At 42.3% G+C, this 51,219-nt stretch overlaps 4 protein-coding genes and 1 long non-coding RNA gene across 10 annotated transcripts; 2 read left to right on the top strand and 3 right to left on the bottom strand.

The window, feature by feature from the left end:
* The first annotated feature begins 2,009 nt into the window (after positions 1-2,009).
* Positions 2,010-5,546, top strand: uts2r3 (urotensin-2 receptor 3). Its single transcript, XM_013274794.3, has 2 exons — positions 2,010-2,265; positions 3,474-5,546. Exon 2 carries the CDS (start codon positions 3,551-3,553, stop codon positions 4,682-4,684), a length of 1,134 nt encoding a protein of 377 aa, XP_013130248.1. The 5' UTR covers positions 2,010-2,265; positions 3,474-3,550; the 3' UTR covers positions 4,685-5,546.
* Positions 5,547-7,095: 1,549 nt separating this feature from the next.
* On the bottom strand, positions 7,096-13,032 carry LOC112848270 (uncharacterized). The gene is made up of 3 exons (XR_003222303.1): positions 12,946-13,032; positions 9,323-9,413; positions 7,096-8,560 (listed from the first exon to the last, which is right to left on the bottom strand). It is a non-coding gene; the product is annotated as an uncharacterized LOC112848270 (long non-coding RNA).
* A 111-nt stretch (positions 13,033-13,143) lies between these two features.
* Positions 13,144-22,739, top strand: khdc4 (KH domain containing 4, pre-mRNA splicing factor). Of its 3 annotated transcripts, none has more exons than XM_005472619.4 (14): positions 13,144-13,303; positions 13,732-13,915; positions 15,794-15,922; positions 16,025-16,104; positions 16,201-16,253; positions 16,345-16,523; positions 17,608-17,819; positions 18,331-18,391; positions 19,283-19,334; positions 19,512-19,840; positions 20,156-20,302; positions 20,752-20,861; positions 20,955-21,040; positions 21,920-22,739. In XM_005472619.4, exons 1-14 carry the CDS (start codon positions 13,275-13,277, stop codon positions 22,171-22,173), a joined length of 1,905 nt encoding a protein of 634 aa, XP_005472676.1. In that variant the 5' UTR covers positions 13,144-13,274; the 3' UTR covers positions 22,174-22,739. The 3 variants fall into 3 exon arrangements, 2 of the variants coding, with proteins under 2 accessions (XP_005472676.1, XP_025767601.1); XR_269565.4 differs by having other exon boundaries at positions 13,145-13,303; positions 20,780-20,861; XM_025911816.1 differs by lacking the exon at positions 21,920-22,739 and having other exon boundaries at positions 13,145-13,303; positions 20,780-20,861; positions 20,955-21,061.
* LOC100712213 (NADH dehydrogenase [ubiquinone] flavoprotein 1, mitochondrial) lies at positions 22,189-26,381 on the bottom strand. 2 transcript variants are annotated; one of them, XM_003450997.5, is made up of 10 exons: positions 26,097-26,381; positions 25,561-25,646; positions 25,284-25,454; positions 24,996-25,179; positions 24,732-24,921; positions 24,395-24,607; positions 24,120-24,286; positions 23,952-24,033; positions 23,192-23,337; positions 22,189-23,053 (listed from the first exon to the last, which is right to left on the bottom strand). In XM_003450997.5, exons 1-10 carry the CDS (start codon positions 26,178-26,180, stop codon positions 22,958-22,960), a joined length of 1,419 nt encoding a protein of 472 aa, XP_003451045.1. In that variant the 5' UTR covers positions 26,181-26,381; the 3' UTR covers positions 22,189-22,957. The 2 variants fall into 2 exon arrangements, with proteins under 2 accessions (XP_003451045.1, XP_005472675.1); XM_005472618.4 differs by having other exon boundaries at positions 22,923-23,053; positions 25,561-25,643.
* Positions 26,382-29,777: 3,396 nt separating this feature from the next.
* zbtb7b (zinc finger and BTB domain containing 7B) lies at positions 29,778-50,727 on the bottom strand. 3 transcript variants are annotated; one of them, XM_005472617.4, is made up of 4 exons: positions 49,959-50,727; positions 47,539-47,648; positions 32,929-34,007; positions 29,778-32,807 (listed from the first exon to the last, which is right to left on the bottom strand). In XM_005472617.4, exons 3-4 carry the CDS (start codon positions 33,999-34,001, stop codon positions 32,177-32,179), a joined length of 1,704 nt encoding a protein of 567 aa, XP_005472674.1. In that variant the 5' UTR covers positions 34,002-34,007; positions 47,539-47,648; positions 49,959-50,727; the 3' UTR covers positions 29,778-32,176. The 3 variants fall into 3 exon arrangements, with proteins under 3 accessions (XP_005472674.1, XP_025767604.1, XP_003451044.2); XM_025911819.1 differs by lacking the exons at positions 47,539-47,648; positions 49,959-50,727 and adding an exon at positions 39,061-39,194; XM_003450996.5 differs by lacking the exons at positions 47,539-47,648; positions 49,959-50,727 and adding an exon at positions 35,605-35,933.
* Between the last annotated feature and the right edge of the window lie 492 nt (positions 50,728-51,219).

Raw genomic sequence — 51,219 nt, 5'->3', positions numbered from 1 at the left:
GAGACTAAATACAAGATCTTTAGGTCAAAGTATAGGAAAAAAAACACTCATAGCTCAGGTAAATGTAATTAGAAATTATATAATGTGTCTGGGCAGACATGTGTTCTGACAAAGACAAATAAACAGCGGAGCACTCAGACTCTCTCAGTCTGCTTCTCCCTGCTCCATGTTAAATATGAGTAACATCTGCACCTAAACGCCTGGTTTCACTGTTCATACTCAACTCAACTCAACTTTCTACACTGCTGTACATCTGATATGAGCAGGCCACCCGATGTCCCTTTAATCAAACTTTTTTGCCACTTTGGCACTCATTTCTATCCACTAAGATTATATACCTGTCCATCTCCTTGTATGAGGAGCCTGGTCTTCACATGCCTCTATGGTCCTCTCCCCCCAATCCCCTATTTTGGCATGCCTGTGCCAGGTATTTGTTCAAATTCCTCACACCCCGTGGGGATAGGTATGTCCCCCCCCTTCCCCCCATCCCCCTTTCGTCTTTACTGCCTGTCTCTGTCTATCTTATGTATGTCCTCACATGTACGAAGCACCCAACATGGAGTCCCCTCCACCAGCACGTGCCATACAGCACACACATTTTACTGGGTAGTCCCAACTAAATCACTACCAAGCTGCTTAACCCCTTGAAGCTGGCAAACCACAGCTGTAGGCTCGACGACTGCCGAGCCAAAAACAACTCAGCGGATAACATGCAACTATAAGTTCTGAAAGACCCGTTTATTCAGCGAGTCTGCACCAGTTCAACTTTGCTCTGACATGGAAAAATGTTGATACAGGCAAGTATAGTGGGTAATTAATTTCCTCTATAATTTAAACACCAAATCATCATAAAAATCCCTCGTGGGGGTGTGAGACATTGGAACACGAGCTGTGTGGTATTGACTTTGGGTGTAAGTTGAAGTGCATTAGTTATTGCAGTGTGTCACAAAATGACAACAAATACCACTGCTGTGTCAGTCTGTCTCGCTGCAATTCCCACAGAGAATTTTACCTCAATTTTAAGGGTCTTTTTTTATATATATGATTACATTTTCCACATATGAAGTAGAAGTCGAGATTTATTCACAAAGCGAGCCTCGTTGAAGACCATTTGGCCTATAAGATAAAGTGCGTGTCGTGTTTAGTGCTTATTGAGTCCATTTTTTGTGTGTATGTGTGGACAGGAAGCATTTTGATTTGAGTGCCACTGACATGACTTTCTTTATTGGAGGGTTTATAAAACAAATACAGAAAAGATGTTGGTCAATAAAGTAGTAACAGGAATAACATTTACACTTTCATCCATTTTACAGTTTCGCCTTTTCCATGCATTTTTTTGCCTTTTTATATAAATGTCCTTATTAAAGTGTTTTCCCGAGCATAAAGAAACCTGCTTCTTTATGATATCAAATATTCAGGTTTCATGGCTCTTTCGCGGTAAACTGTAGGTTTTTAAATTTTATGCAGCAGCTGTTATAACTGTGAATTACAGACCAAGTGATTATTTCCCAAAATATGATGTTTGGATACCATTTATGGTCAGACTCTTAACTCTCATGGAAAGACCTTTCAGTGAGTTCACAGTGAGATTTATGCTTGGTTTAAAGGTATTGAAACTATTAGAGAGTCATGAAACTTACGGTAAACCCCCCTAAACCCAGCTATAAAATATAGACACTAATAATACCTTCATCTTTGTTTTAAATTCTTACATCCTCACTCAGCACTGCTGTGTGGACGCACACTCAGGATACCGTCAGTCATAATTCAAAGCTTTTGAAAGCGTTACGATTTACTGTTAACTATTGAGTGATTAAAAGAAGTCACTGCTTTATATTTTTTGGTTGTTACGCTTCTAATGAAGGAAAAATTAAACTTCCAATTCAGTCTGCGGGGTCTCCCTGGACCAGGACAGTTCCGTATTAATATTCAGTATGTAGGGTAACCCCCTCCCTTCATTTAGCGTCCCATCCCACCCCCTTTTTTTCCACTCACACACACTCATCTGGTTGAGTCAGACACATCAGTGACTGAGCTGTGGACAGACACCGAGACAGGCAGTGGAGATCAGCTCACAGGCTTTGGATGAAGATTATCACCACATAACTGCATTTAATCAGCCAAAAACTTCAATTTATGGCTGAAGAGGTCAGAGGGGATTTCAAGACCACACATGAGAAGAGGGAGCTTTCAAAATGGGAACTGAGTTTTTTCACCAAGTAAAGGAATATTATTTTTCAGTGTCTGGGACTAAACTGATCTAAAGTAAGTTTCTAAAAGAAATCTCAGTAATGATTCTGATTAATACTATGCTGATGGCAGCTTCTCTGCTTTCAAAAGCATTTCAAAGACCTTTTATAAAGTTTTTGCTTTAGAGAAATGACATACAGTAGCCTTAATTTTTTTTAAAAAGCGTTACTACATGATGTTTTTTCCCCAAATTCAGGGCTCCTCAAAGTTTTCTTGGATGCCTTGATTAAACATTTTAAGTGCCATAAATTAAATGCTGACAGCGCAGTCTTTAAACACACTGAAACCACATTGTTTGAATTATTTTGGCTTTGGGTTGCTGGCAAATTGAGAATTAAAGCATTTCAAATTTTGGAAAATTTCCTGATCTGTGAGGCCCTGTCATTAATATCGCTGTTATTTAAAGAGAGCCAGTAACCTGTGGAGTCACGCAGCACCGCGGGGGTTTAGCCGCTCCTCCAGAGTTCAACAGTAGCTGTTAACCCCAGTGCCGCCTGGGTCACCGCGAGTCACGCAGCCCGTTTCTGTCAGGCTTCCCACGTCTGCTTTGATGTCACTGCTGATTACGTTTCTCCAGAAAATCACCAGTCAAACCAACTCATAGTTTTGGATTGTCTGATAATGTATTTCTATCCTTTAAAATAAAACTAGTACGTATTCCATATTCATAACACACAATCTAAAGAAAAGATGCAATCATTTAGAGCCGAGTCTGCTGAATTAAGCCGTCTCTAAATTATTGACCAACTGTTGACCTTGAGAAGGAACGGGAGGTTTCAGTTTAGATTTATTGTCTTCATTTGGAGCCCTCCCGCTCTGAAAATCCAATTATTTTACTAAAACCACAACAGTCTCACTCAGCTATGTGTGAACCTATAAAACTATAAAATCAGTGCCAACCAGAGAGGGTTTCTGCAGAAACTAACCATTCTGCTTTAGCTGACACTTTCATTTCTACATGTTTATATGACTTTATTTATCGGTTGTTATGATTTAAATATGCATAAATCAAACTGAGGCACTCTCAAAAATCCAAATACAAGCTATGTTTTTCTTAACACACGTAGAGAAAATAAAACCAGAGAGTAAAAATAAGACCAAAGTAGTGATATACTGAAAAATCTAACAGATACTGTTTTGCTCTCCTCTCCACCTGTTTCTACCTTTTTCCCTAACCCCATCCATTCCCCTTCTGCCTCTGCTGGAACTGCTTTTTTACTCAGGGAAATATCACCCTGACTATTTTCCTTCTAAAGCTTTTTTCTCATTTTAAACAAAACAAAACAAAAAACATTACATTATGGACCTTTCAGGTTCTTTGCCACCACCCTCTCCCTACACCTTCCCTTTTATTTCCAATTTCTCTGTGCCTTCCTCCTCTCCTTCCACCTCTCCATCACCCAGTTTTGCATCCACAGTTGTCTTCTGCTCCTTCCTCTCTCTCCTCTCCTTGCTGGGCATCACAGGAAACCTCTACACTTTGGTCCTCCTTTTGAGGCGCAGGAGAAGAAGCAGGAGAAGATGTGGAGCATTACCAGCCTGCTGCCTGACAAGACTACCTATGCCATCATGCCTTGCCAACTCTAGTTCTCCTACCTCCTCTACCTCCTCCTCCTCCTCTCTTCACCTCCAGGTGCTGAGTCTTGCTCTAGCTGACCTGTTGTATCTTTTCACCGCACCTTTCATCGTGTATGACAGCCTGGCATCTGGCTGGGCCTTTGGCGAGCTTGGATGCCGCCTCCTGCTGAGCCTGGATCTCCTCACCATGCACGCCTCCATCTTTACTCTCACCGCCATGAGTTTGGACCGTTACAGAGCTGTGGCTGACCCACTACACACTTCATCCTCCAACTCCTCCAAGCTGCTGCGTGTAGGCCTCGCCTGGGGGCTAGCGGTGGCTCTCAGCCTGCCCATGATGATCACACTGCACCTGGAAGATGGGGATGACCAGGAGGGCCAGCTGTGCGTCCCAGCATGGGATGAGGAGAGCTCCAAAGCCTATCTGAGTGTGCTTTTCTGCACTAGCATTCTCGGTCCCGGGCTGGCCATTGGAGCACTTTATGCAACACTGGGTCGCCTTTACTGGGTGTCACAGACACGACCAGCCTGGGCCACTGACAACAACAATGCTTGTCCTCCTCGTGCTCCCAAACCCAAAGTCCTACTCCTCATCCTGGGGATTGTCCTGGCCTTTTGGGCCTGCTTTCTTCCCTTCTGGATCTGGCAGCTGCTGCCTCTCTACAAGCCTGACATACTGCGGACAGTCCCAGTGGGCACACAGGTGACAGTGAATCGTATCCTCACAGGTCTGACTTACGGAAACTCTTGTGTGAATCCATTCTTTTACACACTGTTGACTGGAAAACGAAAAAGCAACCGACAGCTGCTGACATCAGCAAATCAGATGTGCCGCAAAAGCAGCTCTCTGGAGTAGTGTCTGTTCCACTATAATAATAGACCATAATGTGAGTGTGTGCATGTATATGTGCACATACAGGTACTGTATATGGATGCTTTATAATAGACACCAAAGATCATTCACTTCATCTTAGCCTGCAAACTAGGGAAATAGAATAACATTAACCAAATGATAGCACTTTGCAAAAATCCTTTGTAAAAAGGATAATGTTTCCTAGTTTTGAGTTTTACTGTTCAAAATGACAATCTCTTTAAGATGTGTCACCTAAAGTTGTAACTGCAAAATATTCCACTGTCACTTTGATAATAAAATATTATTATCATAATTTAATTTGGTTTTTAAAATGTTGTTTTAACTTTGGAAAATGTATGCAGTGTCACTTATGATACTACAGCAACATGTGTACATGCATCATCTTGTTTAACCCCAGAACAAAACCGTCAGCTTTATTTAGTAAACAGAGCGCAGTAATCATTAGGAGACCGGGGTTTATACCACATGCTGAATATGCACAAGCATTTCCAGTAAAGCCCTGAAGCACTTCTCCTTATTTTCAGATCAAAGGAAACGCTTAGGTTGAACAATAGGTTGTGTCTGCGCGGGACCTCGCTGGGACATTTTTCTGAGTTATTGTTTGTGGACATACTGAATTATGTATTAGTGGGTCAGAAGTCTTTTGTTTTTTCCCCAATCTCTGACATTTCTTTTCTTCTTCTTTTTTTAAAGAAAAATTTAAAAAAAAAAAATCTTGACCTGCATGTTGGGTTTGAAAATGTGCTTATTATGAACCGTGTGATGCTTTGCATGCTCTCTACTGGTGTTGACTATAACTGATGTTTATATAGGGTATAATATATAGTCTTGAATAAAGAGTACACTTTCTGTAATTCACTGTGTCACTGGATCTTTTTACTAATGGTAATCAAGACCACCAGAAATTTAAAAAAAAACAAAAAAAAAACAAAGGTCAAGACAACAGGACAGTTCAGGTATAAAATATGTGGATCGCTAAGGAAAAGGCACAATACGGTCAAGAAGTCCTTGAGTTGCACTCGTACTTTTGTTTGTGTCTGTGTCAGCATGACAGCCACTCCTGAAGGTCTTCCTCGTTTGCAAAGGTCTGTCTCTGTCTGTCTGACTCAAAGGCTGCTCTGTACTGTGTCGCAGACCCTGCTGCTCTTTGACGCACATGAGCAAATATTGCTGTTTGACAGACAGGAGTAACGTTGGGGAAGGGATAACAGGACAAAAGGGGCAGAGTGTAACTGGTCAGAAACACAGAGCTTTCTGGTTAGGCGTCAACTTTGAGGTCAAGGGGTTTAAGTTACTATGTGATTATATGGTCTCTGATTCAAGTCTGGCTTGAGGCTATTGACACATGCCATCTCCAATCTTTCTCCACTTATTTTCTGTCTGTGGGCACAGCAGTGGGTTCAGAAAACACCGGGAGACTCGAGGAAGCCAAAATACAGACACGAGCCACAAGACCAGATATCAGGCTAGATTTCAGTGTTTTGAAAACGTTTCAATCAAAGCTCAAACTCAGAACAGCACTGGCTCAGTGTAACTGATACAACAGGTTCAAAAATAAAATCTTATTTTTACTGTGTTTCCACTTATTTTCTAAAGTTTACAGAATGTCTGCGTCTGTGCTGATGGTGGTTAACTTTTCCTTTAAGAGGACATACCACCTCATAAAAATAATTCAAAAAATAAGTTATAAACATTTTCATTTTGATGCTCATGGAGAATCTGAGACAACATTTTAGAAAAATAATCAAATACTTCAGAAGACTAAAGAAGTAAAACTCATAAATTATAATATTATGAAATGGTAATTTATTTGTCCAGAAACATTTTTTCTTGCCATTTAATAATCAGATGATTCACTGTGGTGATCCCTAAAGAGATCAGCTGAAAAAGGAGGAAGATTTAATAATGAGAGTGCGTAGGTAATGGATAATTTGATTTAATGCTATAATGCAATTTAAAATGAAACCCAAACTTAAATTTCAGGTTTATTTATTTGCACATGAAGTAGATATATTCAAGAAATACCTCCAGACTAGACAAGAAGCTCTGGAGTCATGTGTCCCATTACTGCATGAGCAGTAACAGGTTGAAGAGACACATACCAAAAGCGTTTGTCAAAGGGAGCTTGTGCGTGTCTCTGCGTTGTGATGCCATTATTTCTGCAGGCTGTAGAGCTCCCCAGTAATTCATGCCGCCTGCCATGTGTTTCTATTTACCTGGCCCGGCTACTTCTCAGCATAACGTTCCCACTGCAGTTATTATCCAGAGGCCTGTGCAGTCACACCACGGGGGCGCTTCTGTTGTAGAGCTAATGCAATATCCATCCACCGTTCACAGACAACTGAGACCCGAGCACCACATTTATCCACTGAAATGGAATTTCTTGCAGACGAAGCGCCAGCTCAGTATACATTTGAAATAAGGCGCTTTAATATGAGACTCAGTGATTTTGGGACCCCTGGGGTCATACCAAAATGACAGAAGATGGAGGGTGTAGCTTGTGTAAAGATGAAAGTTATCCAAAAAAGACACTCAACAGGAGTGTGGATATTAAAGCACGCAGGGCTTGTTGTTCAATTTTCTGACTCTGCATAGAGGGCAGGTTTGGGGTGTAGATGTATTCTAAACCTTCATATATCAGATGATTAAGTCCTGCCACAGATCTGCAGGGATGACTGAGTGTTTGATAAACTTCAAATACACTGTGTTTGGTCAACCCAATGAAATAAGATGGAAAATATTGTCTCAGTTGGCAAGCCGGCCAACCTTTAAACTTTGTGTTGGTAGCTGCATCCAGCGGCGGACTTGTGCCAATCATAACTTTTATCCTTAAGCTTTAGATTTCATCCTGAGACCACAGAGGGTGTCATTGTCTCAAGACCACTGGGAAAAAACGGGGACAAATATTTTCGTCAGAGGGCATCGCTCTGTTCTACCTGAAGGTTTCATAAATCCAGCACATGTCAGTTTCCTGGAACCATCGAGCATCTTTCCATTTCAGCACCCCTCACCCCCTCCCATCAGGCTCTCTTCTTGACCACTGTCTGAGGCTGATGCAGGTGCCCCTCCCCTGGGCAGCCCGCTCAGGAAAGCAACCCGCTGTGTAGACGAGACGAGGCCACAGCCCCGGGCCAAATTCACGCTGTGAAGTGTATAAGAGGCTCCCTTTCTCTCCAGACATACACAAGAAAGATTCCCTTTGCACTCCGCCTCCTCTAAAATTCAATCTGCCCATCTGTTTTCCTTCTCTTAATCACTTTTTGTCCCCTTTACACTTTGCTTTGTCTGCACCTCCATTCCCCTGTATGGCCTCACCTCATGTGATGTTTATCTTTGTAAGTTTCTTATGACATGTTATCAGCTCTAACATTTATAACACCACAACAGCAGATATCCCTTTCAGGTTGATGATACCCTGCCTGTGATACACACAACCACAAGATTTAAAAAAACAAAACAAAAACCTGCTTGTAATTTCTGGTTTGACAGCAAACTGAAACATAGGTACTGACAGTATCTCATTGTTAAACCCAGTCGAAGCCCACCATGAGGCGCCCTTCTCCTCATCACGTCCCCTGATTTCACATCGCTGTGTCAGCCGCCAGGATCAGGCGAGACCCAGGCCTGCGTGCCTTGAAGGCCGGAGGTTAAATCCACCAACATGCACATTACAGTTCACACTTTGCCTCTTACTAGGAAAGGCAGTAAATATGGCATGGGTGCCCTGCTTGTTCCTGCTTCCTCTGTTTTCTCTGTGTCTCTTGCTCCCCTGGCTTCTCCTCTCACAGCATACTGCCTGTAAACAGTCGAGTCAGGCGTCAAGACTTGGCTGACCTCTGACTTCTGACACGGCGAACCCTGCAGTTGGTGAGGAACGGATATTTTACATTTCTACAGGTTACTGTATTACACAAAAAGCTGGAATGGCCTGTTGTGCTCTTCAGATGAAATGAGTAGTTGATTTCTGACAGAAAAATGATTCTTATTATTCTAAGTCAAATGGTACCAATTTAAAGCTCTACAAGTATAAAGATTTTCAGCTTTTCTTAGTCTTGTTTAAGTACGTCACATATAGTTTCTTTCTTGTTTTTATCAGTTAAAAAATATACTTTACCTCAGTGTGCACTTTGCTTTATACTTGTATACATATTTGTATTTATTTGACTCTGACTCTAACAAGATTTCCTATGTACCCAGACCTAGTGCATGCGTATAAATGGCAAATAAAACTTTCAAGAATTTATAGCATTTGATTTTAGGGATATGAATATATAAGAAAAATGATCTTTTACATTTTTCAGATAAGAAGAGTGATAATTATTATGCTTTACTGAGCGTTTATTTACTAAAGACTATCTTTAGAGTCACTTGCGTTCAGCAGAATCAAATATAAAGGTCAAGCTGGATACGTTTGCTTATTGTAAATGTATTTGGCCCAACAGGTTAAAGTAAAACACCAGTATGATAACTATCTAAATGTGACATATAGACCAGCTAATGCAGCTCTAAGTGTCATTGTTAGAATTAGAGTGCCACCTGGAGGTGAAGTGAAAGAAGAAATCAGACTGAGGGCGGATTTCAACAAACTAAATGCTTGCCTCAAGAATGAGATTTCCATACCGGATTAAAAGGGTCCCAGGTCCCAGGAGGATGCTGGGGACAGGGTGGGGTGGGGCAGATGATCTGCTGTGGTGACCCTTAAAAGGAGCAGCTGAAAGAATAAGAAGATGACATAAAAGAGAAATATAACATATTTATTTTTATTCCAATATTCCTAACATACTTAAAAACATTCTTTCTTAAAACATTTAGTAACTGTGCTTCCATGAATCTCTTTCTTTTTGACTTGCACTCACTTGAATCTGGTGAGACTCACATGCACTGACTTAAAAGCCAACCAAAATGTGGGACAATGTCTCAATATGTGGGGCAGCGAGACAAGGAGTAAAAATGGTGTTCAGTCCTTCATAAAGTGGGACACCTGGCCACCCTAGGCCTAGTTGCCTGCCACAGCTTAAAAAAAACAAAAAAAACACCTAAACACACTGAAGACACCTCAGTTCTTTTTTTCAGGGTTTGAAAAATTCTTAAAAGTCACAATAAACAAAGAAAGACAGAGGTCCGTGGATTTTAATTGCATTACAGTTTATTTTGGATTCACTTTGCAGGACTCACAGTTCAGCCCGTCTTGAACAAAAACCTTTTGCTCCTCTCTCTATTTTTTCTGATTGGCTGTCCCACGGGAACAGAAAGTTTGAACTGCAGGTGTGTGGGCCGTTGCGAGCTCACAGACAGAGTCTTGTGCCTGAAGTCACCATATTGAGGATATCACCCTCTTCTTGGCAGAGCAAGTAGAAAAAAGGCTGAATTTTTACACTAGTCTGAGCATCAACCAGTGTAACAATAAAAACATGTAAGAAAATAAAGGAAAAGCGCCATCTTTCAATTTGAACAATAAAAATCATTAAAAAAAAAATCACTAAATATCTATTCATCGTCCAGGCTGAATATTAAAGTTTGACAGGTGGGTTGAAAACTGAGGATGAAAAGGCAGAGATCGAGAGTATATCTATTATTTTATTAAATAAGAAAGCATATCTTTTATCTTCAGGGTCAATAACAGACTGTCCCAATGGGCTTGCTAGTTCTACACCAAGAATTAATCATGTCTGTACAAACATCATACTACAGTCATGATGTCATACACAAGTAATACCTTTAAAATGGCTGCACCGTGTTACGCAACTTATTGTTCCACCCGTCTGTCTTTGCACTGACTAAACTTCCAGCTCGGGTGGCTCATTAACTGACACACCTCAGCAACCAAGTCTCTAGCTGTGAGGACACCTCCTGTCCTGATGGCTTAATGCTGCACAGCAAACTCTGTTCACCTGGTAAAGAAATATGATTCCTTTCCAAGGCTCAAAGGTTGACCTCCCTTGTAAGCTTACATGCTTGTTTTTATCAGTGATAATGACTGATGGTCAGTTAAAACAGTGAACTTTACAAGTTAACAGTGTTAACTTGTAAAGTTCACTCTTATATAAATCTGCATTTAACAAAAAATCTGCAGCACACTTAAAAGATATAGTTAAATTAAACATTTAGTAAAAAGCATGTTAATTACTATAAAAACACCAAAACCTATCCATGACCTCTACTCTAAAAATGATAAAATGACCTTAGGCCCAATAGATAAATGCAAACCAACAATTTCCTGGTATGAAAACATGACACATCTTGATCCTAATCAAACTGAAGAAAGCAGAGTTTAGCAGATAATTTTCAGCACCCTTCACCACAGAACAACAGAAATACAAGCAGGGCTGCCGGTTGTTCAATCTGTTGATTCATGTTGCCCCCCTGCACGGTGTTCTCACCTTCCACAGAAACCTGCACCTCCTGGCCCTGTCTCTGAGATCCCGGGTGGTCAGTAACCGAACACCTGTACCTGCCAGAGTGACTCTCAGTAAGCCAGCACAGCTTAAGAGCCAGGAGGCATGATGCCATTGCTTGGCTTAGCCTATAGGGCCAAACAGGGTCTCTTCAAAGCTTCAATAGCTTTGATGGTAACAGAAAAGTCCAAAAACAAAGCGAGCCAGAGAAAACATGAGGATACAGCAAGTAAAGCAACACAGCAAATTAAAGAACATAAATGGTTTGACAAACACTTTGCTGGTGTTGGGTTAGACCCTGTTTTCCTTCAGCGCAGCCTTAATTCTTCGAGGCACAGATTCATTTCTCAGAGATTTTGGTCCATAATGACACGATACCATCATGATGTAAAGCTCCCTTCCCACTACATCCCAAAGTTACTCAACTGGATTGAGATCTGTGGAGACTGCGGAGGCCGTTTGAGTACAGTGAATTCGTTGTCATATGCAAGAGAGCAGTTTGAGATGATTTGAGCTTTGTGGGTGTGATCCTGCTGGAAGCAACTGTCAGAAGATGAGTATACTGTGGTCATAAAAGGATGGACACAGTCAGCAACAATACTCAGGTAGACTGAGGTGTTTAAATGATCATCAGTTGGTACCAAGGGCCCCAAAATGCGCTGAGAACATATCCTCCACACCACTGTATCACCAAGCAACCTAAACTGTTGATATAAGATAGGATGGAGCCATGACTTCATTTTGTTTATGCCAAATTTTGACCCTACCATGAATGTCACAGCAGAAACTAAGACTCATCAGACCAGGTAGCATTTTTCCAATCTTCTCTGCTCCAGTTTTGGTGAGCCTGTGTAAATTGTAGCCTCAGTTTCCTGTTCTTTACTGACAGGAGTGGCACCCAGTGTGCTCTTCTGCTGCTGTAGCTCATCTGCTTCAAGGTTTGCCATGTTGTTTGTGCAGAGATGCTCTTCTGCCTTAGTTGTAATGAGGATTATTTAAGTTACTGTTGCCCTCCTATCAGCTCGAAGCAGTCTGTCCAGTCTGACCTCTGGCATCAACAAGGCATTTTCATCCACATTTCTCTCCATATTTTCTCTTTTTGTATTTTTGTTGAAAACCATATAAATGATTGTGTGGAAAAATCTCAATAGATCAGATGAGATCAACAAACATAAACCTTCAAAGTCACTTAAATCCCCTTTCTTCCCCACTCTGATGCTCGGTTTGAACTTGTCGCAATGTGATTAGCTGATTAAATATGTCTGTTAACAAGGGGTTGAACAAGAGTACCTAAAGAAGACACCAGTGAGTTTGGGGCTGATTACACAACAGGACATAGGTGAGGGTGGACGACGGAAACTAAGACTCATGACAAGAATACAAAAAAAAAACCAAGAAAAAGAAAAAGAAAAATAAGACAGAAACACAGCAGAACAGGAATAAAAGCAGAAACCAAAAGGTAGTATTAAACAGAAATACGAAACTGGAAAACCACACCAAATGTGTTTCATTGTCTTTATTATTATTATTTTCCTTTTTTTGCTATCATAGTGCTGTAAGTGTTAAACTTCAAACATCAATCTTATAATAATGCATGACAATTGTGCACGACGCTTACACTGATCAGTCCATACATGTATTTACTGAGTGAACATCATTCATTTGGCTTACTGTCACAGCTTAACTGACAAATTATTCCGCATTAAAAGATGATCTGACTGAATATGTTTATATTTGCGCATTTGAAACCCTAACAGAATATCAACACAAATCAGTGCAGTAACCTGTGTCCTTTCATTTATGAGGTTTTTAAGTAAATTAAGCAGGAGTACACCTGCTAAAACTCACCTTGTCATGAAGCCTGTCCAGCACCTCAAGGGTTTTCTCTTCACTGGAGACTCTGATATCGCCTCAAGAGACACTGGCCAAGGGTAGCACGACAGGTGAGGAAGAAGCATCCCACCTGAATCTTCTGTTTTTCCCCCTTTTGAACACTTGCTGGTATCTGGCGCCCTCTCGTGGCGTCATTGTGCGCGAACAGCAGTAACCGGAGGCGGAAACGGTGAGACACGAAGCGGCTAGCCATCAGCACAGCTGACTGTAGGAGCTGTGCAGAAGTCCGGAGAGATTTTCTTCACTTTTAAAGAGGGATTTTTTTTCTGTTTGACGAAACATTGATGTCATTCTGTGGGACTCAGAGCAGCGGGTAAGCCTTTAAACCCGGACAGTTTTTGTATTTTTCTTGTGCTGTTTAGCCGCCGCCTTTATGCTTTCCGATAGCCGGCTAGCTCGCTAACGTTAGCCGCCTTATGTAATCATGGCCGTGCTGTCGCGCTGCAGCTGGCGAGCAGCTCATGCTTTTTATCCTGTAGTTACACAAAAACAAAATATTTTTAAATAATTAATTTCGGTGGCAGAGTGCCTGTGATTGTGACCACATTAAGGCAAACCGAATACAAGGGAAAAAACTGGAACCACAGTTCTAGTTTCCAAAACGTCAACAACAACAGCATTGGGTGTTGTTTGCTTATCCTCACGGTTGGGTTTTTGGGGGGGTTGGTGGGTTGAAGGGTTGAAGGGAGGGTTATAGAAACTTTTTTGACTAGTTTATTTTTTTGTCTTTCTGTGCTCTAGCCGCCGCAGCAAATGGGACCAGCCTGGGCCCGGGTCTGGCTCTGGTGGGATGGGGGAGGCTGAAGCTGCACCCACCGGGGCTCTGGATGCTGCAGCTGCTGTGGCTGCCAAGATTAATGCCATGCTGGTGGCCAAAGGCAAACTCAAACCCTCACAGATAGGCAACCCCGGACCGCCTGATAAGGTAATGAACTGCATGCATGGCTGTCCTTTTATTAATTACTTTTGTTTTAAAGGCGATTTTATAAATTATTGAATCCGGAATAGAGAAGCGTGGTACCCAGACTGCACTATACAAGGCTATTTAATAACTTAGGGGTAAATGTTGTGATTGTTTAACCTACAGTATACAAAATACTTTGCCCAACATCTTCATACTGTAGGGCCATTGTTATTTTCGCTTTCTCCTGGAGAGATGATCTCTACCTGAAGTCAAATTATTCAACCATTACTCCATAGGGTCCAGTACAGTAATCATTAAACTTTAGTAGAGCATTTTTTATTTATACATTTATGTTGATCTCACAACCTCAACAACTCTATCGCAACAGTTCTGTGTTGACCTGTGGGTAAAGGTGCAGAACATATCAGCAGGCTATGTTATGAAATGGAAAACACACTGTTACCTAACACATGCGCGATCTGTCATGGTGATCATTTCTTGTAATAAACAGCGAGATTCTGTGGGGCGGTATTATCTTCTGTCCTTTCATAACGGGTGTGTTCAATGAGGTAATAAAGGAAGCACCTTTTCTTAGTACGGTACTTGGAGAGTTCAAGCAATTAGGAAGCTTACAAAGGAAATTAGACTTTTATAGTTATTCCTATTACCATAAGCCTTATGTGTTCTTCCTGGGGTCATCCATACACTCATATATATGTGTACATGTGACCAGCACTGACAAAGACATAACGAAGGTATTCATATTCAGATATTATTGAATTTCATAGAAGACAATTAAGAAAACAGGATATTCAAACACAGCAGTGTCTATTTAATGACATTTGATTTAAAGCTTTAACTGTATTCCCACATATTTTCTCTCTCGTCCTGCATTTTTACACTTAGACTCCAACATCAAGGTTATAAGATAACATATACTTCTTTTTTTTTTTCAGCAGTTAAATATATAAGTAACATGTTATGTATTTCAGTAAAATGCAATACAGTGCAATCAAACAAATATCTTAATAACGAAGTAGAAACTAATGTGAAATCAAAATAAAAACAGTGAAGTAAAATTAGTACATTTTGTTTTTGCATTGCGCATGTACACTTCACGTCCACCAGATGTCACTCTTTACAGTTCCTGCTGGAGGCGGAAATACTGCTTTTACAGACCTGTAAATGGCTTTTTAGTGCTCACATATTTAATGTGGAGGGCTTTGCAGGTGATATTGCAGATTAATGAACAGGACTGCTTTCTCTTTAATGCTTTAAAGATTTGCTGCATCAACACTGTGACAACAGTGTATTTTATTGTTAACTTGTAAGACTGCATAACTGCTCCCACCCTCTCTGAAGTGTATCAGGGTTCAATTTTATATTGAGTCAAAACTTTATTAAATCCTTTTTAATTCTCAACACTCAGACGCTAATCCCTTTGGGCTCCAAAACAATGTGGTTACCCACAGTGGCGATCCCTTGCGAATAAGAGAGCAGCTTAAAATAGTTTTAACTTCAGAGTTATTCCAATTTTATTGAACATTTCTGTAACTGGATTTTCTTAAACACTGCACATATCCAAACTGAAACAAAGAAACACAAACTCCTTTGTTGACAACGTCCTCCTGCTCCACAGTCTTAGCTTGAGCTCGGCTGAACAATCATGTCACAGTGCGAGTCATTGCCAAATAAAAGGCGGCAACATTTTCATTACCTTGTTTTCAAAGTCTTTGGAAGCCAGAGTCGTAATTGATAATAAAAATCTATCAATTGCCAAATGCTACATGAGCGTAGGCACAGGATTATTTTGTTAAAATTTATGTTTTAAGTCTCCAGTATAAAGTAATGAGCTGTGCCTTGACTGACGCATGCTGCTTGTTCCGTACCCTCTTTCAGGTCCTCGGTGTCGGAAAGCCTCCAGTGCCGCCAAAAGCCAAAGACGACCTGGTGGTAGCTGAAGTTGAGATCAATGACGTCCCAATTAATTGTCGAAATCTCCTGACACGTGGGCAAACGCAGGATGAGGTCAGCAACAATAAGGATGATATTTTCAAAAATTGGGTCTGTTTCTTAGCTAGCAGATTGCTCGTGATGTGTTTTGTAATTTTTAATATGGTTTGTCCACAGATCAGTAAAGTGAGCGGTGCTGCAGTGTCGACCAGAGGCCGTTACATGACGGCAGAGGAGAAGACCAAAGCGCTGACGGGGTGACTGTCTCTCATTTTCACTAACCGAACTGATAGGAGACCCAGTGTTTGATGTTTTTATGTAAACTCGGCCTTGTTTCTGCTCATTCCAATCAGGGATCGACCGCTGTATCTGCACGTCCAAGGACAGACAAGAGAGCTCGTCGACAGTAAGTATTCTTTTAAACTTCAGTCAGTCATAAACGTTTGTCTTTGTGTAGCTCGTAATTCGACTGACAGTTTCTCTCCTCCCTTTTCCAGGAGCAGTTAATAGAATCAAGGAGATCATCACAAACGGGGTGGTGAAGGCTGCAACTGCTTCATCATCCTCTCCATCTTTCTCCTCTACTGGGGCTTCAGTCACAGTTTATCAGCAGAACAACCTCCCTGCACCTTCACTGCCCCCTGTGACCCACCACAAACCACACTTTCAGTCAGGGGTAAGGCAGTTCCTACATAGATGCAGGTCATACTCTCTGTTTCCACCTAATTTTGAAGCACCGATCAGTTTACCAGTTGCCTCAATACACTTACTGTTTTTAGAAAAGGTGAGGGGGTGAGATCATACATAGTTAGCATCATATTTAATGGAGGACTTCAAAAGAACAGTAAATAGGTTGCTTTAGATTTTATACACTTCAGAAGTGTAAGACTGGAAGACTTCAAACGTCTAGTGCACACAAAGAAGCTGCGATCGTTTGAATGAAAAAGACATTTGATTTGAATTGCATCCAGCCTTCGGTAGCAGTCAATTTAGCAACAGTCTTCACTTGGAAAACAAAAAAGGACATTAGTGGTGTGCGATAAATATGGAGCTACTACTGCCAATACCGATGCTTTTAACTTATAAAGGTAGCTTAAGTAGGGGAGAGCTCTGTGCCATGATTTATGAGATGAATAGGCATCAGTTTAAAAATCTGAACACATTTTAATGACAACCAAATCCCTGTAACTGTCACTTTCTATAATAATTAGTTAACACAACAAAACCTTTCAGCTTTTTGAAACTGGATTTTTTGGAGACCTGGAATGTAAATGCGCCTGTTTTTAAAGGACTTCTGTCAAGTTCTGTTGTTTAAATGTGTTATAGGCTTTAAATAAAACAGGTGATAACACAAAACAAAAAGTTTGAGACATTTTTCCTAGTGCATGTTTGAGATATAGTTTTCTTATTAAAATAAAAAATTTAACACAATTCAGTGGAACATATTCTGACCTTTGAGGATAGAAAATAGTATTGATCCGATACCAATAAAAGCGTTTGTCTCGAAACAATAAAAGTGTTTGTTTTCGAGACAAACAAAGTCAAACAGACAAGACTTTGTTTGTCTCGAAGTCTTGTCTGTCAATATTTGGAATGATCAGCCTACATCTAAACATTCATGAATTTAAAAATGTTTGGAGATATACTGGAGCTAATGTCAAAAAGGGGGCATAAATGTAGGGGGGGACTGAAAACTGTCAGTGTGGTAATGTGTTTAGTCATAGTTACTGCAACCCTTCGTATTTTCTTTCATTTCCCAGATGCATTTTGTTCAAGATAAGATCTTTGTGGGCCTGGATCACGCTGTCCCGGGCTTTGCAGTCAAAGAGCGTGTCGAGGGGCCCGGCTGTTCATACTTGCAGCACATCCAGGCTGAGACCGGGGCCAAAGTCTTCCTCAGAGGGAAAGGATCCGGCTGTTTGGAGCCTGCCTCTGGACGAGAGGCCTTTGAACCCATGTACATTTACATCAGGTGGGTATCTTCAGTCTTTGCCCATTAAAGACGACGCATGCTAACGAAGCGCTGTAACAACACTGCCACACTCTGGAGTTTTCTGCAGTAGAGTGGAGTCCGAATTTTCAAATTATTATTATTATTTTTTTTTTTAAAGAAAAAAAAGTAAAAGTAAATGTGATTACTACTGTTTTTACCAGTGCCTGGTGGGATGCAATTCGCTGTAATGGCCAAAAGGTGGTGGTAATGCAACTACAAACTATTTGCCACCCACTACTAACAATAACATTAAAAGGTTCTGATTACCAGGTGTTACAATGATAAGATGGTAAGATAAGATAGTACTGTACAGACATGAAGCCCAAAACTACTTCAACTGTCATTTAGTTCTGTGTAAATTTCCTTTAGAAAAATTAGAAAATGAAGTCCAGTGCAAATATGTCACATGCAGAGTCATGTGAGAACAGTGAATTTCAAATATTGGTAGTTTTCCATGATTATGAACTATTTTTGCTGTTTTTCTCTCCAGTCACTCGAAACCTGAAGGACTTGCAGCAGCAAAGACTTTGTGTGAGAACCTGCTTCAGACAGTGAGTACTCCAAGTGTCCCTTTTCCCCATTCCAGCTTCAGCAGACGGTCCTCAAGCATTAAAACCAATTTTCAGATGCTCCCTTATCCACAGGGTTGCACAGCAGGTAGCTCTGCATATTTGTTTTGCCGGATATTTACTGCAGACGCCTTTCCTGATGCAACCCCAGAGGGATTTTTGTCTCCTCACGGGATCGAACTGGAGATCTTTTGCTTGTTAGGCAAAGGTGCAAACCCCTACACTGTGGAGTCACTAGACAGTCCCTGAGCATTAATAAATAATAAGTAAGTAATGAGTGGTGGCCTGTCACAGATTAGTTATGAAAAGTTGTTTTGTTTTTTTTTTTAACTTTTTTAACAAAACAACTGGAAACAGTAATGGTGTGAGATCAATATTGCAAATGAACAATTAATTAAATCACTGGTGGCACTGATGTTTCCACACTGAGTTAACTCTTTAAAACTATTGCTGTTGACACTCGCTGGTGATAAAACGAAAATGTTTTTAAACTAAGCAAAGAAGCACGCACTTCCTTGTGGTTTAAGGGATCACTGATCTCAGCTTCTGCAGATGCGCACATCAGTTTCTGTAGATAGTGAAGGATTATTTGTGTGCTGCACCACAAGCGGAGACCACAAGAATTTTCTGCAGACACAGCCGTTTTCGTAAAGGTGGAGACTCAAAGGGAGTTTGTGCTGTTAATGTTCAAAGGCTTTTTTTTTTTAACTGAAACTTGATAGATCTCGTTCTTTTACAGTTGGTTTTGACATTTCTTTTCTTCTATAATGGTTACATTATGTTGAACTCGTGTCTTTATAAGATGACTTTAAAAGTAAATGTTGTTCTTTTTAAACTATTAACAAGATTATGTGCAATGTTCCTCTTTTCTAGGTCCATGCAGAGTATTCTCGCTTCCTTAATCAAATGATGCCAACACCACAAGGTACTCCACAACTGGTAGTTTTTCTGTAGTTTCTCTTGTTGTGCCAAAGCTCTTTTTCTTTAACTTTACAGCTTTAACTGAAAGCTGTAAGATTCTCAGTCTAACACATCTGTTTATTGACATCTCTGTGAGAGCCTCACTCTAGCTGTTTTGCTTGTTTCTTTTGTTTTTATTCAGGCTTCGGACAGCCTCCAGTAGTGAATGGGATACCTCCTCAACCTCCTTACTACCCCCCTACTGGCTACCAGCAAGGCTACCCACTGCCCGTACCCCCACCTCAGCCTCAGCCCCAGCCCCAGCCTGTCCCTTCACCTTACGCTGTCCCGCCTCCTGTGCCGCCAGTGGCTGCCGCTGGTGTTCCCTCTCAGTACCCTCTCCGCCCAGCTCCAGCTCCTATTCCTGCCACTGTCCCTGTACCTTTACCTGTCCCCATCCCTGCCCCTGTCCTCACTGTAGCTCCTGCACCCACGCCTGCACCAGTACCTGCTCCTGACATCCTGCCACAGGTAGGATTCATTGTAACATGGCCTTAAAACTAAAGCAGGCATGCGGAAACACAAATAAAACAAGATTGTGTAAAATCTTTGCCTGTACAACAATCCCATTTTTTTCCTAGGTCCACTTAACTCTTTACCCCTTGAAAGCCAACTAGGAGCAAATCTAAACATCTGACACAATCAAAACTTCTGCACAAAATTAGATCTTTGGATTATTACTTCTTTAATTTTGCTTTTATGAACTGTGAAACCCTCGCCATGGATATGTGTCGTCGCAGGCAAATCAGTAACCAGACGATACTGTTGTTTTCGTCTTTTGTGCAGACTCTAGCCCCTCCTGTACGTTTACCTCCCTCTGCTGCAGCACTACCCAAAGTTTCACCTCCTGCTGCCCCAGCCAACCCACCACAGAAAAGACGTTTTACAGAGGAAGTGCCTGACGAGACAGACAGTGGCCTGCTGGGATACCAGGTGATACATTTCTTTTGCATTTTCACCCCCTCATCATTCTCTGGTGTTTCTTTTTTTTTTTTTTTTTTAAACACCCCCTATATTTTATTTTCCACATCGTGGTCTCCATGTTTGTTTGTTCCCTGTATGTATGTCTGAGTCCTCATTGTCACGAGTCACCTTCATGAGCTGAGGAAGCACTCTTACCTCTCTTTCCGATTTCTGTCTCCTAACATTTCATCTTTGCTCTCTTCAAACGTCTTTTGTACCTTGTTTGAGATAGCTTGGAGAGCTGTTAAAAGTATCTTTCATAGTGGACGGGAAAATATCATTATAATCACAGGTTTGTGGTAAGCTAGCTTTTTTTTCACTTTGGTGTTGTAAATAGGTGTGTATCGTTTTTTTAGTGTCAGGGCAGGGCTTAGTTGAGGATGTCTCCTAATCGTGCCTGTGTGTTTTTCTGCTCATAGCATGGACCCATTCATATGACTAATTTAGGTGCAGGCTTCTCCGTGGGCAGCCCCGAGAATTCAGGATCCCAGCCACAGAGTTCCTCCAGCCCGTCGCGTGAGAGGGACAGGTGTGCAGATTTTACACAGGATGTTGCTCAGGTTAATAATATTCACAGGTCAGTGAGAAGAGTTCACTCACTCCCTCTCTTTGTGTTCTCCAGTAAGCAGCTAATGCCTCCACCCCCCTTGACTGTGAATGGAGTGAGACCCAAGGTGGAAGAGAGAAAGGCACCGCAAGGCCACGTGGGTAAGGGCGTTATCCTGTGGATTGACAAATCCCTGCCCAAATCCAAATCACAGACTGTGACCCTCTTATAAGCCTGGCCTCCATTTTATTCACAGCCTTAATGTAGAGCTGTAAAGAGTCAAATGTAAATCCTCTCCCTGCCTACTAGACTATCAACATTTCAGTTCATTGAAGCTGGATGTCTGTTACATAAACCCCCAAAAACAGATTTCGTTTAGTTTTTCTAGATTTAATATTAAAGCCGCTCCTGGTTTTGTGGCTGAGATAAATGCAGCGCCTGCCTCAATAAGCCTCAAACTAGCTTTTCCAGGATTCTGCTGCTGTGACTACACATCTCAAGATAATGAGGTGGAGCTATGACTCGACACCTTTTGTGCGCCTTCAACTCCTTTTTATAAAGGAGTGCGATTATGTCGAGCCGTGACGACATCATCAGTCTGGATTGTCCGACGTTCGTTTTCCTCCCTTGCTAACGAGAATCTCTCCTGTTTTTGTGTTTTTCTCTTTTTCTCTATGTTTTTCTTCTCTTCCATGTGTCTCCGGTGTGATGATGGATATCGGTTGGGGTGGGGCACGACTCGTCCTGTGACACCGTCTTGCCGCTCGATTGGACGGCCCGACACTGTCGCTCCCACCAACCAATGGCTGCTTTCGAATGGCCGCCACCCCCTCCTCAAACCGGCTGACATAAACGTTGATTTAAATTTGATCTATTAACTTTTTGTTTCTCCCAACATGTGTTTGAAATAATTACCTTTGACTTGAAATGAGCTGCTGCTGTTGTTGTGTATGTTTTCTCTCTTTTTCTCTTTCTCCTCTCCACATGTGCTGCCTTTCTCTCTCTCTCTTTTTTCTTTTGCTCTCTTCTTGCTCTTCTAGCACCTGCAGTAAAAAGACTGAAAACAGGTTTGGTGGCATACACTGGCGGCTCTTCTGATGAAGAGGAAGACCACCCCACCACAAAAGCCACCTCAGGGCCAGGTAACCCTGGGGCAGTTCCCCCTACCTCCTCAACTACTGCCACCACAACCACCTCAGGCTGGGCACAGGGTTATCGCTGCCCTCCTCCACCACCCCCTCGAGCTAAAACACAGCCGCAGCAGCAGTCTATACCTTTCTGGATGGCACCCTAATGCAGAAAAAAAATCTGAACTCACTGAGTACTTTCTGAGTCTTACAGGATATTCACCCAAACTGAGCCCATCTGTTCGTCACAAGGATGACTCGTGACAGCTCTGTGTTGGTTTCAGGATTTAGCACTTGGGTTTAAATGGACAAACTAAAGTTTTGTAAAGAGCCCCGTTTGTTTGTTTGACTGTCATTAGTTATTGTTCAAAGAAGGACATTTGCCAGAGTGATACTTCAACCTTTAGTCTGGATGTATAGATGGTCAGTTGAGCAATATTCTGCCTGCCTTCTCGGTCTGAATCGAGGGAAAACCTGCACCAGCTCAGCTGTGTGTCTCTGTGAAATGATAACACGGACTGTAAATCACAGACCAGTTTTCCTTTCATCCTAACACACCTTTTCCTGTTCCCACTCTCTTTTCTTTCCCCAAAGTAAAAAAAACAAAACAAACATCAATCACTTAATCGTTTCTTGATCATCTCCTGTTTTTTGTACAGATCATACTGGACATGTACGCAGTGAAGCATTTGAATTTATTTCTCAAGTTTATGAAATAAAGCTAATTTATTGACATATGTGTTCATTTCTTTCATTGCGCCGTGCATTAGTTAACTAAGTTGAAGATCTCATTGCTGCATTTATACCACCAAAGCAGACTGGTTGTCCACACATGAAAAACAACATAGCTTTTGCAATCAGGAGAACTTTGATCAATAAGTAATATTTACACTTAAAATAAATGGTCTATGGAATGATTTGATGACAGACTGAATGGGAGGGATTTCACTTTCAGATCATCTCGATCTCTGGCGCCCTTGTGGGATTTTTCTTGTTATACTGAGCAATGCGGTTCTCCATGACTGGCCTGAAGTGGCGGATCAAACCCTGCACACACCAAAAGGGGGGAAAAAAGAGGATAAATGCCCCTGACTCTTCACATTTAGTATTTCTTTTGAAATTGAAGGCTCACTTTTACTGAACTTGAGTTTGAGTGCTTAAAATGCCTCCAAGAAGAAATCTCACCTGCACAGGCCAAGCAGCTCCGTCCCCGAGAGCACAAATGGTGTGTCCCTCTATCTGCTTACTGAGCTCCCAAATCATGTCAATTTCTGAAACTGCTGCCTCACCTCGGACAAACCTCCACATCATTTTATCCATCCAGTCCACTCCTGTGGGAGAAAAAGGAGTTGAACAAGCATTATAAAATTACAATTCCTGAAACTTTTAAGCAAAGTTTAACTCGACCCTAATCTTAATCTAATTCTAATAACGACTTAAAAAAACATATTTGATATCTTAAAATAACAGTTGTATCTTCTTTTTGTGTTCTTCAGAAACTAATAATCCAAATCTTGAAGCTAATTGATTAAATTACTCACACATTATGACTCTAGCTTTACTAAGAGAATGAAATGAGTGCTGTTGCACTGCTTGTCCAAATTAATACAAAAATGATACATATTTAAAAAGCCTTTTTCTAACAGAGATCTAAAAAGCATAAACTTTTTTGTTTACATTACTGTACATAACAATAAATATTCCATTAATATTTTCTGACATTTTTCTAATTCAATATGAAGTTGATCTCATTGAACAGTGTCACTGTTCATTATGAAAATTATGTTCTTGTTGTTGACAGTTCACACAAGTGCTTATTATAGCTCAATGAAAAGAGAAGAGCACTGTAAGGAATGTAAGGAGGCTGTAAAAAGATTTTAAAGGGTGAGATGATGGATGTTTTAACAGTTACTGCCTGAGCCCAGTGTTGAATGCAGTTCCTTACCCTCCCTGCAGGGGGTGCACTGTCCACAGCTCTCGTGTTTGTAAAACTCAACCAAACGTGCAATGGCTCGGACCACATCGGTCTGCAGAGAAGACACATCAGTCAGATTTTCTTTCTGCTGTCACTGAGGAGCCTGTGAAACGTGCAATATTTCAGGCAACTGTTTACCGATTTATCCATGACTATGACAGCTGCGGTTCCCAGGGCACTCTCTGCACGAACCAGGTCATCGAAATCCATCAGCACATCATCGCACACATGCCGAGGGATAATGGGAGTGGAGGACCCCCCTGGGATCACTCCTAATAGATTGTCCCAGCCACCTCTCACTCCTCCTGCACCAATCACACGAGAGAAAAGAGGAAAAAAGTGTAATGTTTCATAAACTCTTCATCCATGGACAGAACTGGATTAAACACACACACACACACACACACACACACCTGCATGTCTCTCTATCAGCTCTCTCAGAGGAACAGACATCTCTTCCTCCACTGTGCATGGGGTGTTTACATGACCAGAGATGTTGAACAGCTTCGTCCCAGAGTTCCTCTCCCTCCCAAAGCTGGCAAACCAAGCGCCGCCTCGACGACAGATCGTAGGCGCCACAGCAACTGTCTCCACGTTGGCCACCGTTGTTGGGCATCCAAACACCCCTTTAGGGAGAGAGAAAGAGAGCAGTAAATAACTATAATTAGAATATAACCCTATTTTGCAGTTTCTTAAACCATAATTAAGTGCTGCAGTATATTGGAGGCTGCTGTGGAGAGTTTACCTCACCTATGTCTGCAGGGAAAGGCGGCTTGAGCCGGGGCTTCCCTTGTTTGCCCTCAAGAGACTCGATTAGAGCCGTCTCCTCTCCACAGATGTATGCGCCGGCTCCCCGCATAACAAACACATCAAAGTCATACCCAGAGCCGCAGGCGTTCTTTCCAATCAGCCCTGCTTTGTACGCCTCATTAATGGCCACCTGTTTGAGGAAAATAATTAGGACAAACGCTCTTCATCCGTGGACTGTTCGTCACACATCCATCCATACATTACCTGTAGGTTTGATGACTCATTGTAAAACTCCCCTCTAATGTAGATGTACGCGGCACGAGCTCCCATGCCTCTCCCAGCCACCAGACAGCCCTCTATAAGCTTATGGGGGTCATGACGCATTATCTCGCGGTCTTTACATGTGCCAGGCTCCCCCTCATCGGCATTCACCACCAGATACTTCGGCCTACCACATAGCAAACGCGGAAAGTTACAGACACGCCAACAGATTATTTATTCATGAAACCTTAGCATCATTGACAGATTGTTTCTGTTCCCTCTTGCTCCTACCTGCCATCGCTGGGTTTGTTCATGAAACTCCATTTCATGCCTGTCGGAAATCCTGCTCCTCCTCTGCCACGAAGCCCCGAGATTTTCACCTCATTCAGGATCCAGTCCTGTCCCTTCAGTATGATCTCCTTGGTCTTATACCAGTCTCCCCTTTTTAGCGCTCCTTTGAGTCTGGGACAAAAAAGGGAAGAGAAGAGCAGCAGAGCGAGATAAGTTGTTTCTACAGGTCATTAGAGAGCAATGAAGGCGGTTTTTGAAGTAATTCAAATACTTTTACCTCCAGTCATGTCGGCCATATAAGTTAGTAAATATCCGATCTTGGTCACTCAGAGGACCAAATTTGGTCTTTTTTGGCTTCACCTGCTGGAAATGAGAAAAGTTAAAGAGAAAAAAAGAAGAAAAGGTGTGGCTGAAAAAAGCTGGCAGGCAGTCTTTCTGGGTTTGGACATCTGCTGCCTTAAACATCCTGTAATGTTCTACTTCTGAGATGAATGCTGAGGTGATTTGGCGTCATATCAACAAATTAAAATGCCAAACAATACAATTTTTGTGAAGCTTAACATAAGACTACTTCTGAATTAAACCCAGGAGTACTTTATAGGATTTTTTTAAATTGCACAACACGCATTCATCTTTGTCTGTTACTGTAAAATCTACAGTAAATTTAATAATAAAGGGGGGGAATACACGTTTAAGGACCACAAGTTGCTCTAAAAACCTTAGTGGAACGATCTGGATAATCTTATTTCACTCACAAACGTGCCACTTTCTTCTCTGTGCTGTGTATTGGTGTGTGACCGCAGGCCTACCTACCTGTGGCTGCGCAGCAGTGCTGTAGGTGAGTCGTGGAGCAACCTGGCGCGCCACAGCGCCCCACAGCATCCGCGGAGGCAGCATCCTGCAGGGGGCCCAAGACACCCACCCCCAGCTCACTTTTACACTGCTTTAAACTCCAAAGCTGCTTCTCCCAGGGTCTACGTTTTCTTAGAAGATCGAGTCGACTTTTAAACCTCGGCTACTGAAGGAGCTGCAGCCTACGCCTGCTGGTTCAGCTTAATTAAACTAAGAGGATTAGAGACCACGTCACGTCCTGCTCACGGAAGGTACCCATTAGGCTATGTTATGCACGCGCACGCACGCACGCACACAGAAACAATTATTGGGTCACCCAAAAATTATATGCTCACTAATATGCAACTTGTCATGACAGCTGATCAGTGGCCATGAGTATTATTCACAGAGAGTCACTTAGAAGAGTGACGAAACGTTTCTCCCACTGAAAACATTAATTCCAGATGAACAGAATCAGCTTTTTGGGATTTCCTTACATGGCTGATTGAGCATGCATCAAGACAATTATTGGGTCAGTATCAAAGCCACATCCTATCGTTTTAATTAAGGGATTTTGTGCACAGTTTACATGGTTATGTACGAATTATTAATCTGAAAATAAACACATGGCCTCCTGGCATAAGGGGGCAAGCACAGATGTATTTATACCATCCGTGAGGCCTGCTTTGCCACCTGGGTTGGCATTTCACTTGTGTTGGTATTTTGTGTGCTGGTTGACTGGAAAATTTTACTGGAACACTTGAGGTGTTATTGATCATATCTCAGTTTTTCCTTTTAATCTTCTGTGAAAATGCTCCATAGATGATTGAACTCGAACTCGAAACACGCAAATTTTACTGACTTAAAGTGCAGCCAAGTTCCACGGTGAGACAGAGCCAGAACAAAATTAGGACCATGAAAGCAAACCAGCCACGGTTTATTTTATTATTCACACCTGTGCCTTTCATAGGTCAGACTGACTTCCATGTTAAAGACCTGTTCACTTTTTCCCCCCACACCATTTCCAGCTCAGTCAATTAAACTAAGAAATAATGGGCTTAAAGTGTTGTGTGCAAGTTTATTTCCCCAGGGTTAGGGTTAGGGAGCAGAAAAAGTGAGCTCAAGTTCAGCCTCCATTATGTTTCAAAGAAATCATTCAAGCACACAGTCATGGCCACTTTGTTAGGTACATCTGCAAAACTGCTCGTTAACACAAATATCTAGTCAACCAATCACACTGCAGCAACCAAACTAGGAAAACTGAGCAAACCGTTGTTGATGGTGCCAGACGGGCTGGTCTGAATATTCGAGAAACTGCTGATCTACTGGGATTTTCCCCAACAACCACTTCTTCAGTTTATGAAGAATGATCAGAAAAGAAGAAAATATCCAGTGAGAGGCAGTTCTCTGGAGATTGGCCAGACTGCTTCCAGCCAATACGAAGGCAGCATCAACTCAAATAAACACTCGTTACAGCAAAGGAACGCAGAAGCAACACAATTTAACTTTGAAGCAAATTGGGGTAAAGCAACAGAAGACCACACTGGGTGCCTCTCTTGTCAGCTAAGAACAGGAAACTGAAGCTACAATTCACACTGATAAGACAAAATTGAACAAGATGAGCAACTGATAAATGTGCAGCAACTGTGTAATGGTATCATGTCAATATTGAATATGGAGTGTTCCAGTTGTGCCATGAAGAATCAAGACAGTTCTGAAGGTAAAAGGGGGCCCAGCTCGATACTAATAAGGTTTACCTATTAAAGTGGACAGTGAATGTAACAGCCAAGCAAGTAAACATAAGAAATATTTAAAACAAAATATTCTGCAATATTAAAGTAACAATAGCATAAATAATCAATTCGATTCTATAAAATCCAGACAAAACAAAAAGAATCATTAAATAATCTGTCTGGAATCGGGACAAACGAATATTTGAAACAATGACTCTTTCATCTGTCAGCATAACGGTGAACTTTGTAAACAAACAGTGATCGCTGACTGAAAACACAGTGCCAGCTCAGTCTGTACGTTCCTGTCAACTAGCTCAGGCACGCTTCATTTCCCATCACTTTTCACCTTTTCTGACAATGCCATTGAAAGCATAACTGACACCTCAGTGAGGTGATATTTCACCAAGATTAGCTCATATTACAGATCACTTACTGGCACTTAACAAGAAGTGTCAGCACAAGAATGTTAAAAATAACAGCAGCACCATTTTTTCTGCCCACATAGCTCAGTCACAACTATTTAATTACTAAATGTTGGGGGGTCCTTTTAAATAAGTTTAAATTCACTAGTATTATAGATATAGTGCAGTATACTAGATCTCAACTCTCCGTGGATTTTGGCATCAGACTTAGAAAATGTGCTAGTTTTTAAACCCCAGAGAAGAGGGACAGATGGAGGGCAGTTAGAGAATCAGGAAGTGCAGAGGAATTAGTAAGGAGGAAGTGAGAGCAGCTATGAAGAGGATGAAGAGTGAAAAGATGGCTGGTCCTACTGACATACAGTACCTGTAGAGCTATGGAGATGTTTAGTAGGGGTAGCAGCAGACTTTTTAATCGGACAGTTTGACGTAATCTTGGAGAGTTGGAGGATGCCTAACGAGTAGAGAAGTGTACTGCTACCGATCTTTAAGAACTAGGGTGATGTGGAGAGTTGTCGTAATTACAGAAGAATAAAGATGATGAGCCGTACCATGAAACTATTAGTTATTCAAGCTAGGTTAAAGAGCAAGGGTGATGATCAGCGAGCAGCAGTATGGCTTCGTTCCGAGAAAGAGCACTGCTGTTTGCTTTGACAGTGTTGATGCAGAAGCATAGAGAAAGTCAGAAGGAGCTGCACCGTGTCTTTGTGGATCTTGTTTGCAGTGGTGATGGACAGGTTGATAGATAAGGTCAGGCAGGAGTCTCTGTGGACTATGATGTTTGCAGATGACATTGTAAACTATAGGGAGAGCAGGGAGCAGGTGTAGGAGATCCCAGAGAGGTGGAGTTATGCTCTGGAGAGAAGATGAATGAAAATCAGTACAAACGAGATAGAATACATGTGTGAATGAGAGGTGGAAGGTGAACATGTGAGAAATAGAGGTAGTGAAGGTGGATGAGTTTATATACCTCTGGTTAGCCATCAAAAAGCAAACAGTGCACAAGAGAAATGAAGAAGAGAGTGCTGGCAGGATGGAGTGGGTGGATACGAGTGTGAGGGGTGAAGGATAGTAGCAAGAGTGAAAGGCAAAGTTTACAAGATTGTCGTGAGATCTGCTCTGACGTATGGTTTGTAGATAGTAGCACTAAGGAGGCAGAGCTTGAGGAGGCTAAGTTGAAGATGCTGATTTTTTGGGGGGAGTGACCAGAACGGACAAGATTACAAATGTGTATATCAATGGGATAGCTCAGGTTGAGCAGTTTGGAGACAAAATTAGAGAGGCAAGGCTGAGATGGTTTGGACATGTGCAGAGGAAGGACATTATATATATGGAGCTGCCAGGCAGGAGGAAAAGAAAAAGGGCCCAGAGAAGATTCATGGATGTAGTGGAGGAGGATATGCAGAAGGTTGGTGTGATAGGAGGAGGATACTGGGGATGGGGTGAGATGGGGGCAAATATGGAAAACAAATAGTAAAAAAGTAAAAAACAATAACAGTAACACAGAAACACCAAGCTTAGATATCTTTATTTATTCTCTTTACAATAACTGAAACAAATCTTGGGAAAATGAATTCATATCTCTGAGAAAGTCCACTAAAAACCGAAAGACAAAAATGTATCCCTGATAGCGGGGTCTCTGCTCAGACTGTACCCCATGTCCCTTCACCGAAGCCAGGAAAACAAAAAACAGCTCACATAGAAACTCACACTTCACAGCTGGCATCAGTTAAACCACATTCATTCACAAAGCTCCGACTGGGAGTACCAACACCCTTCATGCCCAGTACCAACCGTCATACTGCCATTCCAGTAAGACTGGTTCTAGTAAGGCCAGTAGTTTACTGTCACTACTCGTATTCACCTACATTTTAATTCATTCATCTGTGGTTTAAACATCAAACAACTTGATATAAAAGCAAATATGAAACTACTGGCATTACACAAGTATGAAGAGTGTCAATCACCCTGCAGCACCAGTTTCTTCCCATTCGATATTTTATTTAATCACTTAGTGCATTGCTCAAGATTTCCTGAGAATAGTTGCAGCACAAAAAAACAAAAAACAAACCAAAAACTAAGGCAACTTCATCCCAATATATATAGAAGTATATATTATATTTGACAATATCTGTACTAATATACAGGAGGAAGCATGTGGGTTTTAAAGAAGTATTCTCTAGTTGAATCACAATTTTTTAAATGGTAGTAAGTGAGTGAATGGAAAAGATTTTAAAGGTCGGACAAAAAAAAAAAAAAAAGCTTGAAGCCTCAAAATCTCATAGTGCAAAATAAACTGGAAACAGAGAAAAGGATTCACTACAAGGAAAAGAGCTGACAGTGCACACAAGGCCAGATCAGCGTGGCTGATACAGCAGGCTCTGAAAATGCAGATTTCAATGAAAGTGAAAATAAAAACACAAACGCTGTCACTTCAAGCAATTGATGGTTGCATCACACCCCGTGAAGGTTCTGCTCCAGGTAAAGTGTGATTAAAAGCTTTTGGTCAAAAACGAATGAACTGAAAAGACAACGGCCCCCTTTAGGCCGATCTGTAAGAACTGCTATGCAACAACATGTGATACAGTACCATACATGTTGAGTTAACAACTGAAGAGCGTGCTGAAAAGTCTGTTTACGAGGGAGGGTTTCAACCCCTGATACTGCTGTTCCCTTCTCTCTGGAATGTGCCTGTGTTATGGAACCTGATGGGGTTAAATGTGCAAAGAATGCATTTGAGGATGAATGGCCAAAAAAACAACAAAAAACCCAAAACAAAGACACTGCCTGTAAAAAGGCGTTGAGGTGTATGGAGATCATGAGGAAAGATTTTTAGCGTAATGCAGCTTGGATGAGGAGCGGATCAGATCTGTGTCCAACCCTCTATTTGGTCTTACAAAAGAGTTTGAGCCGAAGAACCTTAATAAATATCAATAAATAAATAAATAGAGAAAGGGCGTGGGGGCTCGTCGTCTTCGATCAAAGAACCCGAGTGAGTGCATTGGAAGACTTTAGTCCAGAGCTTCTCGGGAGTGGGGGGAGAATTGTCTTTACCATTTATCAGCATCAACTCATTGACCCAGACTTTGTCTCTTTTTGGTCAGGCATTTAACACAGAGCTCTGCAGCTCTTAAACACTCAAATATAGAAGCAGGTTTCTTTCTCATGGCTATCAAAACAGTTGGGAAGAATCTTGCCTTCAAACCCAACATTGGCTACAGTTCACCTCTCTCATCTCCTCTTAAGAAAAACCTAAAATCTTTGGTTTATGCACCAAATCAAAGCTCACTCTACAACTAACAACAAAAAAAGAAGGTAAGATTATTGCTTTCAATGCACAGAAAAGTCTAATTATTTAGACTGCATTTCCACTGATAACCACCAGAGGACAGGGCACACAAACTCATTGTTGTGATCCAGCTGATATGACTCCTGAAGTGCACCTGAATCAACTTATTTTGTAACTAAAATATACATCTTAAACTATCACTCCATGCCGCAGCCCTGGATTTTAGTTTGCATAGTAAAAAGCATCCCAGGAACCACATGCGCACACACACACTGACACACACCAGCTTCCAAAAATAAAATCAAGACATAAGAAATAGCTCAAACCTAAAGTAAATGAAGTTAAACGGCAAACAAGAAATACATTTTAAAAGACAAATTAAATCAAATGCCAACAACCAGAAGACAAACATTTAAAATATCGCAGAAAACCCGTTTTACAATTTTTGTTTTATTATATTTTTTCATTTAATATTTGTTTTCTTAAGCGCTCTCTATCGGTGAGCAGCAGGTAATTAGTCCAGCCACCTGAGTGATCTTATTATTATTATTTTTTTATTGTGGATGTTTTACCACACACGCATACACACACTTGTTCAGTCAAACAGACGTTCTGTTTTCACTATTCCTCTTCTTCTGCCTCCTCGTCTCCCATTTCCTCTTCGATTTCCTCGGCCCACCGGTCGCGCTGTGTAGCTGGCGAGCGGGTTCTTCCTGCATCTTCTCCCTCCGCCTCCCTGCCTGCTCGCATGTCCAGCCCTCGTAGGAAAAGCTCGGGGTAGCTGGCCAGCCTCTGAGACCCAAACTGGGCCAGAGCCTGAAGGGCGAGAGAGTGCTCCCTCTCGATGTCACCTGGAAATAGAAGAGGTGGACCGGCGCCGGAGCCACTTCCCCCTTCCAGCACTGTGCGGGGGATGAACGTAGAGGAGTGGGGCTGTAAAGACATAGCCTCCAGATGGTTGGACATCTCCCTCCTGCCTCCCTCACCACTCCCATCCTCCACCAGCTCAGGCCCACGTCTGGGGCGACGCGTGCGTAACTCCAGGCAGCTGTGACCCTTGCGATGACGCTGGAGGTGGTCCTCCCGGGCAAATGCCTTATGACAAAGCGGGCACTCGAAGGGCCGCGCCCCACTGTGGAGGGACAGGTGGTTTTTGAGGTCATAGGAATGCAGAAACCGAGCAGGGCAGTGGGGGCAGGGGTACGGGCGCTCGCCTGTGTGTTTCCTCATGTGGATCTTCAACTTATCATTGCTGATGAAAATAGAGCAGAAGACAAAATCATGAAGAGGTACAAAGAGTTAAAAAAGAATATGATGAAAAAACTAACAACAACCTAGCACATTCTGATTATCGTAGTAAGAAGTTTCTGTACCGGGTAAAGCGGACTCCACAAGCACTGCACTGGAAGGGTTTCTCTCCAGTGTGCGTCCTCATGTGTCGTGGCAGTTTTCCTGCTCCGTGGATGATCTTCTGGCAGACAGGACATTGCTGTGGGGTCTGAGACTTCCTCTTTCTCCCCCCTCCCACTACTGAGGGGGCTGCACTGCGATCAGCTACAGAGGTAGGCATGGAGGTGCTTCCCATCAGCATACCATCTTCGCCCAAACCCTCAATCTCTTCATCCCCTGACAGCTTGTCATTTAGGGGCGGGATGGGAGGTGGGTGGGCTATACGAGGGCGGTCTTGTAGCCAATAAGGGAGCCCTCCGTTTAGTGTAGCCCCTCTGCCAGGTTCTCTAATCTCTTTAGGATCTCCGTTCTGGCTAGGCGTGAGGCGAAGCTCGTGGTGTTCGGGGCTAGGAGGCTGAGTAGAAGGCAGAGAGCGAAAGCTGTCGGATGCAGGTGAAGGATGCGAGAAGGGAGAAGCAGGCGGCGGGTTCAAAGGTGAGGAGTTGATGTTGTGATATGGCCCAATTTTTTTCACCTTTTTTCTGTCTGTTTTTCTTCTGGAGGCCTTCTCTATTACCCTCTCTCCCCCTACAATTCTATCAGTAGCTGTGTGCTGAACTCTCTGCTCCTCTGCTGCCTCCCCCTCTGCCTCTGCCGTCTCCCCCAGGATGTCTCTGCAGGCGTCAGCCACACACTGGATGCCCAGAAGCTGAGCCCCTCGCAGCACATCTCTCATCCCAGAGCTGGGGATCGTCAGAGTGGCAGTGTAGGCGAACTCCAGCAGGGCGTCCAAGGCGTCTGGTGCCACACAGTCCAGCTGGCAAACGCTGAAACCTCCTCCGCCCTCGCCGCCCGCTTCTTCTGTACCGAACAGTCGGCGGAAGTACAGACTGACGGCAGCCATGACCGAGCGGTGCGTCGGGTAGCGTGCCCCGCGGGAAGTCAGGGTGAGGTCACACAGGAGCCCTGTCCTCCTCTGGTCATTGAGGTGGGACAACAGTTCATTGCTGTGCTCTGGGAAGGGAATCCCAATCAGCCCGTCCTCTCCTGGAAACATTGCCACCTACATGACAGAAAGGTAATTCAATTTATGTGCGGAAGCAGAGGGATGAGCAAATTACAGGTTCATTTTTTGAAAGAAAGACACGTTACTGCTGTGTAGTTTCTAAAAATAAGAGACCATCCTTCACAGAGTCATAGTTAAATCTCCCAAAAATAAATCTCAAAGTGTCACTGATGCTAGGATTCCCCTTTCACCTGACGTACAGTTTAAATGGAGATCATCAACAACAACAACAACAACTCTGCCTCATGATCCTAATCGCCTCACTCTACCTGTGCTTTTGATCCAGGTTACTAAATCAGGAGGTGGTGATTTTTGTTGGATGTCGAGAGGTTGGGGCATTTGAGAAAAAGTTCAAATGAAGGCAACCAAATGAGAGCTAAGTGAAATACAAAAATCAAGAGGAAGCAGAAAAAAAAAAAAAATCATGTGTGACACGGTGGAAATATAAAACAAAAAGGACAGTGAAGATGAGGAAAGGACACAAGGTTATGTAATGTGCTGTAGGCGTCGTAACTAGAGGGCAGTAGGTTAATTCGTGTGAAACCCTTATAGCATTAGCTGATTGAAATAAAATACCAGGTAGAGAGGGGCTGATGGAAGAGAGAGAGAAGGAAAAAACCCAAGCAAGGGAGGAAGTGACAGGCTAGAGTGGGTGAAAGGGGGAGTACCAGTGATAGAATGAGGAAGGGAAAAAAAAAAACAGTAAGAGAATTATAAGCTTTAATAAAGACGAAAATAATCTGACGTCAAATACAAATTTTTTGAGTTGCAACAGGTCCATCGGTGACTCTCATAACGCGGTCTTTGTATTTTTTCTTTTAAAAGTGGCACGAGGATATTTTAGAAACCAGTTTTTCGACAAGAAGTATGAGCGGTGGGTTGAACGTAAAATCCCGTAATGAACGTCAAGCAAGGACAATGACTTTCTTTATTTCCCTTTGTGAGATGTGACAGTAATAAGACCCAACAACTCCCTTCTTTGGATCCCTAAGCTCGCACCTCACCCTGTCCACACTGTACCTGGTCGACAATATCTGTTCACACACCTGAGCAGACCAGATTTTCCACAAACAACTCACCCTCCAGATTCCCCCTCCCTGCCCTTCATCTCCCTCCCATAGCAACTGGCAGCCCCCTGGCCATCCAATAACAGTGTTCACACGGTGCCCAGAGGGCTCTGCTCAACAACAGTACATCCACCTGACTAACCTGCTCCAAAACACACCCTATTAAACACACACGTGCATGCACAAGAGCACACAGGCACACGCACACACACACACACACACAGAGTACACATGAGCACTTGCACACATAGCGTGCCAATCTGTGGCTCCCCCCACCCACCATTGTTAGATTTAACCTGTTATGTGATGATCTTAACGACAGGCTATTTAAGTCACGCAGAAATGCACCCCACCCATTCAACAACGAGAAAAGAAAAGAAAAGTAAAGGCAATTAATGAAATGCCTATCAAGAACCTGCCGGTACCTTTCTGCAAACTTTGTGGTCCTTTTGATTTCTCAAACCGTCTCTTTCTCGTGCGAAGGTGAGAGGACGAACCCACCCAGAGGTCGTAAATGTTAATCCTACCTTCCCTTTCTTTATGGGCATGGGGACCGTCAGCTGGAGACGAGGCAGCGGCTGTCTCACGGCTTCCATCTTTTCGCTCTTCGCAAGTCTTCTCCTTCACTTTCCTCCTCGCTCGTTCTCTCTCCCTCTCAAAACCACTCTTTTTTTTTCCTATTTCCTCCTTCCTTTAGATGTGCAGACAACTTAAAAGGTCTGATCTCTTTGTCAGAAGTCGGGGTTAAGCGTTCATCCTTGGGGATGTCTACCTCGTTCGCACATTCTGTCACTCACTCTCCTTCCTGTCGTACCAAAAGAGGGTGCAGGGTGACGAAGACAGATTGAGAGATACCCCTCCCCCCCAAGTCGCCTACGCGCCCCCTCTCTCCAAAACCCAACGGCCCATTTTCCGAACACTTTCCGATAAACATAATCTTCCTGCCGTCCCCTCCCTGTTCACAAGTACGAGGCCAACAGGTACGTGGATCGCAACGCGGCTAAGGTTATGGCATCGCTGCGGTTGCTGTGCATTAATACCCATCCGGCTTCAGACCATGCACATTAGTACAACTACTTTCGCAGGAAGGAAATAAGCACATGCAACCAAAAACCATGTGAAATGTAAAAAAAATAGAAGGAAAATGTCTTTTTTGGTAAAATCAAAGAACGCAAAAAACGAACAACCGTGTAAGAACCAAAATCATATTGGCATTGTGAGTCATATTAAAACAGTCAGGTAGGTGCAATATGAGAGTTAAACCATATCACATTGCACCACTGAGACAAACTGGTGCAAAGTGCTCTTCCTTTGAAACTTAGGCGTGTTGAACGTCACTGGGTACTTGTCACAAAATACCACCAAAGACTCTGTTACAAATATTTACTAATATTTCTGAAGCCAACGCACTTGTACAAAGAATTATCTCGCTGAACTTGAGGCATCAAGGACGACATGTAGGGCCAACTGCTGATATAGAAGAGTGAAGACGTTCAGACGGCCTTTTCAATTTTGTTTTTTGTTTTTTTGGACACCTAACTTTTTCTTTTAAACTCACATTTCTCAGACTTAGGATGTCAGACATTTTCAGATCATTACAAATGAGGATTAGCCGCTTTTCCTCGTCTTAGATTCCTGCAAACTGAATACGTTTGACTTTTAGAGCATGTGCTGGACAAAGAAAGCATAAAGATGTTCCTTTTTGCAACATCCATTTTCACCGTTTCCTAACATTTTACAGACAATTCTGAATTTGTAAAATGATGTTAAAAAAAATGTTTTAGGCCATCATCGTACAGATAATGAAAAGGAAAAAAAAAAAAACAGTGGAAACTAAGCAGATAGGATACTGGAGCAGAAAATTGTATTCAAACAGCTCCATCACTGGTAATCACTCCATTAAAATCAGATTCTTTATTTTTAAAAACACAGAGCACACAGTGTAATATTTGGAAATGCTTCTCAGAAAGCGAAAAGTCACTCGAACCCAAAAAACAGAAATTGAAGCCCTGCAGAAAAGCGAGAAACAAAGGGGTTTTGGTAGGAGCAAACAACGGTGCACATTAAATTTCCGGCACAGGGGAGAGAGAAAGAGAGAGAGAGACAGAGAGAGAGAAAAAAAAAGAGCATCATGGGAGGTTGGTGGTTCAAGCTTGTTATTTTAGGCATATTCCTCAGAACAAAGACGTATTCGGAAAATAATAAGATTGCATAGAAGTTTCAACGATTCCCATCAATTTTCTGTCTGCCTGTGAGTCACTTAATACTGACACATTATGACATGCACAGCCACAAACTACACACTCTTGGTGTCTCCCCCCCTTCTCGTTCCTTGTCACTTTGTTTCTGGTTGTTTTTGCCGCTTACGAAGGACATGTCTGCATAAGTTGCTGAATCTTGCAACACATTGTAACTAATGTTAAACCAGCCCACAGGCTGATACCACAAACACATATTGTCATGCACTTGAAAGCTTCCAAGTGAGTGCTCAGTTATTAGTCTAACTCTTAATAACTGTCACTCTTAGTTTATTCATGTTAAACAGGACTTGTTACCTTAAAAGTCAAATAAGTGATAGGACTGTTTGCCTTTAGGTGTGTCTTCGAATGTCTCTCTTACTCTCGCCAAAACACACAAATAAAGTGAGCATGCAAAGTAGATAGAAGTCAAGTTTTTTTTTAACTCATGGAATTTTGGATTGTGTTTATTTTCTGTACATTTAATGCGACGGATGTTATCTTTCCAACAATTGCATCTCATCTCTTTCTTAGTTTTTTTGTTCTCACCTCCTACTCTTTGTCGACGGTGGAGGAATTTACCACCTCTGCAACTTTACGGTTTCCTCATCCCTTGCTTTCATTATGTGCACACTCTTCCTCTCTTTTAACAACAAAGATCTATTTGTTTATTTAAATATACAGATTCCAACTTCAAATCATTTTTTTGGGTCTCCATCTAACTGGGAGGCCACTGGTCAAAGACCTGCAGGTTATTTTTTAAAAAGAAGAAGAAAGAAATCAAAGAAATGAGGAGGATCTGCCGTGGATTTGCTTTTACTGAAGAGGAAATGGAAACTTAAATCCACAGTTACTGTCCACCAGCTCAACAGAAAGAGAGAGCAGTTTGTGTGGAGGCCAGGAAAACGACGGCTGCAGGATTGACCGAACCTGCTCACAAAGATTTACTCTTCAGTATAAAAGCAGCTTATACTATCCATCGTCTATATCGTGAAATCCCACTGCACACACTGAGAGCGTGTGGTAACTGGAACTAGAACTGTTGGTATTATTTTTATGGCTCCTATTTTCCGTTAAAGGCTGTAAGTTTTCCCAGTCCACCTCAATTATATCAGGCTCCAGCACTAAGGGGGAAAATATGACTTTATACTATTCACAGAAAACTGTGGCTGAGAGAGAGAGAAGGAGAAAAGCTTTTATGAATTCTGATGTCAGATGTTTTCCAGAGTGGCCTGCTCGTGTGTGTGTGTGTGTGTGTCCATGTTGGTTAATGTGAGCACTTGTGGTGTTCTGATGGCTTTCTCAGTACTCACGCTAGCAGACCGACAAGTTTATGGATCGATTTTAGAGTTTTACAAAGTCGTTAGGTGAATCTAAATTGAAAGAAAGGCTTAAGAAAAATTGTGCAACAGTTTTGAACGTGGCTATGTGCAAAACGTTTGTGCTGTTCAGTGCCTCGACGGGAGCACACAGATGCGTTTCAGCGGCTCTGAATAAATTATTATAAAATGTCCTCGTTACAGACGGAGTTTCTGTATGAAATGAAATTCCTCCTACAGAGACACACAGTGACTAAGAAACAAACACGTGTACAAGTGTTTTCATTCATATAAAACCTCGTATTTAGCGCAAAGTTAATCCAAACCACAACAAAACAAATCATGATGCTAAACAACCTCTGCCACAAAAACAAAACAACAACAACAAAGCAGCCAAACACATGAAAAATAAAATTCAAGCTCATACCGTTGCTCCTCCACACACCTCGTCCGGCTCACACCAAGTCTCTCCTCTGTTTGACAGACTGATTTAAAGGGTTTAGAAAGATTTCAACCTTTTTTTTACACCTCACTTTTTTGGGGGTAATGACTTGAATGTGGTACTGGTACACCTTCGCTGAGAAAGAGTAGGGGGAGGAGGAAATGTGGGGGGGATGAGAAGAGATGAGAGTATACACACATAATGTCTGCCAAACCAGAACCGCTGCTTTCAGCCAGGTTAAGCGCTCTCAAAGGCACTACATTTGTAGTGACGGCTGTGTCTAAAACTGCATAAAAAGCAAAACTAAACGGACACAGGCAGGTCTTCTAGTAAAGCAGCACGTCCCTGCTGGGAGATAAAACACAAACTCCACCTGCTCTGTGTCCCAGCAGTTCCCTCCGGACTGAACATTTGCATCCCACCAGGAGATATAAAAACAGACGCAGCGAGGGGGGTGAATTTGAATCGCCATTTGAATTTGTCAAAGACAAGACTTGAGACACCATCATGATAATTACAACGATTGCACCCTGCAATAACTGAAGAGGAATTTAGAAAAAAAAAAAAAAAGAGAGAAAGAAAAAAAGAGAAGTCCTCTGAGTTGATATTACTCAGCAGAGTTTGTTCTTTCTTTATTTAAGAGTGCCCCTGCAACCAAGCCCTCCTCTGTCCTTACTGTAACTGGGGCGTTATGATGTGTGTGTGTGTGTGTGTGTGTGTGTGTGTGTGTGTGTGTGTGTGTGTGTGTGTGTGTGTGTGTGTGTATAAAGTGTGACGCATGCGCACGCTGTGGTCTTAGTTCCAAGAACACATTACATTATTCATTTGGTTGGCAGAGCGAAGGCCCTTATCCCCTCGCCCTCCCACGCCACAACACCACTGCGAGCTACAACAGCAGCCGGTTTGCATGCCAGACCTGAACGCCGGTGTGAATCTGCTGGAGGATTATCAGCTTATCAGCACATGGGGCAAGACATTTGGGTGCACATATACATTGTGTAATATCCACCAGCTTCTAACCTGACATCTATGGGAATAAAAGGCTTTTGTGTTTCCCTTTACCACATGAGAGTTATGCATCCAAAGGCTCTATACTGAAAACATTTAAAGAATGACATTACAGTGTGCAAGGGACAAAATGGTTGGCTTTTGAGGAATAACTACTAGAAAGTCATGGTTTTATTTTGAAAATATTATTTGTTGTAACTTAGGAAACAGGATTTGTGCTAGCCATTATGTTTGTATAGTTTAATGTAATTTTATGGAAGTGTCTATTTGATATCTGGAGGAGAAGGAAGTGAGGGGATGCCTCTAAGACTTTCAAACATTTTTTTAATGTGTAATAAAACTGTAAAAGTGAACTAAAAGTGTAGTAAGATTTAAAGAATACACAGAACATTGGAAGATACGATTTGGTTATGATTAGTTTAAAGATTGGTTTAAAGTACTTTAACTTTACATGGTTTTTTTTCCCCATTCTGAATCATTTTCTAAAGCAGTGTCAATTTATTTCTGTAAAAAAACAAAACAAAATAACAAAAAACATTTTTGTGCTTATTTTCTTTGCCCGAAATCAGCCTCAAGTCGAATTCTTCTGTTTGTTTGCCCCAGTTAAAGAAGGAGAAGGAAAGGAAAAATCAATCTGAGGTTGGAAGGAAAACGGTCTGAGATTTGAGAAGAGGCAACAAAAGTTAAAAAAAGGAACATGAGGGAGGTATGTTTTCTAAAAACACACATGTTCTTAGAAATCAAACAAGTGTAAGGAGGGTATGGGGGAGGAGAAAACACATGAGAGTGTGTGAGTGAGTGAGTGAGTGAGTGAATGGGGAGTGGGTGTTGAGATACTCTGAAAGATAAAGCAGAGAGGAGGTTAAGACAGGAAAATCTAGTCCCAGCCTCGAACAATCTGTGTTAGCGAAGAGACATGAAACAAGAGTAGAGAGAGTTAAGTTACAAGGGGTGGAGGGGAGGAAGGTGGAGGGGAGGAAGGGGGAGGAAAAGGGGGGGGAGACAGAAAAAGAGAAGGGAGAGGAGCCATGACATGAAGACTGGGAGGTAAACAGAGCGATAGAGCAAGAGGTGAACACATGCACGCAGCCACAGGAAGTCGCCGAGTCCTTGCAGGTGTATGCGTTTGCGTGTGTGTGCAGATGTCTGAGGGTAGCAGCCACCTCTATCATTAGCATCACCAGAAGGGAGTTTCACCCTAAGATGGAGAAAATGCACAGATGTGTGAGAGAGAAAGAAGGCATGCTGACAGAGTGGTTTCACACTCTGCTCTCCCCCTCTTTTAGCTCCTTATCTGGTCAGCAGTTTCTAGCCCCAGAACTCCACAGCTGTGCATGTACGCTGAAACATCAAGGTGTGTGTGGGCGAATTAAATGCCGCACCCTGCGTCAATTAATAGGCAAAAGCAGGAAATGTTATCTTATTGAGTGTGTGTGTGTGTGTGTTTTCTTATATCTGATGAGCCGAATTGAGCTGATGAAGTTAAGGAATGTTTCCACTGAGAGAACGACAACATGCGATTGCATGTGAAAAAAAGAATCCACAAAAGTGCAAAAACGTCAGACATACAGAAATGTATGCTTGCCTTCAGTTAGCAGGAGTGTTAAAACATGCCAATCAGGTAGAGCAAATGAACTGTGTAGGCGTACTGCACCCGGTGCAGTAACTGTGGTCAGAAATCAACCCGACATCCTCACAGTCAGTTTTAGATGAGAAATCACATGGAGAGTTTAACAAAAAAAAGTGTACAAATATATATTTTTATATATATATGTTATGTTAATTTTTTACATTACCTGAGAGAATATTTAAATTAGGTACAGGAGAAGAGTTCATTAGCAACTAGGAAGTCACTTTTCAGTCATACTTTCAATCGACGCTAGTGCGATACTGCAACGTAATCGGGGCTAAAAAACCTGTATTATAAAATAAATACGTTTTATTTGCAAATAGATTAATGTCCCCCTGCTGATTAAATTTTAAACTAAAAAAAAGAAAAAGTGGCAAAAATATGAATCCAGAAACAATACAACAAAATATTTAAATACACTTTTTCAATACGTATGCAATATACTACAATAATACACACACATATTTAAAATACATCTATAATCATTTTCCTAATTTTTTTATTTTCTCTACACACAGGTGTATAAGAGGATGTTTGTCAACAGGTTATTAGTTTATAATATAAAGGTAACAATGTAAATCAGTTTCAATAACTGGTCATGGCTTTGAAAAGCAAGTACATATATAATATATGTACTATGAAAATTATAGAAATAACATGTTTGTACATGAGTTGATAATAAGAAGAGTAATAAAAAAAAAAAAGTAGTATTTTGTAGAGTTACACAAGCTCACTCCATGTTGCATCTTTTAGGGTAAATAATTGGCCAGAAAAAAATAAGAAAAGACAAAAAACCAATTCACAGTTTGGTAGACGTATAATAAAAATATCCTTATGAGTTCTTTATGTGTAATACTCACACATTTAACATCTGAATTCCTGTCAGTCTCCCTGCACATTATACTCGACATCTCCAGTTCTCTCCTCGAGCTGAACGAAAACTAACTTGTCCTGCTCGATACTCCTCATGGAGCCGCTTATAATATAATGTCCGACTGAAGCTTTCAGCCTTGCTGTGCAGGATATAAAATTATATTCATAAGACTGCTGGGGAGATTTCACCATGTGATCAACCTAATGCAGTCAAACACGACCCCACCACCACCTGTGCTGCAGAAATTACTGTAGACCTGAGCCAAAAACTCCAAGCTTTACTTAAAAAAGTTTACGCTTACATTTTTTTAAAAATTTGTTGGTGTGTGTTCCTGTGGGTGCTTGAGAATGTAGTAACAGCAGTGGTAGGTGGAGCAGGTGAGGTGGTTTTGGAGATGGCAATCAGTAGATGGGGCAAAATGTTACGTGAAAGTATTCAGCAAGATATTCTTGCAGTACTTTTAAGTGAAATGCTCACTTAAAGATGCTGGAATCGACTGAAAAACCTAGATTAGTACTCAATATTGTTACCAGGCATGTGTGTAATTGTGGGTCCATTACATTAAAGTTGTCAAAACAGTGGGAGGGTCTTAACAGCTGCTGTTCTCCTGCACAAATGAACTCCCACTTAAGAGGAAGATATTGCAAAAGGGCTGGACACACACACACACATACACACACATCCTCACAGAGAGAAATGTTGCAAAAACTAACTGATCCTGATCAATTTCCTCTTCCTGTGCTCTATAAAAAAAAAAGGTCGACCACTAGAACAGATGGAGAGATAAATGAAAGACAAATACATGAGAAAAGATCAAGAAACGGCTCAGGGGAAGATTAGGCAAAAAAAAAAAAATTAAAAAAACAAAAAACAGGTGAACGCTGCCAGACTGGTAGAAATGAAAAGAAAGAAAGACGACCAGAGGATATGACCGAACAATGTGTCACTTTCCTGACAAATTGGCTCAGCTGTATGGGAAGAGGAGGAGGCCGCTTATGTTTACTGTAACTACAATCCATGAAATATTATCAGAACCTCAGCCCAGCATCAGGGAGGGCTTTACCGTTTAGCTGACTGGTGTACAACTGCAACACCCACTGCTGTGGTATGAGAAACCATGCAAGAAGAAGAAGAAGAAAAAAAAGAGAGAAAACAAGAAACCTGAACTTTAACTGATGATCAAATGATCAGTTAGTGAAGCCAATGCAGCCTGAACGATGGACGAACATCTCAGCAAAACTTTGTGGTCCACAAATACTTCTATTTTAAATTGCATTTAAAATAAAAACAATGCAATTCACATTTTAAACAAAAACTACAAAAATTAGATTAGATTTTTTCCAGAAGGGATGATGATGTGCAGCCTTTTGGAATGAACGCCTCCATTTGCAGCTGGAGTTCCCCTCTGAGCGCCGCACATGAAAGGGGTCAGTTTCAGCTGCAATGACTCCCTTTGCCTGCGCATGTTTGGGTGTTTATTCTCACTTTCCCTGAAGTGTTGTCTCATTGTACCTATTTATGATAACCGCCCGCTCAATGTGTACAGAAACAATTGCACTGTTACTAGAAGAGCTGAATCACGATCACTCCTTCAGTCTGTAGCTTTTGTTTTTTCCCTCAGGCCCCCCTTTTTCTCTTTAACTCGTTACAAGAAGAAGAAGAAGAAGAGTCACGGCCACCTGCTGCTTGGTTAACACTAGGGTGGCGTGGGCTGTGAAGCTGGTGGTCGAGAGCAAGGGAGGGCTGTCAAATGCTACAGAAACTCATGACTGAAAAGAGGAAATGGCAGATACATAACTTCCTCTATTGACACAGATCGAGTGGGGGCAAGACTCAACTGTAGTCGCTGCAGACTGGATTACGGACACCATGCAGTCACCCCTGTGTCATTATGGCTTTAAAGTGGAGAAACAACCGCCATATATGGTGAAAATGCGCAACTTGTCTAAAACCATGTATGTTTAAATAGAGGAAACTTCCGGGCACAGTCTGATTAGCGCAGTTACAGTATTGGATTTCTTTAAGGATATCATGACAATAAACCGCTGGATGAAGACACTGTGATCTTTCTCACACACTCACTCACTCACTCACTCACACACACACACACACACACACACACACACACACACACACACACACACACAAGTCAGAGTGCAGGGCACTACTGAAGGTGTCAGAGTGATGCTGGATGAGAACAAAGGAGACACAAGGAAGAGGGTGAGACACCTTCAGATATCTGGGGCTAAAAAAGAAACCTCGAGTTCTTTCAACTCCATCCTCCATCCCCCGTTCTCTCTCTCTCTCTCTCTCTCCCCCCACCTTCCTCCCACTCAGTCGGTTCATATGAAACTGAAAGACCCATGTCTGAATAGGGGGAATTTATATGGGCTCACATGCCCTAATTAAAGCATTTCCCAGAACTGTGTGCATGCATGTATCAGTGTGTGTGTGTGTGTGTGTGTGTGTGTGTGTGTGTGTGTGTGTGTGTGTGTCTGTGACTCTCTTCCTCGCCTGACAGACCACTCAATGTCACTTCCCTTTATACCCACCCTTTCACGGACACATGGTAGTCACCAGTCATACTCTAGCAAAGCAGTGGTCACATGAATTGTCACACCAACTTGCCCACCACACACACACACACACACACACACACACACACACACACACACACACACACACACACACACACAATCACATGATAAAGTCATAAACAAATTCAAACCAAATTAAAATTAACCTTCAGTCCAGATAACTATACATAACATATAGGCTTTTTCATGCTCCAGCTTCCTTCAAAGAGAAGTGTTCTCTTTTTGACTAAACATATAACATGTAAACAATACATCATGCATTTTATTAATATACATTTTACTTCCTATGAGAGTTAAGAGGAAGGGAAAGTTGACAGAACTGCAGCTGTTTTAAAGGTAAAATTCAGTGTGATTTAAACACCAGCGTTATCTGGATTATGTGAAACAGAGGTAAATATGCACCGAGTGTGGCTGGAACTGCACTTCATACAGCACAAATGTTGGTAGGTTTGTGGCATCTTGCTGACATTGACAGGAAACTCTAGTATCTTCATTTAAATACTAATCAGTATCAGTAATCCGCTCATAAAACCTTTATTTTAGAGTTCAGCTATCTCAGTAGGTGGATCTGACCTTTCGGTGGCAGAAGGCATATCAAAAATATCCATTCATTACATGGTTTGTTTGCTAATCTCAATTTCACGATCACAACTGGAATCACAATTGAGCTTTAGAAAAAAAATGAATGAGTAAGATTCATCTCTCTCGTTCCATTTTAATTGCATGTTTTTAAATTAGCCAGCATATTGTTGCCTGAAGCTGAAGGAGCCGCTAATCCTCGAAGACTGCGTCCTCTGCTATGTGATTATGTCTAACATTACTGTTATGATGTCCTTAAAGCTCCTCAAAAGCTCCTTTGTGCTTATTTCCCAACAACAAAAACTTATAAATATCATCAACCTGGTTTAAAAACATGAGGGTTTATTTTTGGCATTATTCCTGAGCCATCTTTAAAAGCCAGTAGAGCATCTGCAGCCAACAAACCACAGTGGAGTTAACTTCCAGGTTGCCTATAAAATATTTAACTGTTTGACCACTTTATTCAGCTCATATTTATTCCAAGGACACGGATGCTTTCACGATGCTGCTCCCAGCCCACCAAGACCAGTGTTTCCAGAGGATACCCCACACACACACACACACACACAAACACACAAACACACACACACACACACACACACAAACACACACACACACACACACACACACACACAACATGTTTGATTTAGTAAAGCTCATATGTTTGGCTGATATCGCACAAATTAGTCATGTATGTATTACTCAGCGTGGTAAATGAGTGCAAATGGAGCCGAATATTTACAGCCATTTAGAGAGTGACTGAACTTGTTTCATAAGCGGCACTGATAATATGACATTTTGGTAGCAATTAAATAGCAAAATCCATTTTAAATAAATATATATTTATTAAATTAATTCTGTGTAATAGCATATAATATGTTCAGAATTACATTATTACTTTTTAGCAAGCTGCAGGATAAGAAACACTGCTAAAGCGACACCATGTCGATTTAATGTCACTGTCTAATTCATCTATGAGCTTGCAGGGGAGCTAATTAATATAACTGTAACATATACCATCAACATGGGGTTTTTTAAAAAGTCTAGCAGGGTAACGCCGTGTATTCACAAGTTTTGAATAATATTAGGAGAGACCTGCATTCTGAAGTCACAGGAAAATCAGTTCCTGAGGTGACCTTATAGGCACTGACGCAAGCTCCTTTCACACTCTTCACACAATTGCTTTTGTGACTCAACACCACACACACAACTTATGTCCTGCAAGTGTTATCTCCACTTGTACTGTTCATTTCCGTCTACTCCTTGACGCACAATTTCTTCTCCATTGCTGAGGGTGGCCATTCGAAACAGGCGTTAAGACGTTGGCTTTCAAATATGCTTGGATGACACAACAACATTTCAAGATAATCGTTTTCCCATTACACGGCAACGCACGGCTGCCCGACAGCATAAGTGTCGGGAAGACTGAGCGAGTGAGTGATACGCAGACTAAAGCCTCAGCTTTGCTCGTCTGCCGTTGCTCTGCAGACGACAGCTGCCGCTGGACTTTCCGTACCCTGCTTGAGTAGGTTATGTCCCACATGCCAGTCAACAGTATTTTTCACACCTATTGGTAATTGCTTCAATTGCTCACCTTAAAGCTGAGATTAGGATAATTCTGTACCTGCCCACTTTGTGTTGCTACTGATTATTTCACCCGCCTGAAATCTATTGACATTTTGTGGTCTCAGGTTGCCACATAAGTGCTAGTCGCTTCCTGAGTGTACACGTGTTTACAGTGTAAGTCATATTATAAAAAGGTGCGAGATTCCTACCTCCAGTCCATAAACCCAGGAGAAGATGGGTTCTTGCTTTCTGTTCTTTCTCCTTTGCACGACCCCCTACTCTTTGGTTCTTTGCTCAGAGGTTTGCAGATGTCATACACCTGAAAAAGAAAAAGAAAGAGGCTTTAATGCTTGAATTTTAAAATTGAAAGATGCAGTAAAAAAAAAAGAAAAAAGAAAAGAAAACGCACAAACCAGCTGTCCTCTCTCTCTGCTATACACCCCTTCCTCCAAACGTACAGTTGTTATGGACTAGAAAAATGAGTGTACAGTGATTGTTGGCTTCACACAAAATTTAAACTTCTTCTTTAAACCAAAGCGGTGTCTAAGTTTCACTTTTTTTAATACTGCTCTGTGCTACTCTTTTGATCTGGTTTATAAAATACCTGTGACTGGTTTCCTGTCATACTTTAGATTTTCTAAAGGCTGAAAATGAAGTCCCGAGGAGGTGCAGGAGCGTAGCGCTTTCTCTCAGAGCACTTGAATTACAGTGTGAGAGAGCTGTTATTGATTTTTGCCCAATAATGTCAAAGAACACAATGCCTGGAGCTTTAATTTGATTGTTACCTTTAACTAAAGGGTGCGTGAACAAAGAGAGGAGATGTGATCAACTGATAAAGAAAAACACAAGGTGCTGACTAACTAAACGACGCCCGTTTCGTTTTTGTTTTGTCAGATATGTTGGGTTAGCTACGCTGCATGTGGATAAGCACAGACACACACACACACATTTGCACACCCACAAGTTATCATATGATGCACCAGATGTAATTTGGAGGGGAGTGGGGAGTTCTTGTAGAAGAACAGAAAAAGAAAAATGCACCGACAGAAACCAACTGCTTCCTACTTTGACTTCTTCGGAAAAGAAGTTCTCCAACTGTAAGTAGGGTTGGGAAAGCCCACACACAAATACACACCCCCACACACACACACACACATCTTTTAGATGAACATGATTAGCAACATACCATGTACAAGTAATGAGGGCTTCTTTTTTTTAATGTCCCCAGCTCTCTAACTGAAGGACAGTTAAGTATTCATGTTTCTGCAGATTCAGACTAAACATGATGATGAAATATCCAAGGCTACAAAAAGCAGGCGTGCAGACAGCAGGCCAAGATGGAGGTCATGTTAGGACACCAGGAATAAGGGTGGTGGTGGTGGGGTAAAACACAGATGTCTAATTATGTTGCAGACAAAGTTAGGGCAAACAGAGCGGGCTTTAAGAAATTATTTCAAAACCCTGATGGCTCTTCTATGTGTGGCGCCAACCCAGTGTAAGTGTTAGAAATGCCCCATCACATGATGGTGGTAACCGGTTCACAGAGAACACAACACACACACACACACACACTAAAAGAAAACAGAAAGTACCCAGGCTGTCTTTTAAGGTCTCCTTCTTGTCTTTTTGCTACCTTCCTTCCCTGGTTTCACAGCCACCCACTCTCACCCCTCAGAGACACAGAGGTGAGACAGAAGGAAGAAAATAAAGAAGGCTTCAGTAACACCTGAGCCTGGGAGCTTCACGGGGCTTTAACTGCCTGCAAGGGCGCCTAAAGATTTAACCAAACAAGCTGCTCACAGCACAGGGAAACCAAACCCAAGCCAGTTGAGCTTGTTAGGCCGGTCTGTCAGAGGGGCAAGTCAGCAACACGGTTACCTCTTCAACGACACACACACATACAGAAGCCCACTGGTATGACAACCCTCCCCACCCATGATGCAGGCTGAAGCCTTAACCTAACATTACAGCCTTTGTAACACAGGATTGTGACAGGATTAAAATAAAACACTGGGTGCGCCATGGGGATGATGATGATGATGATGATAATGATGATTAACAGACCACTGAGGGTGGCTCGTTTAGGCGCAAGAGACTAAATCCAGCAGATCCACTGCACCGCGTGCCCGTGAGTGGCGCAGGGAGGCAGGTGATGTGCGTGAGAACAGGTTATAGGTTTTGGATGTCAGCCGGTGTTCTCGGCTATAATTAGCAGCCCAGCCTCCAGAAATGTACCCGCCGACCCCGCTCCGTGTCGCTCACCTGGCCGCCGCCGCGCGCAGACGCACGTAACAAACAGCGGCTGCAGCACCTGCTTCGCCCACCCGCAAAAAAACAGAAGAACCGTGAGAGCATGTGTGGCTCTGTGCGCTTCTAAAAGTAAACCGAAACGCTCTTAATAAATGTCGACGGGAGTTACTGAGTAGCCGTGACGTGTTCAGTCCTCCCGTGACCCTGATCAGAAACCGGGAAGGAGGGAGGAGGGACGAAAGCGCCCGAGGCAAGCCGGTGCTGTCACGGCAGAAAAAACAAAACAAAACAAACAAACCATGCCCCCTAAAAACAACATTTACTTTACAGGATTGCTCTAGTTTGCTGACATTTCGAGGGCAGACAGGTGAATAGTTACCTGAGTGCCGGTGTGTCACCTGTCCTGGCTCGTCGCCTCCCACCTGACCGGCCTCCACACTTCCTGGATTACTCCGTCCCACCCTGCCGACTTCTTCTACTTCGTATATTTCTTTTTTTTTATGCTCCCAGCTCTCGCTTCTTCTTCGCCTGAAGGCGGGGGGGTTCACCGCTCCTGTCGTCCTCAGCTCGACACCTGCGAGGTTTTCTTACTCGCCAAATTGTGCGTCGGCGTTTTTTTCCCCCTCCCTCTCGCAGCTCCTTTCTCCTCTTCTCTCTGCAGACCGCCGGCTCTCTGGGTTGCTCTGACCCCCTGTCTTCTGCCTCCGCTGGCCCACTCCGACTCCCAGCTCCTCCTTTCTGAGAACCAGGAAGCGGCTTGCCCTACTTACACCCAGTCGCGGATTGGCTCTGGCAGGGCTGGAGAGGAGACCGCCGGGGTGGGCAGGGCACAGGGGGAGGGAGAGAAAGGACAAGAGAGGGGTCCGGCTCTGGCGCGATAGGCCAGCAGCGGTGTCTGTCGAGCTGTCAGCGGCGGAGGGAGGAGAAAGGTGGGCAGGTTTGGAGACCCCGCTCCTCCCCCTCTCTCCTCTGGGCATCACCGCGCAAAGGTGAGTAGAGCAAAGTGGGCGCTGAAAGCGGATTGAAGGATATCTGCCCGTTTGCGCAGGTTACTTGTCACAGGCGCAGGTATTTTGAGTCGAAACATCGCCCCCCTCGCCCTCCGCATGACTCAGCAATATTCCCGAAAAGTCAAGTAGAGGTGACCAAGGGGATGGAGCAGTGGAAGTCAGCCAAGAGAAAGGGTACCAACTCCAATTAAAGTCAAGGGCAGATGCTGATCGATGATTCAAGTTAAACGGAAACGAATATGATAAATGAAACTCGTATAGAGGATGTGTCACATCCAATGTGGTGTCTACAAAGGGCAACTGTTAAAGGGACTTTTTAAAAAATGACTTTTGGTGAATCGGTGAATCAGTTAAGAGAGAGGAGAAAAAAGGAAGTATAAGCTATAATCTGCTGAAGTGCAAAACACAGCAACTCATTTATGATTTTTTTTTTCCAGAGAAAGAACAGTGGGGTATATTTTTTCTTTGTGTGTGTATGTGTGTGTTTGTGTGTGTGACACAGCCACAGACGCTAAAGAGCAGCCTCATTTCCCTACTGAACTTTCAAGACTTACGTATAAACCTGCGCCTCGTGTTTGAAGTGGTTATGGGAATCACCTCGCTCTTTCAAAGCTTCAGTCTTGTCCTTGT

This window comes from Oreochromis niloticus, linkage group LG11 (assembly GCF_001858045.2).
Source record: "Oreochromis niloticus isolate F11D_XX linkage group LG11, O_niloticus_UMD_NMBU, whole genome shotgun sequence".
NCBI classification, from domain to species: Eukaryota; Metazoa; Chordata; class Actinopteri; order Cichliformes; family Cichlidae; genus Oreochromis; species Oreochromis niloticus.
Note: the sequence above shows the minus strand (reverse complement) of the source record. Positions and strands in the feature narration are given on the sequence as shown.

What these genes read in the sequence shown, in the direction of transcription:
- uts2r3 (XM_013274794.3), top strand. Translation starts at nt 3,551, where the DNA reads ATGGACCTTTCAGGTTCTTTGCCACCACCCTCTCCCTACACCTTCCCT.
- khdc4 (XM_005472619.4), top strand. Translation starts at nt 13,275, where the DNA reads ATGTCATTCTGTGGGACTCAGAGCAGCGG. An exon ending in GTGGCCTGCTGGGATACCAG is followed by an intron (nt 20,303 to 20,751) that starts GTGATACATTTC and finishes TTCTGCTCATAG; the next exon opens with CATGGACCCATTCATATGAC. An exon ending in GGCACCGCAAGGCCACGTGG is followed by an intron (nt 21,041 to 21,919) that starts GTAAGGGCGTTA and finishes TTGCTCTTCTAG; the next exon opens with CACCTGCAGTAAAAAGACTG.
- LOC100712213 (XM_003450997.5), bottom strand. Translation starts at nt 26,180, where the DNA reads ATGCTGCCTCCGCGGATGCTGTGGGGCGCTGTGGCGCGCCAGGTTGCT. An exon ending in AACAAACCCAGCGATGGCAG is followed by an intron (nt 25,180 to 25,283) that starts GTAGGAGCAAGA and finishes GCTATGTGGTAG; the next exon opens with GCCGAAGTATCTGGTGGTGA. An exon ending in GCTGATAGAGAGACATGCAG is followed by an intron (nt 24,287 to 24,394) that starts GTGTGTGTGTGT and finishes TGATTGGTGCAG; the next exon opens with GAGGAGTGAGAGGTGGCTGG.
- zbtb7b (XM_003450996.5), bottom strand. Translation starts at nt 35,673, where the DNA reads ATGGAAGCCGTGAGACAGCCGCTGCCTCGTCTCCAGCTGACGGTCCCC. An exon ending in TGCCCATAAAGAAAGGGAAG is followed by an intron (nt 34,008 to 35,604) that starts GTAGGATTAACA and finishes TCTGTCATGTAG; the next exon opens with GTGGCAATGTTTCCAGGAGA. An exon ending in TGTGGAGTCCGCTTTACCCG is followed by an intron (nt 32,808 to 32,928) that starts GTACAGAAACTT and finishes TATTTTCATCAG; the next exon opens with CAATGATAAGTTGAAGATCC.